Source organism: Rhamphochromis longiceps, linkage group LG3 (genome assembly GCF_057381845.1).
Source record: "Rhamphochromis longiceps isolate RC_006_pf linkage group LG3, R_longiceps_female_GT1.1, whole genome shotgun sequence".
Lineage (NCBI taxonomy): Eukaryota > Metazoa > Chordata > Actinopteri > Cichliformes > Cichlidae > Rhamphochromis > Rhamphochromis longiceps.
In genome coordinates, this window is record NC_140559.1 from 23,318,858 (window position 1) to 23,389,629 (window position 70,772).

At 40.9% G+C, this 70,772-nt stretch overlaps 4 protein-coding genes and 3 long non-coding RNA genes across 10 annotated transcripts; 4 read left to right on the forward strand and 3 right to left on the reverse strand.

Moving 5' to 3' along the window:
• Positions 1–4,943: 4,943 nt before the first annotated feature.
• On the reverse strand, positions 4,944–16,035 carry LOC146673502 (V-set and immunoglobulin domain-containing protein 1-like). Of its 3 annotated transcripts, none has more exons than XM_085401998.1 (4): positions 15,907–16,035; positions 9,627–9,974; positions 8,283–8,327; positions 4,944–6,551 (listed from the first exon to the last, which is right to left on the reverse strand). In XM_085401998.1, exons 1-4 carry the CDS (start codon positions 15,965–15,967, stop codon positions 6,532–6,534), a joined length of 474 nt encoding a protein of 157 aa, XP_085258124.1. In that variant the 5' UTR covers positions 15,968–16,035; the 3' UTR covers positions 4,944–6,531. The 3 variants fall into 3 exon arrangements, with proteins under 3 accessions (XP_085258124.1, XP_085258123.1, XP_085258122.1); XM_085401997.1 differs by having other exon boundaries at positions 5,305–7,003; XM_085401996.1 differs by having other exon boundaries at positions 5,321–8,327.
• Positions 16,036–18,003: 1,968 nt separating this feature from the next.
• Positions 18,004–33,146, forward strand: LOC146673503 (uncharacterized). Its single transcript, XM_085401802.1, has 9 exons — positions 18,004–18,100; positions 18,539–18,574; positions 19,871–20,131; positions 20,211–20,456; positions 20,541–20,729; positions 21,302–21,385; positions 30,448–30,531; positions 31,665–31,757; positions 32,325–33,146. Exons 1-9 carry the CDS (start codon positions 18,070–18,072, stop codon positions 32,408–32,410), a joined length of 1,110 nt encoding a protein of 369 aa, XP_085257928.1. The 5' UTR covers positions 18,004–18,069; the 3' UTR covers positions 32,411–33,146.
• LOC146673504 (uncharacterized) lies at positions 23,556–29,656 on the reverse strand. The gene is made up of 2 exons (XR_014910481.1): positions 28,587–29,656; positions 23,556–25,444 (listed from the first exon to the last, which is right to left on the reverse strand). It is a non-coding gene; the product is annotated as an uncharacterized LOC146673504 (long non-coding RNA).
• Positions 33,147–38,198: 5,052 nt separating the features above from the next.
• On the forward strand, positions 38,199–40,635 carry LOC146673505 (uncharacterized). The gene is made up of 3 exons (XR_014910517.1): positions 38,199–38,320; positions 38,698–38,781; positions 39,489–40,635. It is a non-coding gene; the product is annotated as an uncharacterized LOC146673505 (long non-coding RNA).
• A 1,654-nt stretch (positions 40,636–42,289) lies between these two features.
• Positions 42,290–44,356, forward strand: LOC146673506 (uncharacterized). The gene is made up of 3 exons (XR_014910533.1): positions 42,290–42,428; positions 42,802–42,885; positions 43,589–44,356. It is a non-coding gene; the product is annotated as an uncharacterized LOC146673506 (long non-coding RNA).
• Positions 44,357–48,618: 4,262 nt separating this feature from the next.
• LOC146673507 (coxsackievirus and adenovirus receptor homolog) lies at positions 48,619–54,831 on the reverse strand. Its single transcript, XM_085402042.1, has 3 exons — positions 53,813–54,831; positions 52,529–52,861; positions 48,619–52,055 (listed from the first exon to the last, which is right to left on the reverse strand). Exons 1-3 carry the CDS (start codon positions 53,868–53,870, stop codon positions 51,952–51,954), a joined length of 495 nt encoding a protein of 164 aa, XP_085258168.1. The 5' UTR covers positions 53,871–54,831; the 3' UTR covers positions 48,619–51,951.
• An 872-nt stretch (positions 54,832–55,703) lies between these two features.
• On the forward strand, positions 55,704–61,605 carry LOC146673508 (low affinity immunoglobulin gamma Fc region receptor III-like). Of its 2 annotated transcripts, XM_085401846.1 has the most exons (8): positions 55,723–55,753; positions 56,349–56,384; positions 56,943–57,203; positions 57,283–57,528; positions 57,612–57,794; positions 58,459–58,542; positions 60,543–60,623; positions 61,306–61,605. In XM_085401846.1, the coding sequence occupies exons 1-8, from the start codon at positions 55,723–55,725 to the stop codon at positions 61,389–61,391; spliced, it is 1,008 nt and encodes a 335-aa protein (XP_085257972.1). In that variant the 3' UTR covers positions 61,392–61,605. The 2 variants fall into 2 exon arrangements, with proteins under 2 accessions (XP_085257971.1, XP_085257972.1); XM_085401845.1 differs by lacking the exon at positions 56,349–56,384 and having other exon boundaries at positions 55,704–55,753.
• Positions 61,606–70,772: the final 9,167 nt, after the last annotated feature.

A 70,772-nucleotide genomic window follows, 5' to 3' on the forward strand; every position in this document is an offset into this window, starting at 1 on the left:
TCAGCTACATTTTTATTTGAGACGTTTGATATTTGTCCTGTGAACAGGAGCCATGGTTTGATAAAGTGCTGCTTTTGTTTTGAATAATTTGATGTTAATGTGAGGACCAGTTTGATCTTGTTGCTTCAGGTCTATTTACATTGACAATTTTCTGAAGGGTCGAAGAACCCAGAGCGCGCCCTCTGACCTTTGCTTCTAGAAACTGTGAGGAGGGAAACAGAGACATTATTGTCTATTGGAGGATTCAGGAAGGAAAAATCTGACACACATCTATAGGTCTTATACTATCCCACATGATGTTCAGAGATGTTGTAAAGACATTTCAATCGGTCTGTTTTATTTGGTATTTTAACCAGTGTTAGCATCATGACGCAGGTACTTCCCAGCCAGCAGATCTGGACACACCAGGCTCTTCAGCTTCTTCCTTTAATAGGTAATTAACATGGAATTATACAGGAACGCGCGGCTTTGCATTTTTCAGCCCTGATTACACAGAAATTATCACACAAGTTTTTAGATAATAAGCCACAACATTGCAAAATTGTTATATTCATTTTAGATATCAACATAAACAAAAGCATTAACGTGACGCTGGTGGAAGTTATTGTTCGAGTGTTTCTCTTGTTGCCGCTAAAACTGGTGGACCCAAATCTTCACCTCCAAGTCCGTTCACATACAAGAGGAAGGGGAGCGAGTGGGTCAGTGCTCTGGGCACAGACACTAAGCTGACTTTGAACACACACCATTTATTTCCATGGAAAAAACACAGCCAGAATCACAAATACAGGTTACACTAAAAACCCTGCCGGCAAAAATAACTATACACTATTAAAACAAAGCTAAACAAATGTCTCCCGTATGCAAAAATTCCCCCTCACAGTCCCATAATCCCACAGTCCAGCCACAAGCGGGGAAATGTTCCTTATCTAAAACAGGAGAGGATTTTCTCTTCCGGGATGGAAACCACGCAGGCCAGAAGAACAAGGAGGGGGCTCCTGTCGCAGACTTGTCTCCTACTGACAGCGCGTCACCGCACAGTCCCGCCCCACTCCACACCTGAACACGGCCTCCCTCGTAGTACCATCAGATGCAGGCAGAGGGACACCCCTGCCCTGCTGTGAAATGCGGCCATCGCCACCCACTGTTGCTGTTCCTGCCGTTGGGACTGGATCGCCGAACGACTCGTGGCCCCCCACAGTCAGGCAGCAGGTCCTCCAACACATGTGCGGGCTTACACGCGTTTCTTTTTCTCCTCCTCACCTTTCGTGCGTCGCTCTCTTGTCTCTGCGCTCACCATCCCCTTTAACAGGTCAGTCTGGCGGCTGATAGGCCACCTCGGGGAACGCCCCCACCTCACAGGGGCCTACAATTGTCTGCTTAGTCCACAGTGGATTAGAAGAATATTGTGCAACAACACTAAAATACATAATATAAATATGAGGATAAAACCATGCAATATAAATATCACAATAAAACCATGCAAATAAAATCAACACTATGTACCAATACACAGATTGATAAAACATAGCAGTATTTAGCATAATTACTGTGCCTATTTTAAAGAAGCATATCAACAGTAGGTCTGAAACAACACATGAACCAGAGCTTGGAGCCTGTTGGGAGCCTGTTAAATTGCTTCCAACTAATGAGCTTAAAGAAGAAGCATTAAAAAAACAAAAACATTCCTATGTGTACCAGTCCTGTCTGAAACAGTTAACTCTTGTGTGCTGTTCAGGTCTGGTGGACCTGTTTTCAGTGTTTACCAGACATATTAATCATTATTAAAGCATTCAGTAATGACAATCTGATCGGTTTACTTGAACTTGGCCAAGAAAGACTTATAAATGAGACTTCCTCTCAGTTATGTGCTGAATTTTGATAAACTCTAACTATAAACCTTCTTCAACCAGAACTTAGACTCAAAGATAAAAGCTGTTTGGCTCTCAAAGCTCAGTCTGCTCCTCTAATACAACATGTTAATACAACATTTAACTCACCTTCAAGGTGCAGAATGGATTTACTGAGAAAGTTTTAAAACGAGAAATGTCATTTTAGATCAATGTACGGTGGCCCTGTGGTGCCAAACGCACACACCACAATGAAATATGACGTCTGGCACAGCTGCAAAATCTGTCTGCTGAATTTTATGAGGTCAAGTGTAACAGTGTGCATAATAAAGCCCCCGAGAGTAGGTGTTAGTATCAGAGGCGGAGCCAGACATTTGAAACACCCGGGGCTTAGCCCAAAGAGTAGTATGCATGTGGGATTTTTTTTTTTTTTTTTTTGGGGGGGGGTGTAGAAATGACTGAAAGATTAATAGGCTCTGTTCAAAAAAGAATGACTTCATATAGGGAAAAATATATATCACATGTGCAGGACACCTTAAACTAGTTTTTTAATTAAGCAGCAAGGCAGAACAAGGTCAGGGCTGTATCAAGACACGAGGACTAAACCCCAGTTCAACCAGACCCAGAACTGATCCAGAATTAAAACAGGACTACAACAGTTCAAAATCAGGACTACTGAGGACTTAACCAAGACAGAACCAGAATCAGAACTAGATGATAGCACTAAAAATCATCATAGACCTGCACTACACTTATTTTTTAATTCTACCAAAGTCCACTATTTAGATTGAGAAAAGTTTATATAATTATTTAGCCTTGTTGTGCAAACAAGCCTGCAGAACTTAATAAATACAGAATTTGAAAAATAACAAACCTAAAAAGAAACACTAGGTACGAGATACATGAGGACCTATGATACGCTGATACTTCTGGTAAACAACCATTTGACTAACATGTGTGTCTCACCTGCTCTTGTTCATCTGTTCTGTCCTCGTTCTCCTCTCTCTCCCTCTTTGTGCTGACAATCATCAAATATACAGTTGAAACCAGATATTTACTCTTCAGATAAAAACACTTTTTTAATTGTAACATCAAATCAGACTAAATGTTTATTTTTTTAGATTGATAAATATAAAAACATATTTGTTAACTTTAAGAGTAAAGAGAGAAACTATCTGTATTTCTTAATTGCAAATGGCACCAAATTGTATTCAAACTTGAGCCACACTTATGGAGGTCCACAGTTCTTTTCCTGGTGTTTTGGTTGATATCTCTTGATGTTCCCATGTCACAGAAACAGACTCTGTGTTTTGCCTTATATGCATCCACAGCTGTGCCACCAATTTACTCACATGGACTCTACTAACCTATCAGAAGCTTCTTCAGCTCAGAACAGAAACGTCTGGAGTTTTCTTATTAATTAACAATAAATTTAGTGTACATGTACTCCTAAATTTGATGAAAGTGATAAAAATAGCTCTGTCTCTCTTTATTCTGAAATTTAACTAATTCAAAATATATTTCAATATTTATCTAAAACAAAAATTTACTCTAAATTGATGTTGTACAGTAAAAATGTTTTATGTTTTCTCCCTAAAGTGTATGTAAATATCTGGTTACAAATGTGAATATCCTGCTGTGTACTGAAATCCCTCTTGTTTTGCATAGAAATATACTGAACAACATACAAAGCATAAGATATAAAATAACATTTACCTGAGTTTTTTCTTTGAAAGAACCCTCGAATGTCCATTCTTATGTTTCAGTACATAACTGAAACCGATTTAGTCAGGGAGGGTAAGAACTGAAAATATGAAATAAACACACGTAAGCTAAGACTAAAAAAAAATAGCATTTGTTCGGCTTTTCATTTCGCCATTTGTTGATTCACTTGAAGAGCAAGTAACGTAATATTGGTCAAGTGATCAGTTTCATATCAATCTTTCGTGATGCACCGTCATATTTACATTATTTGTACGGTACGAATGATTTGCTTTGGTACCTGGTCAAACTTAAGCTCTCCTTAGTATGGCTGGCTCCGTCTCTCCAACAGCGCACTCACGGGCAGCAGCTGCCCCGCCCCCTCGCTCAGTCGCTTAGTGCCTGAGCTTGGATCATACCAATATCAGGGGGGGATTCACGCACAGTCGTAAATTCCCACAGTGTGCACTATGTGCTTCGAATATTGTGTGTACTTTTTGTTTTATACAGTTGTCAGCCAGGCATCTAACTATGAAAAAATTACACTCCAAAATACCCCGGGCTTCTGACAAAACAACCCGGGCTTAAGCCCCGTAAGCCACCCCCCCGCTCCGCCCCTGGTTAGTATTATTTATTTCTGTCATGCACAAACCATTATTTTGTAGAATGTTTTAAAGCGAATTCATTCATGACAACAGAATATAATCTCATGTACACATTTCACCACAGCTTCAGTGACAAACTACAGCCAACAGGTGGCAGCATCTCCTTTCATGTCATGAACACCTGATAATAATCGCAGCCACTCAACCTCCATTACTCCTCACTTGAAGGCCTGTTTCTGTTTTGCTCATATTTTAAAGCTCAGCGGGAAGAAACAGATGTTCAGCAGCTTCCAGATGTTCTTCTAGTCAGGAATTAACAACTGTAGGGATGAAGATGCAGAAAATCAGCCAGCTTACAGAAGCACTGCTGAGACACACACACACACACGCACGCACACACACACACACACACACACACACACACACACACAGCTTTAGTCTTATTAAGTCTGACCACATCCTGTTCACAGAATTACACACAGACAAAGTGGTGACCAGCAGAAAAGAAAGAAAGTACAGCAACGATCTGATGATCTGATTGTGAGGGATGTGCAGTTGTTCGTTTTTACGTGGCTGTTTCGGACAAACAGGAACATCCACAGCAAAGAACATTAGTGAAATGAACATTTTGACCAGTTGTGTTTGTGTTGTGCTGAGTCATTTATTTACAGGCTGTGACCAGAGAAGTCATCCTCTGACCCGTTTCATTTTCCTAGAAGTGAAAGTCACAGTGCATCAGTCCCCACAGTATCACAAATGTCTATCTACAGGTCACTGTGACACAAGTCACCACTACTGAGCAAGTCAACAGTTTGTATCATCAGACAAACATCATTCCCATCCTCTCTGTGGGTTCAGAAAACATAATCTTGGTAAAAATATGAGGAAACATGCTGAACTCTGACTTTCAGTATGAGATAAGCTTCAACTGAAAACATGACTTATCTTTATTGGCATTCGTGATAAAGTCTTCGTGAGCTGTACTCGTGGCTTCTGACTGATTTAACCAAAGTGACTGACAGTCAGCTGTTTTTTTATTTTGGAAGCAAAGTGCACTCATCATTAACAGACGCTGCAGATTCCCTAATCCCAGTCTGATTTTATGATGACAGAGAAAGAAAAGCAGCTCCTGTTAAAAAGAAAACATTAAAACAGACCTAATGGGTCCTGTTTTGGTAGTTATTTTTGAAGTGTTCCCAAGACATAAAAAGTACATGTACAGACTCAGCAGTCAAATCTGATCTCAAGTTTTTTTTTAAACCTGCTGACTTTGCCCAAAATAAGGTTTTAAATAGCTTTGCGTGCCCTGGAAGTTAAACTGTCTTTAAGGTCAATGTCAGCTAACCAGACATGTGACCAAACAGTCGAGTCAGTAAAGGTTGATAGCTTGCAGCTGGAGGGATATACTGTGTCGTGTTTGTGAGCACAGTGTACTTCTGAGCAGGAGTGGAAATAACCGGAGTGCATCTGAAATGAGCTACAGCCATTCCTGCTACATACCAACAACAGTACCAGGGGGAATTTAGGAACATTTTAGTCACAGTTAAAAGAAACACTTCAAACATTTTCTGTTTCTTGACTGTGCCGATTTATTTGTTTGGCATATAAAGATCTAAATGTCTATCAATGCTGGACTCAACTAAGAAAGTTCATTTCTACAGAGAAGCATTTACGAAAAAACACCCATAATTATAATTACTTGAGTTTAGAAGAAGGAAGTGCACAAGTGTAAACAGGCTGAAGTTAATGACATAGTTCCCCTATTTTTGCTTTAATCAGAGAAAAAGCCCCTAGAGGGAAAAAACATCAAACAAACCCGTCATTGTGTTAGTTGTGATATGAGGCTCTCACTTTATTTCTATGATGAGTTCAGATCAACAGTCCAGCCAACTGCACAACACTTACAGTTAATTTAAATGAACAGAAGACAAAAGAGCATGAATATAATACAAATGTCACAAAAAACAAAGTTCCAATGTAAAAATGGTACTGAGAAATGAACATGTGTACATGCATACATATGAACACGTATTTTCTATGTATTATTTACTAATTTGAGCCAACAGATCCACTTGGCTTGGACACAAAATATACAAACAACAGCTAAACATGGAGGGAAGCCACATTTCTCTCCATGGGTTTCATACCTCGTTCCTCCTGCTGACTCCTGATATGACCGCTCATCCTGCTCGGTTTTAATTTTGAACGCCCGTCCATCTTCTTCCACCTTCCTTTTACACATTGCACTGTCCCTTTTGAGCTTCAAATATCGATTTATTCTTTTTTTTGACAGTGGATATTTCCAATGAACTTTGCTTATCACTCTGTCAGAGTCAGACTGGATATCAGTAAGAATCCACAACATTTGAACTGACAAACTAAAGAAGATCAGTGGGGACTAACAAAACAGAAAACAAAGAGTGAAATATTAACACACTGAGTACATCAGATAAATAAAGACTTAAATTCTGAAAAGTTCTGAGAAGAGATCGATAAAAATCAGAAACCTATGGACTGTTTTGAGAGCCGCTGCTGCTTTTAGATCTCAGAGGAAGTCCCTCTCTGACCTCTGCAGCCTCACCACAGACCTCAAACGACAAACAGCAAACAAATTGTATTTAAAACTAACCTGAACTTCACGACTGAGCAGTTTTCTGATGAGTTTCAATGCCTGAAGGCAGCACAACAGGAGAGGGCACCGATCAGGAGAAAGGGTGAGATCCTGAGGCATCAGGACAGGAAACGAGCCGAACTGTCAGGGGCTGAAAGCACCAACTGACTCAGATTGTGTTAAAACGTCTTCAGAATTAAAATCCTTCCTATTCACCAGATTAATGTTCGAGTGAACTCCTGAAAATGAAAGTCAATGGAAACATCAACCTTGCAACTTGTGCAGAGGAACAAATTTAAGTGGACATGACGGGAAGTCTAAAAACAGCGACGCCCGATCTGAACGTGAGATCAGCTGAGTTTAAATAAGGTTTCTGATATTTACAGATCCAACTCAGAACTTTCCACAACTCATATAATAACACAATAAAACCATTGTGATAATGGTTTGTATGTTTTTTAAATAAATATTATGGTTATACTATAATCACATATTACATTACCTGACTTGTGTTTGGCGAATTATTTTGATCTAATGGAGGCAATGGCCAGAAAGAAGGAAGTCGCTGATTGGCTGCAGTTGCCACAAATAGCAGCAAGTAAAATAAAGTGTTTAAAGGTGCAAAATAAAAGCTTAAAGAACTTAATAAAGTGCTTAATTAGCTGTGAGAACCTGCGAACCGTGCTACTGTGGCCCCATTTTAATGCACTGTCTGAACTGATTTACTCTACGTCTGTCTCCTCCACCTCTCTACCTGCTAAAAGCTCCACTACGCTCGCCTGCTGTTCTCTACCTGCCGCCTGTTCTCACAGTAAGGCAAGGCAAGGCAAGGCAAGTTTATTTGTATAGCACAATTCAACAACAAGGTGATTCAAAGTGCTTTACAGAGACATTAGAAACAAGAACAAATAAAAAGCATGATTTAAAATTGATTAAAACAAGCAAATAAACTAACTAACTAATTAACAAACAAACAAACAAACAAACAAACAAAACAGTATATAAAATCAAAACAGATAAAATCAGAACAGTAGATAAAATCAGTAGTTAAATGTAAGTTTTGAAATTTAAGCTTAAAGTGTGGATTTGGTGCTTTATTCAAATGCAGCTGAGAACAGGTAAGTAAGATCAAGCTCTGCAGAAAACCGCACAGAATAAAGTTAGAGCTTAAAAGAAAAAAAGGGAAAAGAAATAGAAACAGTCATTATAAAGCTTGTTGCAGCCACAGCATTGACCTAATGTTACTTTTGATGATTGATGGGAGAACATGACTTGAGATCAGAGGAGCGGTGCATCGAACCCATGTTGCTGTGAGGGGACCCTTGTTTGTGCTGTCTGCTTGCTAACAGGGTCAGAAAATACTATTTTACACATCGTCTGATACATTTCAGATCAGCTCTTTTTCAGGTGGATGTTTATAATGTTCATGTTCCCTGTGTTTTGATGATTTCTTTTTTCTGTGGATACATACAGCAGCACTAAGAATAACAAAAAAACTTAAAACAACAGCAACAATACCTATAGCTAAAAGAAATGTCTTCTTGTCCTGTTCATCCTCGCTTCCTGCAGAGAAAAAACAAAACAGCTGTGAGGACTCAGGTATGCTGACAGTATTTCTGCTTTTATACTTTGAAATCCTGCAAACAGTAATAAACGCTGAGCAGCATCACTGCGTCGTGTTTCAGAGACTGACACTTTTATTTTCTCTCTCTAAAGCTGCTGCATGTATACCAAGTAAAGCACCAATCAAATAAAAGCATAAAAACAAGAAACAGAACTAAATATAAACTTAAATATACAATTCAAAATACATTTTCCCCATGGAAAGAAGAAAAGCAGGGGTGCACCCAAAGATGAGAGTGCAGGGTGACGCTAGACCCCCAGAAATATGAAACTTCAGTTCATTATTTTACGGTACCTTGTTAGTTATAATTGTACTGATACTGATATATTGCTCGATTAATATAGATAAAACCACCCAGAAGTATAACCCAATAAAATATCCATCTTATACATTAAAAGGAAGCACATTTTAATGCTGCAACAACTATGATCCAATCATATCACGGACATTTTTCTGCATAATAAAAGATTCTGCTATAGGTACTCGAAAGCTAAAGTACTAGAGTGAGTACACAACTTTGTAAATCAGTTATTCAACACTACACTCAGTTTAAACTCACACAGACTCTTTTCATGTCATCTGTGTCTCGGCTGCACACCAGCCTCAAAATCGGAGTCTTTTCAACCAGCTGCCTGCACCGTCTTTCTTTCTTGCTTCACTGAACCACCACATTCAAAACTCTGAACTATGAGACAGTGCAGGTTAGTCCGTGGACTTCAAACATGTACAACACACTCAGGTGGTATAATAATGTCACACAGAGCATGGAAAAAAAGAGCAATAGCAGATGTCTGCATATAAATAAAACAGCCAATAAACAACTGTGTCAGATCAGATATGTCACCACCTGTCACTGCAGGATGCATCATTATATCTCAGACCACAGTAGAAACAGAAAAATAAGATCACTGCAGTTTGCAGTGAAGATTTCATAAACATCAAAGTCTGCGCTAAATTCAGAGCCCATCCAAAGACGATATTTTTTAAATCCTTTCCAGTGACGTAGGTTGGGGATTTTTCTCCTCTTTCTTTTATCAGATGGTGGAAAATAACATGCAGGGTCTTCTGTTTTTACCATGAATGAACAGATAATGCTTCCTTCCGAAAAGCCAGCATCACAGTTCACAGACACAAAAAGCTCTTTTGTGCTTAGCCGTGCAGTGAGGGCTGCAATTTGGCTCTGCATGTCCCTACAAGTCAGAAGAAGAATAAGTAGTAAAGTGAACCTCTCAACTCACCAGAGTCTATGACTGTGAGGTCGATGGACTGCCTGGACTCATTTTGGACTCTCTGACCGCTGCTGAGATCACTGGTTATAATCCGACACTCATATGTTCCTGTATCGTTGACGTTGACGTTCTTCAGAATCACAGAAACGTTTCCGTTTTTCATAGACGGGTCTGCCAGCTCCACTCGGCCTTTAAAACGCTCGTGCTGGTAGCTTTCATATGAGCGCCGGTTTCGGTAGAAGAAGACGTATCCGTCTGACTTAATCTCAGGTATGCTCCACTCTAACAGGGTGATATTTACACCCCTGGGATCCTGACAGTGAAGAGTGACATCTTGTCCACACCTCACTGTTATATCTGTGTGACCAAAGACAAAAGAAAAAAGCAAACATTGATAACGTGTCATACTGAATCTCTTTAAGATATATTGTGTAGAAGAACTCATGTGAGTCCCTCTAAAGTAAAGTTGTTTTCTTTCCCAGTACATGAGCATATTCAGAGACTTCTGACAGGAACAGGACAGGAAGCACTGAAGACATCTAAAAAAAAACATCAGCGGACTCAAGTAATGGATTCCTGCAGCTCGACATGCATCCAAAACAAGCCCAAGGACCTTAGAGAAGATGTGCATCTCTTGAAGATGCACTTTCACCACCATCTCTGCTGTATTTTAAAGTGACATGAAAAGTCACAAATGTCCTTGATAGGTGTAGGTTAGAGTCTTCTGCTTGCATTCAGGATTTCATGCAGGATTTGTGGGGATTGGTAGCTTTTCTGTCTCGGTTTATGCTTTATTTACAAGAAACAAAGAACAAAAATGCACTGCTGAGACAAATCACATACAGATGTTAGGAGAGTCAGAATACAAGCTCCTATTCAAGTCTGTAATGAGCCTAGTTTTGTGTTGTTTGTTGGAAAAAGGGTCCTCCATAAATGTGAATGTGTCACCTGCTTGTGTGAATAACTTTTTATTCCAGGAGATCCACAACAAAGGAGAATAAAAAAAAAAAAAAAATCAAGCTCAAAGTGACCTCATCCACCTCTGTGATTATAACCTACTCTGTGCACACAAACACCTGACTCAGGTTACAACATTCATTGTTTGTGTCTGGCTCGATTACTTAAAATCACCTCAAGGGATTAACAGGTTTCGTGAAATTCCCTGCTGAACAGAAACACCTTGAGTAACAAGCTCTTCTCTAAGAACACCAGACTCAAATCATATGGTACAAAGTACTGGTCAGACTTTGTGGCTCTCGTTTTTAGAATTTGCACATTTTCTTCCTAGCGCCGTTCCCAAGAATCCCTATCAATATGTTGACTGTTACAAAGAACCCACAATGACACAGCTGCGATGCCCTTGAATTCTCAGGAAATGTTTTCCCCGAAATTCCCATTGTACCATTTGTATAACCTTAAAGATTTGTAAATAAAAACCAAATAGAATAGAATAGAAAAGCCCTCTCCTGTCATTGTACATGTACAATGAAATTGTGGGTGTGCCACACAAACTGGGCAAGTATAAACTCTAAAAAGTAAGAGAGCAGGAACAAATATGATTAATGTGTACAAAGCAGGAGAAAAAGCGGGGATTAAAGGGATTAAAGAGCAGGTTGCAAAGTGTCTTGTGTTTCGTGTGGCACGCTACGTGATGATCAATGGCAATCAGTACAATTCACACAGAGTTGAGGAATGGCTGCAATCACAGAATAGTAAGATGGTGACAGATGTCCCCTTAGGCTCCCTCCTCCATTCAGAGATGGTCTTTCCCTTTTCACATAAATGGCCTCCTTGACTCTGCGCTCAAACCAGCGTTCCTTCCTGTCCAGGATGTGTACATCCTCATCATTGAAAGCGTGTCCACTGGCCTGTAAGTGTAAATAGACTGCAGAGTCCTGGCCATCTTACAATGCTGTGATTGAAGCCATTCCACAACTCTATGTGAATGGTACTCAAGGCCATTGATCAATGGTCATGTGAATTTGCATAATTAATATTAAGGAACTGACCTCCCAGCCCATTGTTCCTTCATGGTTTCAGTCATTATGCAAATGTACTCTTCCTAAGATCGGGGAAACCTTCAGCTGAGACTGAAGAAGTCACTTGGATGAGTGACGAAACGTTTCTCCCACAAAACGCTACGTCCACATGAACAGAATCAACTTTTGGAGATTTCAAAGGCAACATCAAATTGCACTGATATGAACAACATCTATAAACCTATATGTCTGGAAGCTACATTGCTAAATACAATAACATGCGATTGTTTTGTAACACATTAGGTCATTTTCTGGTTTCATGCAGAAAGATAAATATGCTAACGATATGACAACTTAAAACTACTGGTATAAAGATTTCTGTGTTGTTCTACTTGCAACAAATATGAATGTTGGGTCTGTGTTTCCACAAGCCTCGCTAATTCTAGAGACGTATTCATCATGAAGAAAACAAGACAGTCGATCGATCGATCACTTGCGCTAGGGAGGCCTGTGTCCACCACGAAAATGACCTCGGCGATGACCTCCCTTGCTGCCTTTTTATTGAGAGACAAAACATCAGAACAAAGCCACGCCCACATGGTTCTAAGGCAAGGCATTGTATGTATATGTGTGAACTTCTGTAAGACTGTGTGTGTGTGTGTGTGTGTGTGTGTGAGACCTCCTGCTGACCAAAGGGTCGTAAACGCAGGAAGCTTACATGAAAAGAAGCAGATCTTCCAGATAGTTTGTATCTGCAATAAAACATTACAGCCCCCCACCTAGAACCTGGAGAATCTGGGGGGAAGGACAGTGGAATTTCTTTCATCAGAGTTGGCAAGCATAGAAATGACAACATTTAACAATTCACTCTAACAATGCATCAAAAGGATTTATCCATCAGAGGGAGAAAAAAAAAACAAAAACTAAAAAACCAGAACAAAAGCAGCAAGACGTGACTGACTGATTACAGTATCTTATCATAATCTAGCTACAGTCACGCTAGTTAAAATGAAAAATGAAACCAGCCTTTAAAGGTGTGCTGTGAGTTTAGGGCTTTATATTTGAATCGCATTCCACGATGACCTCGACCATCTTAGATATTATTGTAAAACTATGGTATTATTGTATTGTTGTTGTAAACCATGCTGTAAAGACACCTTAGGCAATGTTTTCTATGACAAACGTAACTCCAGTTTTCTGAAGTAATGGGCTATGGTTAGGGATGGGTATTGATAAGATTTTAACGATTCCGATTCCATTTTCGATTCTGTTTAACGATTCGATTCTTTATCGATTCTTTTTTTTTTTTTTTTAAAAAGGAGAACACTAAGGTCGATTAGCTTAGAACTTTGTTTTATATCTTCTCTTTGAACAAGATAGAAATTTAGGAGTAACATGGCCTTACAAACCCAGCAGTGAGATCTTAAGAGATCCACAGCCTATGGCTCTTCCATGGGGTTTCAGAGGGTCCCCAGGAAAAAAAATTGTAAATGTAAAATAATAAAATAAATATTCTTCTGTAGCAATAACAAAGTATAACATAAATTGTTCTGTGGCAATTACACAAGAATATCCAGTAATGTCCCTGCCTACAATTAAACACATTCACTTACCAAAAATCGAGGGCATCTGCTGCGGCAAATGGGTTCAAGCCTTTTACCACAAACTTAGACACTGCTCGGTGACATTCGTCTATCCTGGCCTGAAAGGAGACGCTACCTGTAGACTGCAGCGAGAACTGCCAGCATCTGAGACAGACAGAGTACATGTACATGTACAGTAATGGCAGGTCTTGTAATAAGGCAGATCGCGCTAACATAATATGCACTGTTAGTTGATTATTTACCTGCCGCATTAACGGGAGAGGACGTGCAAACGTTACCGCTGCTGCTGGGTTGAGATTCACGAGTCCGGAGCGGAATTAAAAACACGACATTCATTTAAGGTCATCGCGTGTTTTGTGAGCAAATGCTTTTGCATATTCGTAGTGTTTCCTCCCTTAAATGAAATATCTACTTTGCAAGTTGCCCTGTTGCCATCGGTTCTCATAAAGTATAATCAAACTTTTGAGCGTTTGAGCCGCTTAGGCGCCGTGTTTCCTGCCAGGTAAATGACGCTCCGCAACGTGGTGACGTCATTCGGGGCGACTGGAATCGATAAGGGAATCGTTTGCAAAAATGGCAAACAATTCCAAGGAATTGAAACAGTGGGAACCGGTTCTCAACAAGAACCGGTTTTCGATACCCATCCCTAGCTATGGTAGTCATTAACAGCAGATCCTTTGATCCTCGGCCTATCCTTGTGTCAGGCTAAATCCTATCCATTTGTGTGTGTCTAGCAATACATTTCAAAATGAGCTTTCTTAAAAGTGCAACTGCACATTATCATTTTAGCTGTATTCCAGTTACGGAGTCATTTCCAGACCATTATGGAAAAAGCTGTGAGATCTCCTTATTATTCACAGATACATTAGCTATATATGAACTGTCTTCCTCTTGTCACCCCCGCTAGGAGCAGACGCTAACTGTGCGCTGCAAGAGGGTCCATGCTCACAGGTGCTGCTGATAAGGAGCCAATCAGACACCCGATTGTCAGCACGTGGAGTACCAGAATCTTAAAACTAGATTCAAAAGAAGAATAGTCTGTTTGGCGCTGCGAGAGAAGATTTGGCAAGTTTTTGAATGGGTGTAAACCAGATACTTAACTCTGCTGCTCTGGGTTAGGGCGTGTTATTTATTTGCTTTGTAAATGCAATGTTTACTGTTTCCTGTCTTTTTCTTCCCTTTCAGTTCCAGTAAGATAGAGGCGGGGGAACTCCAGGCCTCAAAGGTGGCCTTGAGGTTTTAGATGTGTCCTTGATCCAGCACAGCTAATTTAAATGACTGAATTACCTCCTCAACATGTCTTGAAGTTCTCCAGAGGCCTGGTAATGAACTAATCATTTGATTCAGGTGTATTGACCCAGGGTGAGATCTAAAACCTGCAGGACACCGGCCCTTAAGGCTTGGAGTTCCCCACCGCTGCAGTAAGACATCAATAACCGATGTTTTAGATGTGCAAAAGATCAAATATGGACAATATATAAGTATTGGTGGTGCTGAGGTGGGTGGTAGGCGATGGAAGCATGCAGTCCAAATTAATCTCTGCTTAGAGCCACTCAACACCTCGTGCTGGTTTTCCAGGTAAACTGGTTCTTATGTTAACTGGTTAGATTTGTTTACTTATTCGACTCTCAGTGTTCTAGATGTTGGATCTGCAGATTTATCATTTTCACTGAGTGTTCATCTGTCTGTCAGTGGCTTATGTGGTTTGACAAGATTAAAGACCTCTGCAAAAAAACCAAAAACAATCTCCAGCTCCTAGAAATTAGCATCAATATTATCTCCCGACAACAATGAAATTATTTTAATTAAAAAATAATAATAAACTTTAGACGAGCCAGTGTTTTCTCACGACACCATAGATCAGGTCAATAGACCTTTAAGTTTACCTGCATATATCCTGTTGACCTGTCAGCTGTTTAACATCTGCTGATTTAGGAAACACGCCCAAGTTAACCAGTGATAACAGTCAAAGTTTAATGTAATCAGCTGCTGCTCGATATAACATGATGTCATCGTAATATTCTGCACAAGATAAGCAAACCAGCAGGGTGTAAAAGAGGAGCGATGTACACCGAGATGACTACAGAGCACTTTATAAGCAAATCTGTTGCTTTAATGAGAATCTGGGCTGTTCGCTTTTGAAATAAACAGATTTCCTGGCACGCATCTATCCGATTGGTACCTCAGTATATATTATTATTATATATATAAACTATATAGTTTTGCCACCATTTGTTTAAATGCAAAAAACATCATCCTCTCAAAGTGGAAAAAAACCAGTTAAGCTGGAACACCGGCTCTGATTATAACAAATGGACTGGAAACGCCTTTCATTTACTTAACAATATTCATGCCTGCAGGCAATGAATTCAATCTCACTCGCCCATCACTTCAAACTCTTTTCTTTGATGCAACATTCTGCCTATATCAAGTAAAGAAAACGCAGTTTCGCTTTTGTTTCACTGCAAATCTGCAGATTTAAAGAGCAGCAGTGAATCTCAAAGATATGTTTATCATCTCGCTCGCATTTGATTTTATTTACCATCAGCCGGGCCACAGTTACGATTTTCAGGTGGCTGCTCGCTGCAAACACGCTGCTATTAATAATTACATTTGAACAGCTGTTAAAAAAAAAAAACTTCCCTAATAATCGTGAGTCACAGCGTTTGGCAGACTGCCAACTCCTCTGCTTGTTTAGCGACTCACCTTCTGATGCCGCTGTCTCGAAAGTCAGCAGAAGAAGAAGAAGAAGAAGAATGTGAGACATTTCTGCAGAACAACTCACAACCGACCACCCTGAAGTTGCTGGAAACTGGATGTGTGTACATTTGTTTTGCCAAGGAGTCAAGGGCGGTCTGCTGCGTTTAGGACACGCCCCCAGTCTTACGTTTTACACAGTCTTTACAATATCTCTGTGCGACGGTGATCACTGTTTTTTTTTTTGTCTGTTTTTTTTTATTTGTGTGTTTGTTTGTTGCCGTTTTTGTACAGTGGGAATTTAAAATCACTCCATACATCAGTTACATCTAACTATAAAACCTGTGCTGATCTATTGTATGTCTAACGTCTCACTGTAGCGGACTGTGTTATTCATCATTTGGTCGAACTCGCAGCGCGCACACTGTAAGGTTCACGGAGACGTGGGCTGGAAAGCTGCATCAGCTGTCTCAGCGGGGTTTAGCTCTGAAGCTGCACACACTGTTTATCTCGCCTTAGATCACACGCTAGTGGCAGGGCGTGGAGCTGTTTGTTTACTGAGGATTCCAACCACAAAAACATATTGCAGTCTATGCTGTTAACCTCAACCATCTCTGCTCGCCTGCTCATCGTCACTACCCCGGTATATCCTCCTACACACCGCAGCACTGCCCTGATCTCTCTCCCCTGTTTGAGTAGCCTAGACGAAGTGAGATAATCCATGAAGTGTTTATATTGTTTATTATATATTAATTTTGCTTTTGGTTTTTTTTTGTTTTTGTTTCTATTGTTCTACTATAGATGCTGGAGAAATAATATTTGGTTTCATCCTGTGCATTTCTGTAAATGTGAAATGACTGACTGCCCTCTAGTGTCCGTCAGCGGTCACTGCAGGTTTAATTCTTACTCATAATGATCGAAATGTTTAACTAACACTGCGCAAGATGAACTAACCTGTAATAAACTGTCTTCAGCAGCAGTTTTACAACCAGGAAACTCAAAAGCTGTCGAAATGCCTCTGAGAATGCACGTTGATGCATTCAGGGACATCAAGGGAAAGCGCTTATTCTAACCCAGGATACACGAAGACGTCAGAGGACGCTTGCTTTCTAAGTGCTCACGTTTAAAAGGCTTCATTTAACAACAAGCTGTTCCACATGTGTGCGGGTAGAGAAAGAAAAGGGACTGAAAAGTTGTCGACTCGAAGAATGACACGAACTCACCTGATCACCGTCTTTGGCTTCCTGAGGTAAAACTGCCCCCCTTTGCATTCATGTGTGCGGACGACCGTCACACGGACGTCCATGAGGGAGAAAAGGAATGAAAAGCAAAACACTGCGTTTAAATCCTCCCAGTCTCCCAATTCTCGCTGAGTGACAGCAGGGCTGTCACTGGTTTCGATCAGGTGGCACTTTGAATGAAGCATGGCTGCAGCACAGCAGCGCATGTCCGTCACTTTTCTTCCGCCTCGCTTTTTTTTTCAAGTTAACTTTATTAACACACTGACATGTTCAACAAGTTAAATCCCAAAAGGGCATCTTGTAGTTTGCGTGTAACAGTGCACCAGCGAGTAAAAAAAAATCTCTCCATGTGCGTGAAATACACACTAGCGTTAAGAATTTGCTCAACAACACAGACAAATTTCCATTTACACAAGAAAGATATAAAGATATATAAAGTCTACTATCACAGCTGTAATTTCTGTGTTGTTTGTGTAGCAAAGCTGCATTTCTGTGCATGAGAAGTTAATCAAATACCTGAAAGTTTAAATTTTGTTATATGGTGCAAATCATATACAGGCCAGAATAACAGCTTACATAAATGTCCTACATTTTACATGTTGAGGTTGGTTCATTCAGGTCATGATAATTTCCTCAAAGACTAAGCGACAAACACTAAAACAAATTTTATGAAGGTTTAAAACTAATAATATTCAGGTGCCCACAGCTTTGACATGTTTCATTCTTTCCCGTTCATCGCTTTAATAAACTCTGTGATTCATATTTCAGCTTCAAACCTGAAACTTACAGGACTTTCCTTTTTTCTTTCTGTCTTTTTTTTCGTAGAACTGCTTCAGAGAAACCACAGGGCCTCTAAACTGCGCTGCCGAGAGGAAGGAGGAGGGTTCAAGTGCTTCTGTGGAACAAGAAGATCTCAGATCTGTGTGGCACGATGGGACAAACACGTCTTCTGTGGCCTCTCTGTAAGTACCACATGCTGCCTGTAAATCTTATTGCGTGACTTGAAGCTGTTCTGCTGAGAGTGGCAGCGAGACACTTAATACTCAATAACTGTGATAATGACCTCGAGATAAATGGGCAAGAGACGAGACTACAAAGAGGAAGATGCAACTTTTAGGATGGTGTAAGAAGGTTTAAGTAGAAGTGTGCACATCAGCTCTTTCTATCCAGCTGCTTTACATCTGTAACAGGAGGTTATAACATTTTACTTTTTAAACGTCATTAAAAATGTGATTTTGCACATAAACCACTGCAGTTTGAAACTGTATCCTCACCTCCTCCTACACGGCACGTCCTGTTTAAAGAAGTCGTTTTGAGTTCATCGCTTGGAAATTAATTTGTGGTCACCGTTCTGCTGCTCCTATAAACAGATGTTGGTATCTGTTGTGCTTCGTTTTCAGGCCTGATGTCGCTGCTCTGCTGCACAACTAACCAAGGTGAGGGACAACCTGCTTTATTACCAACTAACACTTTTTATAAAAAATAAAAGAGTGTAAAAACAACTTGGAACTGTGCTGAATGTGACAAAAGTAGAGACAGAATAGAAACTGGTTAGGCTCAGATGGACCAGCTGAGTCAGAGCAGCTTTAATGCACGGTTGGTGAAGTGAAACTCTGTGTGGTAAAATTCAGTCAAACATTTAATAAAATGTCTTGATTCAGTTTAATATTTGAATAAAAATCCTGCTGATTGTATTTTTAATGACATTATAAAAGCTCAGCCTTCTGGTTTCAAATAGTGTCAGCTAGATACCAAGACGTGAGCAGAAGCAGCTCCTGACACGGAAGTCGATACATTTCTTGTCAACGATATTACTATAAGAGTCCAGTGAACAAGCTCCGTGCACTTTTGAGGCCTTATTAGTAAAAAAAGAAAAAGAGGGTGAATGTAAAAAGGTTAGTATCTTCATGTTGTCTTCAGAGTGACCTGTAAATCTTAGTTAAAGTGATCGGATGTGCTTTTAACATAGACTGAGAGAAAATCCAGTCACATACATGTTCAGCTCTCACCAGACTGTCTACCTAAAAATATTAAAAATCCGTTTTTGCAGTTCGGTATCTTTTTTCCCATCAAACATGCTCAAAATTTCAAATTGAATTGAGTCTTTTTTCTGCTGTTGGTTGTGTATGATGAGGTTTATCCCTTATATTTAAATGTGTGAGCAAAAAAGCCCCACAGTGCTGCTCACACCTATTTGAGGGGGAAGAAGGTTGGTGTTGAGTGAGAGGAGCTAAAACATTTTGCTTCAGAGAGACGATGAACTAAGAGGCACATAGGACACTTATGTAAAACCCACAGTGTTTGATCACTACATGAACATCTGCACAGCTGGTTAGTTCAACCTGTCAGCCATCAGGATTCTGTCTAAGTAAACAGAACAGCAGCACTCACAGAAAAACGTTTACTGAGTAGAGCTGTTCTGTTTATTGTTGTATTACTGTATTGGACCAGATTTAGGATTTGGAATTTAATAAACTGTTACGTTATATTTTGTTTAACAAGATCTACCTGCCAGTGCCTTTTAACATCTACTAGTATATCAGGATGGAGATGAGATTCATCAGGGTGATTTGTGACAGAAGGATAGCAGCAAGATTGAAAGGGAGGGCTTTTGGCATCTGATCAAAAAAATGTTGCAGAAGCTTCACTTGTGGATCCTCTTTTTTTAACAGAGATATGGTCTCTCTCTATGTGAAAAAAAAAAGAAAAAAATGTTTATGTTTTTCCCACAGCTCGTCTGACTGTGAGTCCCAGCAGCTCTCAGTTCTTTGATGGAGACTTTGTGTCTCTGAGCTGTGAGGAGGACGACAGCTCTGCTGGATGGACTCTGAGGAGAAACACAAGCAGAGACACCAGAGCTGAGTGTGAGGAGTGGGGACAATTAACTGTCTCTTCTTGTACCACAAGCAATATTGTCCCGTGGGACAGTGGAGTTTACTGGTGTGAGTCCAGAGAGGGTCCCATCAGTAACATGGTTAACCTGACAGTCGCTGGTAAGCTGAGTGTGTGGAGTTAGTGTTGATGAAGCTGTGTGTAAATGGATGAAATGCTGTAGTTTGTCTCTGTGTTGAGGTGGATCAGTGATCCTGCAGAGTCCTGTCCTCCCTGTGATGGAGGGAGATGACGTCACTCTGCTCTGTAAAACAAAGACCACTCCCTCCAACCTCCCAGCTGCTTTCTATAAAGATGGCTCCCTCATCAGGAAGCAGCCTACAGGTCACATGACCATCCAGCATGTTTCCAGGTCTGATGAAGGCCTCTACAAGTGTGACATCAGCGGTCATGGAGAGTCTCCATCCAGCTGGATCACTGTCACAGGTGAGGCTTCTGTTTATATTACAGATTTTAGACCAAAAGCGACTCAAAGTGACCACAAAGATCCCTTTTTCTCTTTAATTCCAGGGTCTTCCACCTCTCCTCCTCCATCAGCTTCCACTGCCTCTTTCTCCTCCTCGTTTTCCTCTACTCCTCCTTCTCAGCGCTCCTCTCCTCCTCTCTCTGTGCTGGTTTCTGTTCCCCTCATATTTGGGCTGCTAATGCTGGTTGTATTGGTTGTACTGGTTAGGCGATGTGTCCAGAGGAAACCTGAAGGTGAGACACACATTCTGCTCACACTTAATGTGAACATGTTAAATAGTTTAAAGGAAAAAACTGTAATCAAATATCTCTAAGTTTGGCCAGTCACTAATCTGAGTGGATAAGCAGCACTGGAGACCAAACACATGTAGGTGTGATTATGAGGTGAACTGTTCCTTTAAAAATGGTCACATGGTGCACAGGATGTGTTAATTTCACATTATTATATTTGTGAGTTGTTGAGCCATAGACCTTCACATTTTTAAGTAAATTCTAAAAGTCCATTTTAAGCTACTATAATTGATGATAATCATCATATTTGAAATATATCCCTATATTTTAATATTTATGATTAGTTTGTGTTTTCAGACTTTGTGGTCAAAGAGAGTCGATGAGAGCAGAAGCTTTGCTACCATCCAGCTATCTGACTGTAAAAAAAGAGACATTTTTTTCAGCGTTCAGAAAGATTTTTGAAAGAGTTACTGTTTTATTTCAGCTTCATTAAAAACACAATGCTTTATACATATTAACATGCCGAAGCAGCAGTAACGGTTGTATTATCAGAGGGAAATCTTTGGTATTTGCAGAGAGAGATCCTGCAGCTGCTGCCTCCTACTCATCAGTGAAAAGAACAGCAGCAAACCACCGAAAGGAATCAAACAGCAAACGAGGTACGCAAAGTTTCCTGTTATATAATCTCAGAAGTCTTTGATGTTCCTCTGATGGTTCCACAACAGGGTCTGCCCAGCTCGTGCTTGGGGTTTTTACAACATGTGTGTTGGCCCAAACACCCATGTTTGATTAGGTAGCATGTTAATACTGTCAGTACTTTCAAAGCTTCACTTTACGACCAAATACCCGTGTGTTTGAACTGCACATCAGCATGCTGAAGAAGAAGGAGAAGAAGGAGAAGCTCTGCTGCTGTCCAGTTTCAGTTTCTCACCCCTGGACTGAGAGAAAGAAACACCTCGATTTTTTTTATTTCGGTTTTACTGCTCATGTTCTCATCATTAGCTCTTTTCTATATTTTACACACCATCCACCAAACGGTTGCAGTGATTTTCAGATCTCATAACTTTATATTTTTCACAATCAGAATACTTCATTAATCCCTAATAAAATAATAAAACGTTCCGTTCACAATAGAACAAAGAAAACAATGTGTAAACTGAAAATATGTACTTTTTAAAGAAAACAAAAGTCTTTTTACATTTGAATAAAGTTGGCCAGGGTCATGTCAAACAAAAACAACAGTCTGTAAACATGCGGGAACTGAGGACTGGTGCTGCTGGACTTTTAGGAGAGCAATGTGGTCTCATTCTTGTCCCATAGAGGATTCCAGCTGCTCAAAGTCCTGCAAGAAGGACAATTCACCACTTGGACTCTTCTACTACAAATTCACACTGTCGTAATAGATGCAGTATGCAGTTTGGCATCGTCTTGCTGAAATATGCTGAGCCTTTCCTGAAAAATACATCTGCATACATTTTTCAACACTGACTTTTGCCGTTCCACATGTGCAAGCTGCCGATTACATACAAACATCCCCACACGATCAGAGAGACAGACTTTCCAGCAGAGGTCTGATATGAAGCCCAGTGCTCCCTCTCCTTCACAGACAGTACATTTTTGCAGTGCTCCTGAGCCCGTGCAGTGATTTCCATGAAAGAGTCGAGTTTGTGCTGTCTGAATGCTCAAAACAGGGATCTCAAGTAGCACTGAGGGCCCTGTGCACAGAGATTCCTTCAGATTCTCTGAATTTGTTGGTGATATTCTGCACTGTAGATGATGAGATGTCCAAAGGTTTTGGTAATTTTATGTGGAGAAACTTGTCATGTTGAGAAATTGCTTGACAATTTGTAGCCGCAGTTTGTTGCAGATCAGTGGTCTTCATTTCTGAGAAGCTCTTTTTATACCCAGTCATGTTCCTTGAAGGAAATTGCCATCCCGGGTTTCCTCCGTGGCGTGAGCGATAAGCAGAGTTTTGTCCTTTCCTTCTAAGATTCCTAATTATTTAAAGTAACACTCAGGTATGCCATTCAGCGTGTTAGTACGAGCTCGGGAGCAGCTTGGGAGAACAAGAAAACAGAGACTGCTTTAGGTTGCCTTCCCAATCGACTCAAAGGTTTATTTGATACACAGCAGTTTATATAGATGAAAAAAAAGGTTCGTGTGTCAGCTTTCCCAGTTCAAACCGGTACAGACCAAATAAGGAAACGTCTTCCTGCCTTGTGAGCAAAGAAGTATCCTGTGTAGTTTATCAGTTCAGCTATAATTTATGATCATCCCAGCAAAATACACTCCTAGACATAGAATACAGAGTTCTTTCATCAGTGAATTCTGAAACAAACCACCTAGCCTTTAACGAGCCTTTTCCAGGAGATAAAGAAAAAGGGAGGATGGGAGTAAGGAAGTGGTCTCATCTCTGTGGTGTTTTCGACCTTGGGGTACCAGCCTGTGAGTCTTACACATCAATTCTTGGGTCAGAGAGAAAAATAACTAAAACAAAGGGGCCTTATTGAATGACAGAGTTTTCCTGCATAATGTCACTATAAAACAATATCCAGTAAATGCTACCATGGTACTAAAATACCTAACAGTTCCCCTCTTTTATTATTTTTAAAAATAATAACTCAAATAGAAAGGAAAAATCACAAATGTAATAACATAATATAAAAAGCAAATCATAAAATGTAATAGTTCACAACCTAATGTTCAATATACACATCAGGAACATCATTGGTAACATCTGACACATAATCTGGGTCAATTTGTGCCAATTGCAAATACATTGAAGTAGCTGTACTAGTAGCTATACGGGTTATCATTGAACGTACACAGGGTACCACACAACAGACAATAATCATCAAAAACATGCTGCAACGGTTACAAAGGCTACAATTAGTTCCTTCCATCTTCCAAACGTGTCCTGTAGCCACTTATGTAGCCACTGACCGTGACCTGTATTGGCAATTAGTTCTATCTGCAATGCTTCAAGTTTATTCATAGCTTGTGTGAATGAACCGTTAGGGGCGGTGTTATTGGGAATGAAAGTACAGCATACATCAACGGTTACTAGACCACAGGTACCGGTCCAATTAACAGGTAAAGCTAATCTAAGGGTATTATTGCACAACCAATAAGCATGTGGGATTGCTCTAGTTAGGCGCGTGGCCATGTGTGATTTAACTAACTCCCCCCAGTCAGTGTCATTTAATACACCGTCTGGGGGAACAATGATCGAGTCTCTGCTCGAACTTGAACTGTGTGTGTGTTCCTCCAGATAGGATAAAACTTCAGCCATAGAGACAGCTAGCCATGTCTCATTACAGCGTGCACCTGGGGAGTCAGAGAAGAATGTGTAGTTATCCTTTGTATAATCTATGTGTGTGTCTGGGCCAGTTAACTTTAGTCTGCGCAGACATATCATACTAGTATTAAAATGGAGAGGGATCTGTCCTAAGGGCAGTGAGGGTTTTAACCTATTCTTGGGGCGTTTCATTGGGGCGCAGGTCCCTGCGGTGTCATCAGATAACTTCAATAATTCGCCTAATGGAGTCTCAGGGTTAGTTGGTGTGTGTGTGTGTGTCTAAGTAGGCAGTCGAGAGGGCTCAGAGTCAACTGTAAAGTGTCTTTAAAGAGAGCATTATCTCCGCCGATTTCCTCTAGTCCCTCAGTGAGGGGGAAACCGGATATGGGGTATCCTACTATTACCTGTTCTGGATTAGCCTTTGAACAGACATAACAGTTACTGTTTCCTAAATCACGAGCGGCTGTTCTGGCATTTTCATACCAGGCGTTAGCTCCTGCTCTAGAGGGTGCATAAAATGGTTTATTAGTGGCGTCTATGTTGCTATTTACTGATTTTAGGGAGCGTGAGGAGTGCATTAAGTAGGTGTCTTGCAAAATGGAGCATGAGGTATAGTCAGCAAAATATGACCTGCAGAAATGTGAACATGGTTGCAGTTTACAATACAAAATAGCAAAGAGAAATCCTAAGGTTAATGCGATAGATATGATAAATAACCTAAATATATAAGACAATATATAAGAAAAACAGTTCTTCAGTCGTCTCCTGGCCTGGTCCCAGGTTCGAGAGACACAGAATAAGCGTCGTGTGATGACAATGGGCATTTCATTTTCTCCATTATCAGGATGGAGTGAGTCTGGCTTTATCAGGTTAGACATCATGTGGTACTTTTGGCTTTCTATTCCTGCTGGATGTTCGAGTACCTTGTTGTTGTTCTTTCAGGCGTTGTGTGTTAATCAGTGATTGTGTGTGTGCATTGGATCCGGGCGCTGGCTCGCCTGAGATGTCATCTACCCGTGTGTGTTTATTTGCTCTAGTTCCGGGCGCTGGCTCGCCGGAGATGTCGTCTGCTTGATCCGACGCCTGAGATGGTCCGATTGGGCTGGTCTTAACCCTGCTGGCATGAATCCACTGAGGTTGTCCGTCTGTGAGGATGCTGGTTCTTCGTCACTGCCAGTACAGTCTGGGGCTGGAACACGCGCGGCCTCCCAGAGAGTCCTTGGTTTTAGTGGCTTCTCCAACATGCATCTCCTTGTCTCCACTGGTGGAACTGTGGAGGGGAAAAGCTGAGAGAGACAAACTTTCTGATAGTTATTATTCAGTTTTTCTACCAGGTTGTGAACATCAGTGGACAATGCAATATACATCACCTTCTACTAGCGGTGCCCCTCTGGAAGCTGACCATGGTGTTGGAAATAGTCTTATTTCAAATGGAGATAATTTGGTTACTGCAGATGGAGTCATTCCAATCTCACAGAGGACTTGAGGAAGTAATTTGACCCAGGTCATTAAAGTTTTAGCACACTTTTGAATTACTTCTGATGTGAATGAAGATCCTCTATCACTGTTAATCTGGTGAGGTATTCCGAATCTGGGTATTATTTCATTGCTCAACTTTTGACAGACTACTTCTGCAGTTTCTTTTGAGGTTGGATAAGCTTCTACTCGTTTACTAAATTGATCCACTATTACCAGTAAGTACTTGATGCTTCCTTGTGCTGGCATATGTATAAAATCAATTTGTAATGTATGAAATGGAAAATCTGGTTGTGGTAAATGCTGATGTTTTGCTTTTGAGCTACCTACATTAGTTCGCGCACATGTTAGACAGGTTGCTAATATGCTTTTACTGCATGTGATGTTTTCTCAATTACAAATCTTGATTTTATTGCTCCTATTACCCCTCTTTGTCCGACATGACTCACACAGTGAAAATGTCGGGCAAGGACTGGCATCAGGGAATATGGGAGGGCAATCAAACCCTTAAGATTTTGTATAGGCCATCTCTGTCATCTAAGGTACAGTCATTATTCTCCCAATAGGTGTAATCACATGCAGAGGCTTGCTCTTGTATGAATTTTAAATCAACATTTGTGTCTAAATAGTCTGGGAGTGTAACAAGTGGCAGCTGTAGGGGCACAGATAATACTTCCTGCGGAGGTGGGAGCTGTGATGCAGCTGCAGCCTTGGCTGTCACGTCTGCTAAAGCATTACCTGTTGCTTCGTCTGTGTCAGCTGTACTGTGTCCATTCGTTTTTACAACTGCAACGGCCGATGGTAGCTGTATAGCCTGAAAAAGTCTTTGAACAAAATCAGAATTTAGCAATTTATTTTCCATCAGCAGATCTAAATCCTCTCTGTCTCCACAATGTGCCAAAGTCATGCACAACGCCAAATGCATAGCGGCTGTCTGCGTAAACTGTCACATGCTTATCCAAATGTAGCTCACAGGCGCGTATTAAAGCCATGAGCTCTGCTTTTTGTGCTGAGTGAAATGGTAATGAGTGAGCCTCTAGTATGATGTCAGGCACTGTTACCACTGAATAGCCACAAAGAAATGAGTTGTCATTCGGCCTTGAACAGGACCCGTCCACATAAACCGTGGCTGAGTCTGGGATAGGTGTTTGCTCTAAATCTGGACGTGGTGCTGTGGATTCCTGTATACGTGTCATGCAGTCATGAACGTCAAGCCTGTCTGAGCCATCCTGTCGGTCAGAAGAACACAGCATAGGATCAATAAATGTGAGATTTGCATATGTTGTTTAGTTATGTTTGCTACAATGGTCGTGACCTTGTGATTGGTGTGTAGAATAGTGTCATGTGAGAGTGTGAGCTTCTCGCAGTCCCTTATCATGATAGAGCAAGCTGCTACTGCCCTCAGGCAGGCCGGCATTCCCTGAACAATTCAGGCAGCACCTTTGAGTGGCGGAGGTCAGCACTCCCTGTAATGCATTGAAAGAGACAGTCATTTCTGTGGATCACAGTATTCGAGGAGGCTTGTCTTTTTTACAACAGTCACGCAGAATGTGGTCATGAAAAGAACAGTCTGGTATCCACTGTCTGCAATAGTTCACCATGCCTAGGAAGGACAACATTTCCTTCTGTGTAGTGGGCCGAGGGACAGAGGTCACAGCTTTGACCCTGTCTGCAGTCATGGAACGTTTTCCGTGAGACAGTGTGAATCCCAAATATTGAACAGAAGTCTGACAGTACTGCATTTTCTTTGCTGATGCTTTGTGGCCAGTCTTTTGGAGGTGCTGGAGAAGCATGTGTGTAGCAGTTTGACATAGTTTTTACACTTTCAGCACAGAGGAGGAGGTCATCCACATGTGGATCAGGGTGCAGCCCTGGAGGAGTGAAGCACCATTGAGAAAGCAGCAGAGCTGTCTATCATGCCTTGGGGCAAACGAGTCCAAGTGTACTGCTTATTTCTATGTGTGAATGCAAATAACGGCTGTGTGTCTTCCACCACGGTAAAGTGTGTATGCAATGCATGTCAATATGCTGTGAACATCTGAAACGAGAGGTGGCAGAGGAATGTTGACTGCATTAATTTGCCTTAAGTCTTGTATGAAACGCCATACGCCAGGTTTGTTAGGCTTTGGCACAGGATTGACAGGAGTGTGGGCTTTATTACTCCTGTAGTCAATAAATCTCCTATCATGACATCTAGGGCTGCGGCTTTTTCCGTGGAAAGGGGACATTGCCTGACATATACTCGCTTGTTGTGTTTTAATAGGTGTACGTGATAAAGTGTACAGTCAATAAATCCTATCTCATTCTCACTTTTAGACCACAATGTCATATTCTGGTATTCAGCTGGCAATGTAACTGCAGAAATAGTACAGTGGATAGGGTAGGTTAGATCTATGTGACGACATATTTCGTAACCTATGTCTGAGTTATGTAACAAAATCACTGTTTGACCTTCACTTGTGTGAGCAGTTATCATGTTGTTGAACAGTGTGAGAGAAACAAAAGTGTGGCTCCCAGTCATGGGATTACCTGTTAGTGGCGTCTGTACACGTTTTTTTGGCACAGTGTGTGACATAGAGTACCGGACAAAAAGGATGTTGAGTTCATTCTCTGCTGAGGGTCCAGCTGACACAGAGGATGTTCCTTCTCCATCATGTCGGTACATAAGGGCAGAGAAAACATAAGCTGTTATCAGTGTCAGCAAACATTTCACCCTTTGTGTTAAATTAAATACACAAATTCATTTTTGCTTTGGGTGTCTGCGGCTGCTGGAAAACTGAGCTAAATTTGCACCTCTAGCTTGTCCAACAGTGCATAAAGCGTTTTATGAATACTAGGATAGATTCATCAGGCTTCTGTTTACACATAGTTACTGCATTTAAGTCAATTTTGTCTCTGGACATTGTTAGCAGGAATTTCTTTAGATTCTTAAAGAAATCGGCGACTTTGTCATTATTTACCCTCCTTTTGTCCATAGCGGTAACATTTGATGCATCACGTCGCGGCATTCTATCATATATTTTCTACAGGACTTTTTAAGCAGACTACTTTTCTTATCACAAATGATATTCAACATTTCTACTGACCTGTTTTCTGGCGATAATCGTTCGGGATAAGGCTCCGAAAAGAAATTAGAATGCATTGAACTTCTTAAGTTGTAAACAAAGTCAGTCACATAAGCACTCCCGCATGTTCTGGATACGTGATCATGGACGTCTTCACCGATTCGCGGACGTAGGTTACACGTAACCGGAAATGGGAGTTATACTGAGCCGTTATTTGAGACTTTATTTTGTATTTTATTAATTTTTTGGTTTTACAGGTACTTTAGATTTTTTATCGGACCTGTCTGTGGTCTTTGAATAATTCTGACTCATGTTCAGTGATTTCCAGAGGGGTTTACACGCTAGGAGGATTTAGGTTAGTATTTTCGCTGCGGCACAGCTGAGGTCACTTTAAATTTATTGCTAGCAATTTTTGTTTGTGTGAGCAACTCTCACTTAGCGAGCAACTTCTCGCTTAACGAGCAACTTCTCGTAAAACAACAGGCAACTTCCTGTGTCTTTCTGCTTTTAATTTACTGCTTTTAACCCTTGTATGGTAATCGGGTCTGTGAGACCCGTTCAACTTCTCCCTGTGTCACTCTTTGGTGAGCAACTTCTCACTTAACGAGAAGTATTTAAGACAACAGGCAACTTCCTGTGTCACTCTTTCTGAGTGAGCAACTTAAACAAAATTAAAATATTCAAGACAACAGGCAACTTCCTGTGTCCACCAACACCACACAAGGGTTAATTTACTTTATTCGGGGACTGAGGAAGTCGTCAGTGTATCTCTCTGGATCACTAAGTGAAACTTCGTCAGCATATCCCGTTTCTTTATGGATCGATCACTGAGAGAGGCATAACACGGTCTCATATAAATATTAAAGACGTGTATTTACCTTCTGTCAGCGGATCCCACTTCTGACACCAAAATTGAAGGAAATTGCCATCCCGGGTTTCCTCCGTGGCGTGAGCGATAAGCAGAGTTCTGTCCTTTCCTTCTAAGATTCCTAATTATTTAAAGTAACACTCAGGTATGCCATTCAGCGTGTTAGTACGAGCTCGGGAGCAGCTTGGGAGAACAAGAAAACAGAGACTGCTTTAGGTTGCCTTCCCAAATCAACTCAAAGGTTTATTTGATACACAGCAGTTTATATAGATGAAAAAAAAGGTTCGTGTGTCAGCTTTCCCAGTTCAAACCGGTACAGACCAAATAAGGAAACGTCTTCCTGCCTTGTGAGCAAAGAAGTATCCTGTGTAGTTTATCAGTTCAGCTATAATTTATGATCATCCCAGCAAAATACACTCCTAGACATAGAATACAGAGTTCTTTCATCAGTGAATTCTGAAACAAACCACCTAGCCTTTAACGAGCCTTTTCCAGGAGATAAAGAAAAAGGGAGGATGGGAGTAAGGAAGTGGTCTCATCTCTGTGGTGTTTTCGACCTTGGGGTACCAGCCTGTGAGTCTTACACATCAATTCTTGGGTCAGAGAGAAAAATAACTAAAACAAAGGGGCCTTATTGAATGACAGAGTTTTCCTGCATAATGTCACTATAAAACAATATCCAGTAAATGCTACCATGGTACTAAAATACCTAACATTCCTGACCTCCTGCCAGTTAACCTGATTAGATGCAGCATCGTTCTCCAGCTGTTTCTTTTTTACTTTCCCAGCCTTTTGTTGACCCGTCCCAACCTTTTCATAAAACATTAAAATGAGTCTTTTTCGATATTTCAAATGTTTTCTGTGCTTCATTGTGAATAAAATAAGTGGTTAAGAGATTTCACACAGTGTCAACATGTTTCTGGATTTCAGCTGTATTAATATTCCAAATGCTGAAGCAGCAGCAGCAGCAGTACCAGTCCTGTTGTTTATGGAAAGTCTGACTTTGTTTTACAGAGCAAGATCCTGCACCAGATGCCACCTACTCCTTAGTGGAAAGAACAACAGCAAACAGCCAGTATGAGTCAAATGTGACCAGAGGTATGAAACGTTTCCTGTTACACAGTCTCTAAACTCGTCGATGATCCTCTGACATTTCCTCAGGATGTTTAAACGTGTGTTGGATGCACTGTGATGAAATCTACTTCAGACAGCAGTGATTCATTAAAGATCGTGCACTGCAGAAATGTTGAAATGCTCTCTCTTTGTGATGTGCTGTCATCAAATGTTTAAGTGATTTATTTGCACTCTTTAGTTTTTTCCCCCAGGTTTTAATAACGTGTGGGGTCATTCGTAGCCAGGTTTTAGTAGTTGAGCTTTTCCTAAGCTGCTTCTTTGCTTGACACAGGCCAATAATTTGACCCGTCTGAAACACAGCAACATCATATCTTCTGACATGTTTAAGAAATGAGAAGCTCCTCCGATGCTTTCCTCAGTTAAATAACCTGCTGCTAAAATAATAATAGTAATAATAACATTATACCTTGTAATAACAAGCTTTTATTTCTCAGTCCTCCTTTAATAAGGCAGAAAGTGCTGCTGGAGGAAGTAGCTGTGTGTCTCTCACTAAAAATTAAAAAAACCTCATTAAACAGAACACAGTGAAGTTCAAGCCGTCCAGCATCCACAGCTGAATCCTTTGTTGGGAACTAAAGCTGGTTCCCTGTAATGATGTTAATAAACCACATTAACACACTAAGCTCATCATGTCACCATCCTTTTTATTAAACACAGCCAAAGTTTGTCCATTGGACTTTCACAGAGAGCCAAACCCATTTTGTTTGTGATGTATCGACAAACCAAGTTAAACGTTATAATGATGCGTTGCTAAATGGTAAACCCGGTCAGATCAACGTAAAAAACAGAACAAAACAAAAATGTTTAGTGTTTTTCTTTGAAATTGGTTTTGCAAAATATTTTAATGCATCATGTAAAAGTGAAACATGTTTCTGAGAGAGTTGGGGAGCTTTGTGGCCATTGAGCTTCCTGTTTTATTAACTAACACAGTCTGTAAACATGTGGGAACCTTAGCTGAGGTGTAAAAGCAGCTTTCGGTGAAACACCAGACACGCTGCATCCTCCTGCTTGCAGGTCTAATTTATGAAAAGTCCAAATTTTTCTCACCCTCAAACAACAGTTGTGTATCAGTCGCATGACTCTGTCTTGTCTTGCAGAGAGCGATCCTGCTGCAGTTTATTCTTTACTGTATGGAACAGCTGATGTCAGCTATGCACAGATCGCCATCAGGACAAACAGCAGTCACAGAGGTACAGCTGCTCCTCTTTCATGCTCGCTGCACAAACTCCTCTGTAGGAAAGTTTAGCAAAAGAGTAGCAGCACACACTGTGAAAATCACTGTGGTCACATGAATGTGGTTATTAGCTCTGGGAGGAGGATTAACTATAATATTAGAAACATATGAAGAGGTTAAACACATGATACACACAGCTGTGGCAGACAAACCCTAGTTTGTGTGATGAAGACAGTACATTCTGTAACTATAGTAAGAAAACATGTTGTATAAATGTGAAGGTGGTGTAAATAACTCTGAGATGTCAGGAGACGAGGAAATAAAAGGTGCCTTTGTAAGTTATCACATCACAGCTCTGTCATTCATACACAAAAGGCCTGAATACAACTACAAATGCATGTTTGTACATTTAAATATTGGTCATTATATTCGTGAGATTCAGGTGTTCATACAGTGTATAAGACAGATTTAGTTTTATTCTTTCACCTGCAGTGTTAAACTCCTCCTGCTCACATCAGCTCCTCTGTGATAAACTGAGCCGGTGCAGGACTGAACCTTCTGTAATCTGTGTGTTTGTGTTCAGACTTTCAAAAAGACTCAGCCGTCATCTACTCCTCGCTGAAGCAGACCCACACACCTTCACCACAGTTTAACCAGTCTGACCAGTGACGTCCAGCTCGCTGCCAAACACATCCCTGCACTCCTCTCTATATTATTTATTATTTATTTAATCCTCTGTGTGTTTACAGTCGTACAGCTGCACTGGACCAGTTTGAATGTAGAGCTCAGGATGAAGTGGAAAGTTTATGTTTGTCTTTAATAAAAGATTTTAAAGATAAAGCAGTTTTCTGGTCACTGAACACACCTGTGCAACACCAGAGATGTAAAGAGGAGACTGATTTCTGCCCTGAAGCAGGTGGTGTCAGAGGAGAATGTAGCTAGGCACCATCACATGTAGTTTATAGGATGACTTCAGACATCAAGAAGAAGAAGTGAGTGAAGGCAGAGGCAAGGATCACATGGTGGAAGTTGAAGAAGGAAGATTGTTTCTAAAATATTAATAACTTAGCATAGATTTATGAAAAATAGCTACTGAGCAGATAAAGATTGCTTGCTTGTCACACTCCAGTCTGCAACAGAAGTCAGTATTAACTTTTTATAATCTTTTGGAACATAAAAACTGAAAAAGCATCAAACATGCAGCATTTAAAAACTGTTACTGTTATATAACTATTATATTTTCCATCGTAATTTGAAGAGTATTTGCATTCATATATGAATTTATGTTTGATTAGTCAACTAAGGGAGGAAAAATAGTGTGGTAGTCACCACCATCACCTCACAGGAACAAGGTTTGAATCCAGTCTTTCTGTGTGGAGTTGCATTTTCATGCCTCAAACTAGCTGGTAGCTGGACTTTTGGAGGAAGCCGGAGCTTCTTCCAAAAGTCCAATGACATACAGTTAGTAGGGTTAGATTAACTGGTGGTTCTAAATTGCCCATAAGAGTGAATGTGAGTGTGAAAGGTTGTCTTTTTGTGTTAGTCCTGTGACAGACGGGGCTAAAATGCAGGTAACCTGTCCACCTCTGTGCCCCACCTCTCCTTCTATGACTGCAGGATAAGTGTCAAAATGTGTGCAGCCTGCAGAACACTGACTCTCCGTTCCTGTGTGATCTCTTTTCTGATGATGTAGCTTTTTCTTTCGGACTCTGTATTTACAGTTTTGTGCCATTAAAGCTCAGAGTGGAAGCCACTGTGGGCCAAACTGAAGCCCCTGTGCTGCCACCTAGTGGCTATATTTATACCACACTCTGATGCTAAAGTTTGACTCACACTTGCACATCTCAAGGTGAAGAGGAGACCTGAAGAGAGAGGAGTAAGGCAGCAGGTGTTTTAACCGACGGACCCATCCTCACCTCAGAGCCTCATTTCAAAGTGATTTAAATGTGATGTTCGCACAGCTGCAACATCTGTCTGCTGTATTTAATCATGTCAGGTCTAACAGTGTTCATGAAAGTTACATGTTTACAGCCTTCACATAAAATTTTGCAAAATGACACACAGTTAAACTGTTGTTCGTTCATTCATTACTCTCAGACACATATGGCAAAACAGAAAATGACGAAGAATAAGAAAAGGAAACTGAAGAACTGAGACTGATTTCTGGTTCACATGGAGAAGGATGAAGGAGACAAGGAGGGGCAAAACATCAAAGCATGATGTAGAAGATCCATAAGGAAAGTAACCTTCAAAATACAAAGGAAGTAGTAAGGACTAGAGATGTGTCGGTCGCGAACGAAACGGCTCTTAGAGCCGGGTCTTTGAAGTGAATGACGCGAGCCGGCTCCTTATCGCGAGCTGTAAGGTTTTTCTTTCTCTCTCTCTCGCACTTTTTTTCCCGCTTCACTCCGCATGTAGCACAGGAACAGAGCAGGAGGGAGAGACAGAGAGAGCCAGGGACAACAACGTCACATTAGAAAGGTATAGTAATCCACAACTATTTTCAGTTGCGGATGATAAAGGATTCAGAAAGTTTATTCATGCAGGTCCATATGACAGAGAATATGCATCTTCTTTTTGTTTTCATATTATAATTTATATTTAATTGTGTTGTGGTTTGCAGTGTTTTGTGTTGTTTCACTTTAAATTTGTTTAAAAGGAAAAAGCTGAAAATTTAAATGGTTAAAAGTTGAACTGTGACTAGTTGGTTTTTGTAAAAGTATATTTACGGTGGTCCCTAGAGACAAAGCACGTACAAACTTCAAGTCACGCAAAAACTCCAAAAACACGTACAAAACACAACAGAAGTGCTCCAGGATGCTGGGCACAGTGTTGAGCTTTTGTTACCTAGTGGCTACACAAGCCAGCAAGTACCAACGACCGGATTTGGTGTAGTAACAGGTAAATTAATTTTATTTAATTATTTGAATATATATGAGTGCTTGTGTATAAATACACAAACAATACACATATGCTTTCAATTGTGTAATTTAAGTGATCTAGTAGCTCTGCTTTGGAAGTTCAGTTAACACTAGAAATGTGCTTTTTGGAGTTTGTACGTACGTTGTCTGTAGGGGCCACCATATATATTTAAATATAAAAATATATAAATAAAACCACTCTTTTTTACATTAGTAATTCCTTTTGTGCATAATTTTATATTATTGTTTATTAAAGCAACAAAACAACCTGAAGAGCCGGTTCGGAGCCGAAAGAGCCGGTTCTCTAAAAAGAGCCGGAAATCCCATCACTAGAGCCCAAAAAGCCTCCGTCTCCTCCTCCTGATTTCCTACACAGGAAATAATCGAACGTCTGCAAAGTTACGTAACAAGAATCTTAAATTTAAAAAAGTCACTGAAATAAATGTCTGCTTGGTTCAACAGGGTCGTTCTGTCACAGTCTGGCGGAGGCAGACTGAAACATGGAAACGTGGAACAAAGGACAACAGATGACCTGACCCTAAACAAAGGCTCAATCAAGAGGAGATATATTTTAAAAAGAAAGAAAGAAAAAGAACACATACGCTAAACATCAGTTTTCTGTGAGTAATGAAATAAAATCAGGTGACCAACCTTCCTGACATTTTGAATTTTTTCTTCTTCATCACTACAATACATCACATGATTCACAGCTCAGCTTAAAACTAAAAGATCAGAGAGATTTTTCTCCAGAACTGCTGCAGAGAAACCACAGACCCTCACTGAGCTACTGAGAGGAAGGAGGAGGGTTTAACTGTTGCATTGAACGAAAAGATTTCACACCTCTGTGTGCCACGATGGGACAAACACGTCTTCTGTGGCTGCTCTGTAAGTACCAGATACTTTCTTAAAATTTTATGTTTTTATGTTTATTGAAGATAAGATGAGATAAAGCAAGATATATTTTATTTAAATCAATTACTGTTAATGACCATGTAGAAAGAAATGTCCAAAGAAAAAATGTCGAGGAGATAAAAATGTAAAGAGGAAGACTTGTGGCTTCTCACTAAAATGGGAAATAATAAGTATTCCTGACTATCTGAGGTGCTTTAATTCAGCTCAAAGTTTCACTTCATTAAAAATTCAGTGTGTGGTCGATGCTGCAGATAAACCACCACAGTGTTAAACTGCATCACCACATCCTGTTCAAAGAAAACATTTTGAGTTTATCAGTCTGAGGCTCAGTTCGTGGTCACTGTTCCTGTGAGCTTATATTTGTTATTAACACTGAATTTTTATGATCTTTTCTTTTCTTTTCAGTTCTAATGTTTCTCCTCTGCTGCACAACAAATCAAGGTAAGTGATCCTGTCCTGTGACAAGACCATAAAACAGGCCTTTCCCAGCACAGAACAGAGCCACAAGGAGCAAAAATGGAGCCGGAATAGAGACAGGTTAGAACCAGATCCTATGGTATGGTAATTTGAGCCAATTTGATCAATTTCTTGAAGAAATAAAAGTAAATGCAGTAAAACTGAACAAAAGAAATGCGTGGGTCAGTTCAATATTTGTATAAAAATGTATTAACAACATTAATGGTTTAAAGAAGTTAAAGATGACACCTCAGCTGAAGCACTTCCTTACTTTATAGTAAGAGTGTGCATACAGAGAACCGACAGCTCCAGGCTGCTGCTTTTCACACCTTCTGTTTCTGAGGGGCAGCCAATCAGAAGAAAGGTGGAGCAAAGGAGGAGGAGAAAATTTAGCATATTTGAGATGGAGGTCAGAACAATGAGCTGTTGCATGAGCTGATGGACTGAAGAGAAACATCAAGACAGCAAAATCTAAAAATTTTCTTTATTTTATGTTATGTCTGCTGTTTAAACATCTACTGAACAAGCTGCTCTGCTCTTCACCTTCATTCTGCAGCCCAAACACACTGTAGCAGCCATAACTAAATGTATTGAATTTTTGATGATCAATGGGTTTTCATTTGTTTGGTTGGTGGGTGCTAGTGGTGACATTAAGAGGGCGTTGTCAGTCTGTCATTCACTGGTTTGATTTTGACTGAGAGGGCTGGGTAGCCGTAGTTTTTGTTGACCGCTGCACAACGAGTTTCCCTTTGTTGCATTAGAGCCTGTGATGTTAAGAGTCTTAATCGCGAGCCGATCACATTACTCTGTAAACTCTCAAAGCACTTTGAGCAAACAATTCCACCTCTCGCATTATAGCGTAAAGTTGACAGTGCGTCAGTCAAAGAGGCAGGCTCCATCTCTGGCCTCTAGAGACTGTGGAAGTCGCTACACACACCAAGAAAGATCTTTGTAACATACTTACTTTGTTGAGACGTATTTTATTTAACCCGTTCATGCATAGTGGTCACTACAGTGAACAGCTATTCAAAGGCTGTTTTCTTGTATGTGTGTCAGTGTTGATGGTAAACTTGCACATAATCCACTACTGATGCATAGAGAGGAGGGAGGCTCATTGCACTGGACAGCAACAGAAGCAGTGTTACCACATAAGTTTAAAAACAACAAAAGTTGAAAAATATTTTTGATATTTTATAGTTTTTACACTGTATATAATATTTATCTGTCTTTCAAATTCATGAGTCAAAATGTATGTTGTCCACCACATGTAAAAAAAAAACTCTTTGGAAAGTACATGTTTAACAAATTAAGTTGAGAAATCTTTTTTTCATGCCTAAAGATGAATAAAAATACTTAAGAAAAAAATCCCGATTGAGGTTGTCAGAAATCATGCATGAAAGGGTTTAATGTTTTTGCTCAAAAATATAAATTCTCTCACAGCTCGTCTGACTGTGAGTCCCAGCAGCTCTCAGTTCTTTGAAGGAGACTTTGTGTTTCTGAGCTGTGAGGAGGACGACAGCTCTGCTGGATGGACTCTGAGGAGAAACACAAGCAAACAACAGAGGACTCAGTGTGGAGACTGGTATGTAAGATATGATGATTCTTCATGCTTCCTCGGGACAGTGGAAGGGGACAGTGGAGTTTACTGGTGTGAGTCCAGAGAGGGTCCCATCAGTAACATGGTTAACCTGACAGTCACTGGTAAGCTGAGTGTGTGGAGTTAGTGTTGATGAAGCTGTGTGTAAATGGATGAAATGCTGTAGTTTGTCTCTGTGTTGAGGTGGATCAGTGATCCTGCAGAGTCCTGTCCTCCCTGCGATGGAGGGAGATGACGTCACTCTGCTCTGTAAAACAAAGACCACTCCCTCCAACCTCCCAGCTGCTTTCTATAAAGATGGCTCCCTCATCAGGAAGCAGCCTACAGGTCACATGACCATCCAGCATGTTTCCAGGTCTGATGAAGGCCTCTACAAGTGTGACATCAGCGGTCATGGAGAGTCTCCATCCAGCTGGATCACTGTCACAGGTGAGGCTTCAGTTTCTTTTACAGACCTTAAATCCAAAGCGACATAAATTGACCACAAAGATTCATTTTTCTCTTTAATTCCAGGGTCTTCCACCTCTCCTCCTCCTCCTCCTCCTCCTCCTCTTTCTCCTCCTCCTCCTCCTCCTCCTCCTCACCAGTCCTCTTCTCCTCTCTCTGTGCTGATTTCTGTTCCCTCCATATTTGGGCTGCTGCTGCTTGTACTGGTTGTACTGGTGAAAAGACGTGTCCAAAGGAAACCTGAAGGTGAGACACACATTCTGCTCAAACTTAATGTGAACATATTGAAGACTTAAAGGGACAGTTCACCTGAAAAATGAATCAGATATCTTCAACTGTGACCAGTTCACATTAATCTAAGCGGACAAACAGCACTACAGACCAAACACATGTAGGTGTGATTATGGGGTGAACTGGTCCTTTAAAAACAGTCACATGACACACACGACTTTGTGGTCAAATAATGTTGATGTGAACAGAAGCTTTCTGTTTTATGACTCACAATCTTTATTTCATTTATGTTGATATAAAATCATACATGGATATTCTTAGATTAATAACACAAATCATGAAACAGCAACAGTTCTGTTATATTTAGGAAACATTTACATTTGATTTTGCAGACAGAGATCCTGCAGCAGCTGCCACCTCCTCATCAGTGAGAAGAACATCAGCAGACGGCCGAGACGGATCAATCAGGAGAAGAGGTACGACAAGTTTCCTGTTAGAAAGTCTCTACATTTCTTAAAGCTCCTCTGCTGTTTCCACTGATAAGTTTTACCATGAAGCTAAGGCAAAGAGTCACTGAAGCAAGGTTACAAAGAGAAGTGACGATCAGTGAGCAGCAGTGTGGCTTCTTGCAGACAAAGAGCTCTTCAGATGTGATGTTTTCTTTAAGAGTGTTGATGGAGAAGTGCAACCAAGTGCAGAGAACTTCAGCAGCAGCTTCACTGTGTCTTTGTGTATCTGGAGAAAACAGATGATAGTCCTGAGAGAGGAACTGTGGTGCAGTGCAGTGGTGATGGACAGGTTGACAAATGAGCTCAGGCAGCAGTCTCTGTGGATTATAATGTTGCAGATGACATGGTGATCTGTAGTGAGAGTAGGGAACAGGGTGAAGAGAGTGTTAACAGCACTCTGATCATTTTAACTGCAAACTCCTGAACTTTGGCTGTTAGTGAGCCGAAACGTTCATGTTTTCTGTGTACCGCACGAAGACAACAATTAACCTTTGGTAAACGGTAACATGAGCAGCTCTGTGGTCACTACGTTTCCTGTTTTGAGAACTAAACTCAGCAGAGGTGTAAAAGTCGCTCTAAGTTAATGTGCTGTGGCCTCATGTTTGAATGTTTGCAGTTCTTTTCTCATGTTTACGTCCTGACAGCTAAACTTCTTTATTCTGTGTTTGTTTCAGATGTTTCATTAGAGACAACAGTCATCTACTCCTCACTGAAGCTGACCCACACACCTTCACCACAGCTCAGATTCAGAAAGTAAGATTGTTTCCTCACTTGAAGAAGACAAAGAAGAAGAAGACGTCTTTGAAACCAGCTGCAGTCGCAGTCTTACACATATTAATAGAGAAATGGCAATGGCTGCATTTTATTTATATTTTAATATTTTATGCTGAGGGTATAATCTGAAAGAGATTGCAAGGTGGTGTCAGGGGGAAGTAGCTAGGCAACAATTGGAGGAAGTGAGTGAGAGCAAAGGCAAGGGTTAAATGGTGGAAGCTGAAGGTTTGATGTAAATTTGGTGTAAAATTTTGTGACAAATAAAAAGAGATGCAGAGCTTTGAAGGGAACCACCACTGAATTTAATGTTTCCCTGATACAGACACAGAATGGCTGTTACAGTTAAGTGAAAGTTTACTCATCGTTTACTTGTTCTTTTTTGTAATGTTAAATGTGACATATAATTGAATAAACAATGTTAAAGTGTTTGTCATTCATCTGATGCCTGCAGCTCTGTCACATGCATGAGAGACACATTATAAATAATTACAAAAGGCAAAGTAATATTTATATTTGCTGTTGCATCACTCATGTTATGCACTGTTACAGACACAAAACAATTCAGCTTCACTTAAACATTATAAATTATTACAGTCCAGTGATCTTCATGCATATATGGCCCAAATAACCCATTCATGTAAGTATTTAAATATTTAGATAATAATATATTCAGATAATAACATTTTCTCATTAATTACAAGCCCTTAAAGATTATAAACAAAAATCTAAATGCTCAATAAATAAATAAATTAACATTGACTTGTGAAAAATAAATCTCACAAACATAGTGAAACAGTCAATGATGGAGAGGATAGAAGAACTGGAACATATAAATAAAAAGGATGAGTTATTTAAAGAGTCGTCCTCCCTCCATGATTTATATGTCCCAGCTGTGGCCACGCCTCCTTCACATTTTGTAATATACACCTATATACATATACCGAAATATACACATTTGTGTGGAAAAACCAAGCAACAACAGTTTGGGCGGGGAAGGCACATGGTCAGACCAACAGACCATAGAGGTCCGCCACCTACTTGACTCTAAATTGTGCTACTGAGAGGAAGGAGGCGGTTTTAACTGAAAGATCTCACACCTCTGTGTGGTACGATGGGAAAAGCACCTCATCTGCGGCTGCTCCGTAAGTACCTCATGCTCTTTTTAAATCTTAATATGTGCATTTAGCTTTACCGTTTACCATTTCAGCTGGTTCTGTCATTAGCAGAAGGTTTTAACAGGTTCAGAGTTTTCTTTCACTAAATTCATTCAAAATTCTGAGTAAACCACCTCAGTCTTAAACTGCATCATCACATCCTGTTCAAAGGAATTGTTTTGTGTTCATCAGTCTGAGACTCAGTTTGTGGTCACTGCTCCTGTAAGCAAAAACTCACTAAAAGACACTGAATATTTATGATCTTGTGCTTTCTTTTCAGTTCTAATGTTTCTATTCTGCCACACAACAAATCAAGGTTAGTGAACCTGTTTATGACAGAATAACACAAAGAACAATTAAGCAGACCCAAAGAGCATCTCTGACCAATAATAGACAGATTAGTCCCAGATGTGTGTGTTAGGGGAAGCTCAGAATTAAAAACAACAAAAATTAAAAATCCAGTAAAACTTCAATCATTAAAAAAATGTGGTTCAGTTTAATATTTGAGTGAAAATAGTGCAATCGGTGGTTTAGATCAGTTAAACATTACAGCAGTAAAATACAGTCATTTCCTTATGTTATGTGTGCGTACAGAGAACCAACACCAGAAGGTTCAAACCAAAGAAACGTTCATGCTGTCTGTCTGTTTCAGAAGGGCAGCCAATCAGAAGAAGAGTGCGGAGGAGATAGTCTTAAACAAATAATGAACATAGCAGCTACGTAAAGGCAGCAAAATCAACCAACCAGCTTTATTTTATGCAGTGTTCTGGCACGATCTGTTGAATAAACTTCAGGTCACCTCAAACACTAATTTTATTTTTACTTTTTTGTTCAAGTTACAATAAATTCTCCCACAGCTCGTCTGACTGTGAGTCCCAGCAGCTCTCAGTTCTTTAAAGGAGACTTTGTGTCTCTGAGCTGTGAGGAGGACGACAGCTCTGCTGGATGGACTCTGAGGAGAAACACAAGCAGACGGCAGAGGACTCAGTGTGGAGCTGGGTGGGGAAAACCAGCTGGTTCTTCCTGTGATATTCAGAACGTGTACCCACTGGACAGTGGAGTTTACTGGTGTGAGTCCAGTGAGGGTCCCATCAGTAACATGGTTAACCTGACAGTCACTGGTAAGCTGAGTGTGTGGAGTTAGTGTTGATGAAGCTGTGTGTAAATGGATGAAATGCTGTAGTTTGTCTCTGTGTTGAGGTGGATCAGTGATCCTGCAGAGTCCTGTCCTCCCTGTGATGGAGGGAGATGACGTCACTCTGCTCTGTAAAACAAAGACCACTCCCTCCAACCTCCCAGCTGCTTTCTATAAAGATGGCTCCCTCATCAGGAAGCAGCCTACAGGTCACATGACCATCCAGCATGTTTCCAGGTCTGATGAAGGCCTCTACAAGTGTGACATCAGCGGTCATGGAGAGTCTCCATCCAGCTGGATCACTGTCACAGGTGAGGCTTCAGTTTCTTTTACAGACCTTAAATCCAAAGCAACACAAATTGACCACAAAGATTCATTTTTCTCTTTAATTCCAGGGTCTTCCACCTCTCTTCCTCCTCCTCTTCCTCCTCCTCCTCCTCACCAGTCCTCTCCTCCTCTCTCTGTGATGGTTTCTGTTCCCTTCATATTTGGGCTGCTGCTGCTTGTACTGGTTGTACTGGTGAAAAGACGTGTCCAAAGGAAACCTGAAGGTGAGACACACATTCTGCTCAAACTTAATGTGAACATATTGAAGACTTAAAGGGACAGTTCACCTGAAAAATGAATCAGATATCTTCAACTGTGACCAGTTCACATTAATCTAAGCGGACAAACAGCACTACAGACCAAACACATGTAGGTGTGATTATTAAACTGGTCCTTTAAAAACAGTCACATGACACACACGACTTTGTGGTCAAATAATGTTGATGTGAACAGAAGCTTTCTGTTTTATGACTCACAATCTTTATTTCATTTATGTTGATAGAAAATCATACATGGATATTCTTAGATTAATAACACAAATCATGAAACAGCAACAGTTCTGTTATATTTAGGAAACATTTACATTTGATTTTGCAGACAGAGATCCTGCAGCAGCTGCCACCTCCTCATCAGTGAGAAGAACATCAGCAGACGGCCGAGACGGATCAATCAGGAGAAGAGGTACGACAAGTTTCCTGTTAGAAAGTCTCTACATTTCTTAAAGCTCCTCTGCTGTTTCCACTGATAAGTTTTACCATGAAGCTAAGGCAAAGAGTCACTGAAGCAAGGTTACAAAGAGAAGTGACGATCAGTGAGCAGCAGTGTGGCTTCTTGCAGAGAAAGAGCTCTTCAGATGTGATGTTTAAGAGTGTTGATGGAGAAGTGCAACCAAGTGCAGAGAACTTCAGCAGCAGCTTCACTGTGTCTTTGTGTATCTGGAGAAAACAGATGATAGTCCTGAGAGAGGAACTGTGGTGCAGTGCAGTGGTGATGGGACAGGTTGACAAATGAGCTCAGGCAGCAGTCTCTGTGGATTATAATGTTGCAGATGACATGGTGATCTGTAGTGAGAGTAGGGAACAGGGTGAAGAGAGTGTTAACAGCACTCTGATCATTTTAACTGCAAACTCCTGAAGTTTGGCTGTTAGTGAGCCGAAACGTTCATGTTTTCTGTGTACCGCACGAAGACAACAATTAACCTTTGGTAAACGGTAACATGAGCAGCTCTGTGGTCACTACGTTTCCTGTTTTGAGAACTAAACTCAGCAGAGGTGTAAAAGTCGCTCTAAGTTAATGTGCTGTGGCCTCATGTTTGAATGCTTGCAGTTCTTTTCTCATGTTTACATCCTGACAGCTAAACTTCTTTATTCTGTGTTTGTTTCAGATGTTTCATTAGAGACAACAGTCATCTACTCCTCACTGAAGCTGACCCACACACCTTCACCACAGCTCAGATTCAGAAAGTAAGATTGTTTCCTCACTTGAAGAAGACAAAGAAGAAGAAGACGTCTTTGAAACCAGCTGCAGTCGCAGTCTTACACATATTAATAGAGAAATGGCAATGGCTGCATTTTATTTTATATTTTAATATTTTATGCTGAGGGTATAATCTGAAAGAGATTGCAAGGTGGTGTCAGGGGGAAGTAGCTTGGCAACAATTGGAGGAAGTGAGTGAGAGCAAAGGCAGGGATTAACCCTTTAAAACCGGTCGGAGCGGGCACGCTCTGTTTTGCGTAACTATTTTTAAATCCTGGTAGCACTGCAACCACGTAAGCTAGCGCAATAATTTTTTTTTGCAAATGAAACCGGAGGAGTTGTACTTACATCTTATGCCATCAGCTTGTCCACGGTCACAGTTTCCTTCCACATATAGCTTTGCAAAAACTGCATAAAAAGCGCTTGCAGGAACAAAAACATAATATTCCAGAAACACGCTTTGCCGATCCGATCAGCTGTTCATAACACTTCCTACGTTGGAATAGACGTCAGCGCGAACTTTCGCATGTCCGCCATGACCTGCCCGAAACCGGAAGTGACATCATTTTCGCGGAAATGTAGTTTTTTACCATCAGGGACTCATGAGCCTATACTGGTGTTTTTAAAAGTTATGTTTGACTTTATGACTTTCTGTGTCGTTTCTGGGATGCTTAGGACTCATATTGCACTGCTGGAAGTAGTTTATTTTGATGCATATGCTGTTATTTTGCAAATTTGCATTATAATATTTATTTTCGTTTTCCCTGCAGTATATAAAAATTGGTGTATTTCAAAAATAAAACTATGAAGACACTCAAAATAAATTTCCTGTGGTGGGAAACTATTTTGTGCAACTTTTTTGAATTTACAGTTTTGAGGGATAAGCCTCTTAAATTTCTCTAACTACAAATATATGTTAAAAAATCAAAAACGATTTTCAATTTTTTTTTGTAGTTTATTGCACTTTTTTGCAATTTATGTAATTACTATCCACTTAATGCAGACATATTATTAGAATCTGGGATATAATGGTTGTATAATGGTCGTGTACTGAGAGACTGTGCAGTGGAACTCACTGATGTCTTCACAGACATCTTCAACATATCACTCATCCAGGCTGTCGTCCCCACATGTTTTAAAGCCACCACAATCATTCCGGTCCCAAAAAAGTCATCTCCCTCCTGCTTTAATGACTACCGTCCTGTTGCACTTACTCCCATCCTGATGAAGTGCTTCGAACGACTAGTCATGCAGCATATCAAGACTGTCCTACCCCCCTCCCTGGACCCCTTCCAGTTTGCGTATCGGCCCAATCGCTCAACCGATGATGCCATCTCCACTGCACTCCACTCAGCACTCACACACCTGGACAAAAAAGATTCATATGTTCGAATGCTGTTCATAGATTTCAGTTCAGCATTCAACACTATAATCTCCCAACAGCTCACTCAAAAACTGGTCCAGCTGGGGCTCAACACCTCACTGTGCAACTGGCTGTTGGATTTCCTCACCGGAAGACCTCAAACAGTACGGGTCGGCAGTAATACATCCAGCACCATCATTTTAAACACGGGGGCCCCGCAGGGATGTGTGCTGAGCCCCCTCCTCTTCACTCTGCTGACCCATGACTGCACTCCATCACACAGCTCCAACCTCTTCATCAAGTTTGCGGACGACACAACGGTGGTGGGTCTCATTAGCAACAGGGATGAGACCGACTACAGAAGTGAGGTGAGACGCCTGGCCACGTGGTGTGCTGACAACAATCTCTCTCTGAATGTGGAGAAGACGAAGGAGATTGTTGTGGACTTCAGGAGAATGCACACCCAACATGCTCCTCTGACCATTGACGGAGCGTCTGTGGAGAGAGTGAGCAGCACCAAGTTCTTGGGTGTGCACATCACAGAGGATCTCTCCTGGACGTACAACACCTCAGCACTGGCCAAGAAATCACAGCAGCGTCTCTTCTTTCTCCGCAAACTAAGAAGAGCAGGAGCACCAGCCCCCATCATGTACACTTTCTACAGAGGCACCATCGAGAGCATCCTGTCAAGCTGCATCACTGTGTGGTTTGGAGCCTGCAATGCGTCCTGTCATAGAACCCTCCAACGCATAGTGAGAGCTGCAGAGAGGATCATTGGTGTCTCTCTCCCCTCCCTCCAGGACATTTACAGCACCCGTCTCACTAAAAAAGCCCTTTGCATAGCGGCTGATCCCACGCACCCAATGCAAAGCTTCTTCAAGCTGCTGCCGTCAGGGAGGAGACTGCGGAGTCTCCAGGCCAGGACCAGCAGGCTGAAGGACAGCTTCATCCATCAGGCTGTCAGGAAGCTAAACTCCCTCCTGATTCTGCCCCCCTCTCCCCTCTTCTCCACCACGGTCTCACTGAACTCTGTCACACACACACACACACTCACTCTCTGACGCACTCACTGGCCTGCTCCAGTCACTTTGTGGAGCATTGGACTGCCATTACCTCATAAGACTTTGCTGTTACACTATCTCTTACCGTATACTACTAAATCTCCATTTGCACTATTTGCCTATTTTGCACCACTATGCCTTCTTACTTGAATATTGTATATTGTATATTGCATAGCTTTTTTTTGTTATACGTAAAATTGTATTGTATTTATTTAAATTTTTACTTTTTAATTATTTTATTTGCATTTTTCTAATCACTAGGGTTTGAGAGTAACGCAATTTCTATTCTGTGTATGTCCTGTACATGTGGCAGAATTGACAAATAAAGTTGACTTGACTTGACTTGACTATTGATGTATATCAACTTGAAATGCTCCCAAAAATGGCTCCACAGCATGTAAAAATATAATATAAGCTCTGGCAGACTTGGTTCTATGGTAGGTCTTAAAGGGTTAAATGGTGGAAGCTGAAGGTTTGATGTAAATTTGGTGTAAAATTTTGTGATTAATAAAAAAACATACACACCTTGAAGGGAACCACCACTGAATTTAATGTTTCCCTGATACAGACACAGAATGGCTGTTACAGTTAAGTGAAAGTTGTTGTTAAAGTTAAAGTGTTTGTCATTCATTCTGATGCCTGCAGCTCTGTCACATGCATGAGATATACATTATAAATTATTACAGTCCAGTGATCTTCATGCATATGTGGCCCAAATAACCCATTCATGTAAGTATTTAAATATTTAGATAATAATATATTCAGATAATAACATTTTCTCATTAATAACAAGCCCTTAAAGATTATAAACAAAAATCTAAATGCTCAATAAATAAATAAATTAACATTGACTTATGAAAAATAAATCTCACAAACATAGTGAAACAGTCAATGATGGAGAGGATTGAAGAGCTGGAACATATAAATAAAAAGGATGAGTTATTTAAAGCTAATCCAGTTTGGCGTCACACAGGAGATTCCTTCTAGAAGCAGATCCGATCACTCTGCAGCCATCATGAAATGCTGCACTGGTAAATCTTTATGAAGCATTATCTGCACTGTCTTTTATTTGAATGGTCACCAGGACATAAACACTGCATGTACAGGATCAGCAGTCAAATCTGACATCAAGCATTTTTTAACGTTTGCTGACTTTGCCCCAAAATAAGGTTTTAAAAACCCTTTTTCACACATGGGATTTCAGCCTCTGCAACCATCTTTACTGTTGCTGTCTGCCATAGATTTGAATTCAGAGTTTTCTGAGTGCCACATGTCTCTCTTAGACTGACCCCCTCCTGCCAGTTAATATAGCAATAGGTGTTACAGTCACTTCAGGTTAAAGAGTGGATGAGCTGTGGCGTAATGTTTGCAGCTCTAATCTATAAAGCCCAACATTTTATCCTAAAACAAAAGTTTTGTATCAGTCACATGACGTGTTATGACTGAGAGCGATCCAGCTGCAGGTTATTCTTCAGTGCACAGAACAGTTAATAACTCCATCAGGACAAACAGCAGACACAGAGGTACGGCTGCTCCCTTTTTCACACTTAAAGACTCCCTTTTGGAAAAAAAAGGTTCAGATCTCAGCCTGCAGCAGCAGATACTGTGAAAAACACCATTTGTTCCTGTGACAACATGAAGATAATCAGCTCATCAAATCAGACTAAAAAGAAAGATCAAACTATCTTAGAAAATATCCATCCATCCATGTTCTTACACTTGTTTGAATTCAGGTTTTGGTGGCAGCAGTGTGAGCAGAGAAGTCCAGAGTCACCCTGATCAACTCTTCTAGCTCATCTGGGGAAACAGAGTCATTCCCAAGCATGCAGAGAAAAACATAATCTAGGAGACATCTTAGTCAGATGCCAGAGCCACCATAACTGTCTCCTTTTAATGTGGAGGAGCAGTGGTCTACTCCTATGGGCTCAAATACGCAAGTCCAAAATATTATTCCCACAATTTGAGCCTATACACTCCGACTCCCTCTTGAATGAGCGAGCTCCTCAACCTGTCATAGTGAAGGTAGGACAGTAGACTAACCAGTTGCTCCTCTGTGTCTTCTCTGTGATAAACAGAGCCGGTGCACTACTCTTCCCATGTTTACGTCCTGACATCTAAACTTCTTTATTATGTGTTTGTGTTCAGACGTTTCATTAGAGACAACAGTCATCTACTCCTCACTGAAGCTGACTGACACACCTTCACCACAGCTCAGATTCAACAAGTAAGATTGTTTCCTAACCTGATGAAGACAAAGAAGAAGAAGTCTTTGAAACCAGCTGCAGTCACAATCTTACACATATTAGTAGACAATGGCTGCATTGAAGACATACTTTAAGAAGAGGGAGAAATAAAGGATATACACATTATAAATAATTACAAAAGACAAAGTAATATTTATATTTACTGTTGCATCACTCAAGTTACACACTGTTGCAGACACAAACCAATTCAGCTTCACATGTACATTATAAATTATTACAGTCCAGTGATCTTCATGCATATATGCTACAAACAATACATTCATATATGATTTAAATATTTAGATCATAATATAATCATATAATAAAATATTCTCAGTAATTACAAGACCTTTAAACAATATAAACAAAATTACAGCTCCTCCTGGAGCTTCGCAATCCTCACGATGCATTTTAAGAATCAAGACATCCTTCAGCATGAAAGGCTCACAGTGGTTTTTGGTGAGGAATGAAATAGTAAATGCAGTAAACAGAAACACAACAGGAGACTAATCTTCAAAATATAACAGAAGGGGGGGGCATTATATATCAAATCAAAGTTAAACCTAAAGAAATGATCTATGTCATCGTTTTATCACAATTTCAGTTACAAAGTACAGCCAGCAGGTGGCAGCACATCTTCTTTCTCCTCAAAAACACTTGATGATCACAGCCACTCCACCATCAGTCCTCCTTTCACGGCCTATTTCTTTGCTCATATTTTAAGTCTCAGGGGGAGAAAACAGATGTTCAAGGCGTGCAGCTGTTCTGCTGCTCGGGACTTAAAAACTGTGGAGATGAGTGAAACATTTTCTGATGGAGAGATAAACAGACACGGAAAGCATGTAAAACAGAAACCGATCTCCACAGTTTTCGAATCATTTTGTCAGTAATGGTCAGTAATAGTGTCTATATGTCTAGTTTACTGTGATACAAACAGTCTTATTTTGTTTTAGCCACACAGAGACTTTTGTGGGTTCCGATGTGATCCTGGAAAATTACAGAGAAAAAAAAACAAAACATGATCAGCTCCGACTTCCTGTGAAAGTAAGGACCGGCTAGTCTGTAAGTTTCACCAAAGGCTTCTAGTTGTTGACACAAAGTGTCCAAGAGCTGCATGCATCTTAGGTACAGATTTACCACTTTGAGCTAAAAGGAAGAAAATTTTAAAACAGCTCCTGTTAAAAGGACGGATGAAAACAGACATTTAGGGACAATTTATTTTTAAATTGGGGTCTGCACAGAGCTCTGAGGGTGGCAGGGCCACAGCTGGATGTGAGGAGGGAGTGTTGACCCTTGATCCTTTAAACAGAACTCATGATCCACTGACAGTGAGTCAAAAACATCAATAAAAACAATAACCAAGTCTCTGTAGGTTTTCAGTCATGCAGGTCATGGTGATCTAAGGAGGTGGGAGGAAAAATAACTAGTCCAAGATCACCATAACCAGTTATGACTCCAAGACTGTTTTCTCATCCAGGTGAAACTTGATGTGATTTGCAACACGACAAAGTTAAACTAAGCTTTCATCTCCACAGGATGGACTCATCTCTGGCACCGCAGCTGCAGGACGACAGCATATCTCCATGCTCTGCAGCCATCAGGAAACACTGGTCGTTATTTGTGAAGCATCATCTACACCTCCTTTAATGTTTATGGTCACCAGGGCATAAAATATGCACGCATAGAATCAGCAGTCAAATCTGACATGACGTGTTTTAAATGTTTTCTGACTTTGACCCAAAATAAGATTTAACATTATTTTAAAAAGATATTAACCAGACAGTGGGAAGCAGTGGGCAGCCATTGGCGCCCAGGGAGCAGTGTGTAGGGACGGTACCTTGCTCAGGGTACCTCAGCTTAGCCGTTCAGAGGATTCGAACCCCCGACCTTCCGATCATGGGGCCTGCCCCCACTTACTACTTCAGAGACAAAATAAAAGGCCTCACATGAAAACCACCATACACATCCTTCAGCCTTCTAGATGAAGTCAGATGTGTGTAGTCAGAACATTCACACAAACGGTTAATATAAAACAAAGAAAACAAGGAACACTGCGAATTTTAATAATGACGTAATCACAACACTTTATAGCTTATGTATGTCATCCATCTGACATGTACAAACACACAGAGTCTTGTTTCCTCCTGATGTGGAGTAAACTCCTGCTCAGTTTCTTTAACAGATTTTATCCAATCATTGCACTGATAGATTTCCATTATATGAATTGCTTATTTAAAATGTATTTGACTCATCACTCAGTGATGAGTCAATGTGTTGTATATTTGTCAGGATTATATGCTGCGCATTAAACAAACTGAAACACGATAAACAATGGTAACGGCTGATCATGGTCCCCTAACACTGACTAACAGATAACTTTAATACACATATATAATAAAAGTACATTCTTTATAAACCAAAGAACAGATTAATAAAAAATCAGAAACCTCTGGACTGTTTTAGGTGCAGCTGCTGTTTTTAGACCTGCCACCAGTCTTTGAATGTCTTCATCAGAAAACTGCTCAGGAATGAAATTCAAGTCAGTCTTAAACACAAATTGTAGGAGGTGTCTGACCCGCTCTGTACATTAAAGTCTGAGTGAAATCTTTGATCACCACCCTATTCACCACACTAGCCTCCCCGTGACGTTGTCCACTTCCCAAAAGTGAAAATGATTTGAAAGGTCCCAGTTCTGACTCATTTAAGACGATTGATCACAGAGACACAAGTACAAGAGGACATAATAGGATGTCTGCTGAGATCTTAAAACTGCAGCTGTGCTGAAAACAGTCCAGGGATGCCTGAGCCAGTGATCTTAAATGTGAGGTCATCTGAATGGAAACCACTGATACGGTCTCAGCAAAAAGGAGGAAAGTGCCTGCAGTTGGTTAAAAAAACAAATATTTTTTTAAAGTGTAAAACAAAGTGCTTAAAGAAGGTAATAAGGAGCTTATTCAGTAGTATACTTTGGATTTAACATGTTCCAAGCCTTGCTACAATAGATGCACTGCATGCCTCCACCTCTGCCCACATGCGCTGGGATATATAGCTTATATTACATGTTAATGCTGATTCTGTTGGTCTTTCTCAAAACAGCCCCCCCACCCAAACAAAAACAACACCTACTCGTTTCATTTTTTCCACTGAGAGGAGGCTCCAGGACAACATGGAGGAAGTGGCTGGTGAGAAGGAGGTCTAGCCTTCTCTGCTCAGGCTGGGGCTCCCATAACCCACTCCAGATAAGCTAAAGAAAAAGGATAGATTGATTTTTTCTTTTGGAAAGACTCAACCAGCATACCAGCTGCTCCTCCACCTGCTGCCTGTTCCCAGAGAAAAGCCAAGCTCTGCTGTAGGCTTCAAACAATAAAGCTACAAGTACATAAAACCCAGGGTTAAACTCAAAGCCTTTTACAGCCACAATGGGACAGCACTGATCTAACATTGACTGATTTAACTGTAATGACTGGTGAGGTTGTCAATGCGCTGCATGAAGCTCTAACAGAATCAGATCCTATTGAAAGATTCGTCTTTGTTGAAGAGCAGAACTCACTGTCAGTAAAGAGATCGGACACATTTTTCAGGTTCTGCGGGCAATTACATAATATCAGTAATAAGCAAAAACTGACAGGACAGGGATGATGACAGACAGACACGTATCCTTCTCTCCTCCATCCTTGGACTCAGCCTGGGACTCCTTGGTGTGTTTATCTGTAAAACCAGCAGAGCAGAAACAGGTGTGAGAACTGAGCTACCAGGAAAACCTTTCCTGTTTTCAGCAGAAGTGATGTCACACCTTTCAGCAGTCACCCGGATGTCAGAAAAGCAGTAATGACATTGTGTGCAGGCATTTGGTTAAGAACTAGAATCTCAGCGTTTCACACCATTTTCACCCATAAACACATCCAGCAGAAGAAGAAGTGAAATAAAGAATTAATTAGGGTTAGAGCACACTCACTGCAGAGGTTATCATTTCTAGTTTCTCTCTCAGACTCCTGCATCGGCATTAATTGATGACTGACGCCACTTTTCATCTCATACATTTGTTTTTGGTAACAGAGACAAACATGAGCCTAAAGACAAACAAACCAACGGACTTTGCCCTGAATGAAAGAACCTTTGATGCTCAGACATCCCACAGTGAGAAGACTTATAAACACCAAGTTCCACCTCTACAAACTTACCTGAGGTTGTGACTTTGAGGCTGATGGAGCACTCATGGGTGACACTTTCTGTTTCCTTGGTTGTAATCTGACACTTGTATGTTCCTGTATCGGTGAGCTTGACGTTCCTCAGCGTCACTGAAACATTTCCATCCTTCATGGACGGATCCATCAGGTTCACTCGGCCTTTGAAGGACTCATGTTGGTAGTTTTCATATGGGCGCTGGTTTCTGTACAAGAAGACATAATCATCTGATTTGAGGTCAGCTCTGTTCCACTCCAACAGGGTGATCTCTGCATCTCTGGGACCCTGACACTGAAGAGGGGCATCTTGTCCAGGATTCACAATGAGCTCTGTGTGATAGAAACACAAAGATAAAAGACAACAAAATTAGTCATGTTTAAGAGTGCACATCTGTCAGACATGCTATGCTGAAGAACTGGTTGGACTTCCTCTCTATAGTTTGTTCTTCCAGAAGACGAGCCCATCCAGAGACTTCTGACAGGAACTGTTTGGACTGCAGGGAGTACTGAAATGAAGAAATCTAAAAGAGCATCAGTGTGTTTTAGTATTAATGTAATGATCACCTGCTCCTCTGCAAGCCTCAAAATTTTTGCGACTTGTGCCAGCATGTTGTTTGAATGTCCACAGAGTACATCAAAGAACATGGGACAGAATTTGTTTTTGTCTGTTAAACTCTGAATTTTACTCCAGTTGTTATAAAACATTGTGAAACAATGATAGACACAGCTCATGTACAGCTTTAGCTTTTTTTTTTCCACTGTAAAAATAGAAATCACCGCCAATTCCGACTTATTCAGGAAAGCACCCCACACGGAGCAGGGTCCACAATGTGCCTGGCAGATGTCAGAGCGCAGGTGTTTACCAGAACAGACTAACCCTCTATTGTTAAATAAAACTAGAGATAGATAAGATAAGCTAAAGCATCGATGCCAGAGCAGTACCACCCCCAACCAAAAACCCGATGATTGTCTGACTGGGTTGTACGTGTGGTCATGTTAAATAGCGCAAAATAACCCTATGTTGTGCAACACTCCCAAATGAAACTGTAACTACGACATCTGCGTCACATGTCCTCTAGGCCGCTGCAAAGACAGGGGGGGGGGGGGGGGGTAACTGTTTAGCTTCCCGTTTTCACAACGGACTTACTTCCTATAATAACTCGCTGAAAAGTTTCCCGTTTAGACCAAAACACACCAGCAGTTCGTTTTAACTTGTAAACACACGATGACGCTAATGTTTACATTTTTTTCCTCTTCCTGTCTCCAAGAACCGTGACTCACCTTTTAATCCGGAAACCAGGATCACCAGCAAACACAGGAAAACCGCAACGGACAACATTTGTGAGGAAAAGCTGAACAGCTGATGTTTATTTTGGAAACGAATAAGTGTTTTTGTTTTCCTTTTTTGGGTGGGGGTGGGTGACGTGTTCGACACGTGACAGATTATGAGCCATTAAATGCGCTGCTTGATCGGCGCTGTCGTTTTTGCAGCTGAGCGCTACAGCTCGGAAACTGCAAACATCAAGGTTACTCGCTGCCCCACAGTCCGAATTACGCGAAGATCAGACAGGAGGAATGGACTCCGGTCACAATCCGAGCTGTGAGGGTCAAACAAAATGAGAACCAAACTTAAAACATGTTTCAGATGTTCTGACATCGGGAAGTTCCTGCAGACATTTTGCGCCACTGGAACTCTGTCTGCGATTTCAGTCAACAAGACAAATAACGGATGTAACGGCGACTCCCAGATTCGTGTTAACCCGAAACTCTTGAACACACCACATAAACAGAACCTCCCACTCTGAATAGACTCTCTGACAGTCCTGATCAGTCGTTACAGCAGGCTTTACCTACAGTGAACAACGCGTTGGCTCACAGTAGAAAAGCTACAGCTGTTTTAAACTGGAAACAGAGCGAAATAACAAACACGCAACATGCTGCTGCCATGATGTGGTGCTGCATACAGGTGCACGTAAAAAAAGGAAATTTTGATTCTGGAAGCAGCTGAAAGTAGCCCGTGTCTGAAGCATTAAACTAAGTTACACTCATCAAGTCACTTTCTTTGGGGGATCCGCTCCTTTCAGGTCATGTTTTCGGGATTTCCCTCGAGCAGCAGCTCAGCTCTACCTCTCAAGTCGCCAGAATAGAAACTCCACAGAGAAAAAAACCCTCAAAGCTCATCTTCAGCGGAAAAAATAAAAATAAAAACAAGAAGCTGTGAGCCAAGACCGACAGCATCAGACTCCTCCAGACTGGTTTGTCTTGCTGTCAGCACTGTCGTCCAGTCGCCAGCTGTATGAATGAAATGCAGCCTCTTCTGCTTTTGGCAGCTTAGAGGTGGATTACCGCCACCTAACGGACTGGAGCATAGATCGGAAATGCGCATGCTCACTCATTTCACTCTTTTCAATTAAACTTTATTAACACAATGACGTTCTCAGGGGGTTAAAACTATATTTTATTTGTGATATGGAACTAAAAAGGGAGGCATATACCCAAGAAAGTACGGGTATAACTAAAAATAAATGTTACAAAGAAAAAATAATGAAATTTAAAAAAGAAGTTTTTTTATAACTCTGATTATTTGTGTTTGTGTCTCAGAAATCCAAAGAAACAGGAGATTTCCTCCATAAGAAACATTTTAAGGTTAAAATGTGATTTTAATTGGAAGGAGCCTTTGTTTTTGATTGTGACCCACACCCGTTTTCACACCTTGGCTCATGTGATTAGTTAGAGGATCATCAGGGGGTCCTTTGTCCCTCTTTGGGGGGAAACTCCCACTGGGTTTGAATCTGGGACTCTCCACCATTTGACCTTAGACCTGAAGAAGCTTCTCGGATGAGAGGTGAAACGTCTTCAAGCAACTTAAAGAAGTCCAGATGCTTTTCTTTCCAAGCTCCTTAGAATATTTAATCATTGTTTAAATATAACAGACGGACCCTCAACATCACTTTTCTATGATTAAAAAATAATCAGGTTACCAACCCTACTATATTTTTCATTGTTTCTTGTTCGTAGCTTTATTAAATTTCACAATTCACGTCTCATTTATAACCTAAAAGATTATAACCCCTTGTTTTTCTGACCTGCTACAAATAAACCACAGACTCTAAATTGTGCTGCTAAGAGGAAGGAGGCGGGTTTAACTGCCTGGGGGGAAACAGAAAGATCTCACACCTCTGTGTGGTACGATGGGAAAAGTACCTCTTCTGTGGCTGCTCCGTAAGTACCTCATGCTTTAAAAAAAAAAAAATAATAATAATCTTAATATGTGCATTGAAGGGATTCTGGATGGGAACAGCAGTGAGATAAAGCAGATATATTTGCATTTACTTAAGTATAGAAGTTAATGACCATGAGGGAAAGAGTGACAAAACTCTTAAAAAGAAAATGAAACTTTAAGTACAATGAAAAAAGAAATACTAGTGACTGAGGTGTTTTAATTCAGCTGGTTCTGTCATTAGCAGGAGGTTTTAACAGGTTCAGAGGTTTCTTTCCTTAAATTCATTGAAATTCTGAGTAAACCACCACGGTGTTAAATGGTAAAATGGTAAATGGCCTGTATTTGTATAGCGCTTTACTAGTCCCTAAGGACCCCAAAGCACATCCAGTTCACACACACATTCACACTGATGGCAAGCTACATTGTAGCCACAGCCACCCTGGGGCGCACTGACAGAGGTGTTAAACTGCATCATCACATCCTGTTCAAAGGAATTGTTTTGAGTTCATCAGTCTGAGACTCAGTTTGTGGTCACTGCTCCTGTAAGCAAAAACTCACTAAAATACACTGCATGATCTTGTGCTTTCTTTTCAGTTCTAATGTCATTGCTCTGCCACACAACAAATCAAGGTTAGTGAACCTGTTTATGACAGAATAACACAAAGAACAATTAAGCAGACCCAAAGAGCCTCTCTGACCAATAAAAGACAGATTAGTCCCAGATGTGTGTGTTAGGGGAAGCTCAGAATTAAAAACAAAAATTAAAAATCCAGTAAAACTCCAATTATTCTTTAAAAAATGTGGTTCAGTTTAATATTTGAGTGAAAATCAGTGGTTTAGACTAGTTAAAGATAACACCACTAAAACACAGTCAGTTCCTTATTTTGTGTGTGTACGTAGAGAACCACCACCAGAAGGTTCAAGCCAAAGGAAGGTCCATGCTGCTGTTCATACCGTCTCTCCCGGACATGCAGCCAATCAGAAAAAAAGACTACTGTGGAGATAATTTGTGATCTTTTAAACAGATGATGAACTTAGGAGCTACATCAAGGCAGCAACATCTACCAACCAGCTTTAGTTTATGACATGCACAGAGTGCGCATTATCTGTTGAATAAGCTTCAGTTCACCTCAAATACACAATTTTTAAAAAAGTTTTTTGTTCAAGATACAATAAATTCTCCCACAGCTCGTCTGACTGTGAGTCCCAGCAGCTCTCAGTTCCTCAAAGGAGACTTTGTGTCTCTGAGCTGTGAGGAGGACGACAGCTCTGCTGGATGGACTCTGAGGAGAAACACAAGCAAAGAAGCCAGAGCTGAGTGTGAGGAGTGGGGAAAACCAGCTGGTTCTTCCTGTAACATCAGTGCCATCCTCTCATGGGACAGTGGAGTTTACTGGTGTGAGTCCAATCAGAGTACCATCAGTAACATGGTTAACCTGACAGTCACTGGTAAGCTGAGTGTGTGGAGTTAGTGTTGATGAAGCTGTGTGTAAATGGATGAAATGCTGTAGTTTGTCTCTGTGTTGAGGTGGATCAGTGATCCTGCAGAGTCCTGTCCTCCCTGTGATGGAGGGAGATGACGTCACTCTGCTCTGTAAAACAAAGACCACTCCCTCCAACCTCCCAGCTGCTTTCTATAAAGATGGCTCCCTCATCAGCAATGGGTCTTCAGTTAACATGACCATCCAGCATGTTTCCAGGTCTGATGAAGGCCTCTACAAGTGTGACATCAGCGGTCATGGAGAGTCTCCATCCAGCTGGATCACTGTCACAGGTGAGGCTTCTGTTTCTATTCATAGTTTAGGTCCAAAGTAATTCAAACTCACCACAAAGATCCCGTTTTCTCTTTAATTCCAGGTTCTTCCACCTCTCCTCTTCCATCAGCCTCCACTGCCTCCCTCTCCTCCTCATTTTCCTCTACTCCTCAGCACTCCTCTGTTCCTCTCGCTGTGCTGGCCCTTGTTCCCTCCATAATTGGAGTGCTGCTGCTGGTTGTACTGGTTGTACAGGTGAGACGATGTGTCCAGAGGAAACCTGAAGGTGAGACACACATTCTGCCCTCACTTAACATGTGAAGGCACAGTTCACCTCAAAATCATATTTGGTTTTCTTTGCTTAAGGCTTGAAAGGTGACTGAAAGTTAGTTTCATTTTATTGAATTGCACTGCAAACCAAACGTATGTAGGTGTGATTATGGGGTGAATTGTTCCTTAGATACATAGAAAAACACATGATTCAACGGAAGAGCCACAGACCTTCACATTACTACCTGAGGGTTAAATTAAAGATAAACTACAGGCTGTATTTGTGCATCATTTTCTCCTCATGCATATGATAATAATTTTGTGATTTTTTTTTTGTAAATATACTTTTACATTTGGATAGTTAGTTTAGTTAGTTTGTTTCCTGTGTTGATTGCAATGATGTACTTTGATGTACTCAATGATGAGACTTTGTGGTCACAAGTTTTGATGTGAGTTGCTCTGCTGGCGTCCAGTTTCCTGTATTATGACTAGAAAAAGAAAAGCTTTTTTTTCCTTTTACCGCAGCTTTCAGAAAGAATTAGTTTTTTTTTATTCCAGCTTTACTGACTAAAATGTTTCATTCACTTTCCATTATTCTTATAAATATTCATATTCCAGCTGTCAAACCAGCAGCAACAATAATTATTGTGTTATCAGAGGGAAATCTGTGGTATTTGCAGACAGAGATCCTGCAGCAGCTGCTACCTCCTCATCAGTGAGAAGAACTTCAGCCGATGGTCGAGACGAGTCAAACCGAAAAAGAGGTACGACGAGTTTCCTGTTAGAAATGCTTTAAAAGTCCTCTGCTCTTTCCACAAGAGGCTCCATGACGTCGATGGCTGAGATTTTTAAACATGTGCTGATTTTTCATCAGGCCAACATTTATCATTTTAAGATAAGATAAGATAAGATAACCTTTATTAGTCCCACACGTGGGAAATTTGTTTTTGTCACAGCAGGAAGTGGACAGTGCAAAAGTTATGAGGCAAAAATTAGAATACAATAAGAATAAATACAGTACACAACTGTACAGAATAGAATAAAATAAAATACTATATACAGTAGAATAAAATAAAATAAATATACAATAAGATAAAAATAGAATACAAATACAAAATACAACTGAGTAAAAATACAACGATGACAGAAAGGATTATTGCACTTAGTATTATTGCATATGTATGGATGTGTGTGCTTGATCAGTTAAAGTCTTTATTATGGAGTCTGACAGCAGTGGGGAGGAAAGACCTGCGAAATCTCTCCGTCCCACACCGTGGGTGCCGCAGTCTCCCACTGAAGGAGCTGCTCAGTGCTGTCACAGTCTTTAAATACTTTCTATACTTTTGCTTAATATTAAATATCATATGTTAGCATACTGTGTGAGTAATCATACTGCTGGATTACAAAGTTGCTTGCACAAAGTCCACTGCACATGCTTAGAACACTGTGCTCACCTTTCTTGGTGCTCAGGCAGGTGTCCAAACACAAAAACTAAAAAACAAATGATATAAGAGGGAAAATTGAACTTATTTCTATTTAGAGATGACTTCTCAACTGTCATACAGAACCCCAGTCTTCTTTAAAATTGAGTTTATTTTGTTGTAACACTGGCAGTGGCATTTTCCCATTCTTTTTGATCAGCATGCTTGATTTGGAAGTAGCACTTTGAGGAGAGGAACTATAGAACATTGCAGACCGAAGAGGGTGGATGGTTAGTGAATCAGGAGGTGCAGAGGAAATGAAGGAGTGGAAATGCTGTTAGTCCAGATGACATACACGTGGAGATGTGTAGGAGAGAGATCAGTAGAGGTGTAGATCAACAAGCAGCCGTACGGCTTCACGCTGAGAAAGAGCTCCACAGATGCTTTCTTGACACAGTGTTGATGGAGAAGACAGAGGAGGTTAGACGGAGCTGGGCTGTGTTGTTGTGGCTCTAGAGAAAACATGTGATAGGTCGCCAAGAGAGAAACTGTGGTACTGCATGAGCAGGTCAATATTGGCAGATAAGTATGTGAGGGTGCAGCAGGACATGTATGAGCTCGGCTCTGAGCCCCTTCTTGTTTGTGATGTCACAGACAGGCTGAGGTCAGGCAGGAGTCTCTATGTGATGTTTGCAGATGGGATTGTGATTTATAGTGAGAGCACGGAGCAGGAAGAAGACAGGCTGGAGAGGTGGAGGTGTGCTCTGGAGAGAAGATGAGTGAAAGTCAGTAGAAGCAAGACAGAATACATGTGTGTGAATGACAGGGAGGCATGAATGAGGCAGTGGCATGAACAAAAAGACATGAGACAGAACTGAAGATGTTAATTGATGATGTTAACAGCAATATAATCCCTTTAACTGCAGATAACTTTAAAAAAAGAGGTTAAAAAGTTAAAAAAAAAACTTAGTTTGTCCATTTGACTGTCACAGTGAACAGAAGCTTTTATGTTTTCTGTGTACCACATGAGCACAGGGCAGCTCTATGGTGATGCTGTGCCAGTCAGGTAAAAACATTTATTTTAAATCATTTATAAGAGGGTTTCCTTTACAAGAGGTGTAAACAGTTGCATCGTTTTAACACATGAGCAGCTCTGCGGTCATTAAGTTTCCTGTTTTGAGAGCTAAACTGAGCAGAGGTGTTCAAGTGGCTTCAGGTTAAACAGAGGATGCATTGTGAAGAATGTGCCTCAGGTTTGCAGCTCTAAATCATGAAAAGTCCATCTTTATCTCACCCTAGCACAAAGTACTGCATCTCTCACATGACTTTGTCTTGTTTTGCAGAGAGTGATTCAGCTGCAGTGCAGAGAACAGCTGACATCACTTATGGAGACATCACCATCAGGACAAACAGCAGACACAGAGGTACAGCTGCTCCTCTTCAAAGGTCCAACCCTAAATCAAATTTTAAAAAGTTTAAATCTCAGGCTGCAGCAGCAGACACTGGGAAAACCACATTGAAAACATTACAGCGCTTAGGTCTTTGTGCAGTGTAGAGAGACTAATGTGGTCATATGAAGGTGTTATCAGCTCCACAAGGAAAAGAAGTGTGTTACGGCCCTAGCAGGGCCTCCTCCTGAAGGTGCCTGTGTGGGAGTGTCCTTCAATCGCTTCTGCCTGAGGTGCCACCTTTCCCTTTTACACAGCTGACTCTCGTCAGTAATTAAAAGTATTTAATCCCAAGGAAAGGTGAGCTCTGGGCCAGAGTGCCATGTGAGTGGTTACAGTTAGTGAGCTGCTCTCTTTCTTTTTGGCTTACTTTTTACTTTATTGACCAACACCTGAGTTTTGTTTGTTTTCTTAAATGGTGATAGCGGCTTGTCTGTCTCTTTTAGTTGAGCTACTTTAATAAAACTCTTTAATGTAACCCTCCTTTTTCTGACCCGGACACTTTTTGTTGCTTCCCCCTCACCGCCTAGACCCCTCAGGGGAACGTAACAAAGTGTTAACCTGCTCCTGCTCACATCAGTCAGTGAATATCTCTGCTGTCATAAACAGAGCTGATGCAGGCCTTTTTCATGTTTGTAATCTGTGTGTTTGTGTTCAGATCTTCCACCAGAGCCAGCGGTCATCTACTCCCCACTGAAGCTGAGCCACACACCTTCACCACAGCTTAACCAGTCTAACCAGTGACGTCCAGCTGGCTTCCAAACACATCCCTGCACTCCTCTCTATATTATATATTATTTATTCAATCATATTCTGTGTGTGTTTACAGTTGTACAGCTGCACTGGACCGGTTTGAATGTAGAGCTCAGGATGAAGTGGAAAGTTTGTTTGTCTTTAATAAAACATTTTAAAGCTAATCCAGTTTGGCGTCACACAGGAAATTCCTTCTAGAAGCAGATCCGATCACTCTGCAGCCATCATGAAATGCTGCACTGGTAAATATTTATGAAGCATTATCTGCACTGTCTTTTATTTGAATGGTCACCAGGACATAAACACTGCATGTACAGGATCAGCAGTCAAATTTGACATCAAGCATTTTTTAACGTTTGCTGACTTTGCCCCAAAATAAGGTTTTAAAACCCCTTTTTCACACATGGGATTTCAACCTCTGCAACCATCTTTACTGTTGCTGTCTGCCATAGATTTAAATTCAGGGTTTTCTGAGTGCCACATGTCTCTCTTAGACTGACCCCCTCCTGCCAGTTAACATTATAGCAGCTAATCAGACCTGTGATGCAGAGGTGTTACAGTCACTTCAGGTTAAAGAGAAGATGAGTTGTGGCCACAAGGTTCTGATCTATAAAGCCCAACATTTCATTCTAAAACAAAAGTTTTGTATCCGTCACATGACGTGTTATGACTGAGATCCAGCTGCAGGTTATTCTTCAGTGCACAGAACAGTTAATAACTGCACAGATCTTCATCAGGACAAACTGCAGACACAGAGGTACAGCTGCTCCCTTTTCACACTTACTGCAAAACAGCACACAGGTGGACTACATCTAATGCAGAGGGTATAATCTGAAAGCGATTGCAAGGTGGTGTCAGGGAGAAGGTAGCTAGGCAACATGAGATGGTGGAGTATGTGATGACTTTGGACAACAGCAGGATGGAGCGAGCAAAAGCAAAGAGTAGAATTAAATGGCGGAAGCTGAAGTCCGCGGTTTGATTAAATTGGTGTAAGTATTTGTGATTAATAAAAAAACCCAAAACAAAACGATGCAGAGCTTTGAAGAGAATCACAACTGAATTTAATGAATTTATTTTCCCTGTTACAGACACAGAACGGTTGTTACAGTTGCAAAAACGTTAAGTAAAAATTTACCCTTGATTTATTTATTCTATTAAGATGTAATTGTAATTTTTAATTTCATGTAATTTAAAATGTAACATAAAATTGAGTAAAACCCATCAAATTGTTTCACATTTATGTATCATTCATGTATCAAATAAACAATTCCTGTTTATGATTACCACCGTCACCACAGTCTACAGGGAGAAGGTCCAGAGTCTGAATCCAGTTTGGGACCGTTCTGTGTGGAGTTTGCATGTTCACGTTTCTGTGTGGCTTCTCTCCAGGTACTTCTGGTTATTTTTCTCTGTATGTTTGCGCTGTGACAGTCTGGGAAGCAGGAAAAGCTGTGATGAGAAGTAAAATAATTTCTTTCTCATCACATAAAAAGAAAAAAGAAAACAAAAATATTGAGGCATTAAAAAAAAAATCAAACCATCAAATCCTTAGAAGAAGCTTACGTGTCCCACCAAGAACAGGAACAAAATACGCAAAAAAAAAGGTCAAAGAGTCCTCCTCCCTACATGCTTCGTATATTCTAGCTATGGCCACGCCTCTTTCAGATGTTGAAAGATGCAGCATTACAGCTCCTCCTGGAGCCTCCTTTCTCATCACCATTAATTAGAACAATGCATTTTAAGAATCAAGACATCTTCCAGCATTAATGTGCTTCATGCTTCATTTATTGCAACAGTTGCATGAGTTTAATAACGCTTAGAATTTCTGTGTTCTTCCCCTGAACTTTAAAATATGAGCAAAAAGAAACAACCCATAAAGTGTCAAGTGATAGTGGAGGTGTGGCTGTGATACTGAGGAAAAAGGAGTTTGAGTGGGGGTGGAGGTTAGTGGTTAGTTCAATACAGGCCCCCACATGCATGTGTAATTCGTCATTGTTTTTGCTAGTGATTATGAAGACTAATATACCCTCCCATTAACCACCAAGAACTTTTAGGTGGGGGTGATCCAGTGTAAAAACATAAATTAAAATGCAGAAAAAAATCATTAATTACATTATTTGTTAAAACAAAGTGTCATGTATCTATTTTTTAATTCCCACTGACATTTGGTGTAAATAACTCGTAAACATGAGGAGAAAAGTATGCAGCTTCACTGTAGCCAGTGACTCAGAATCAGGCAAGCATCATGTCAGCCACAGAAGAAGTTTTGCAACTGTGGCCCTCAGACTCTGGAGCTACTGGACTCTTTCAGAAAGCAGCTTTTTAAACTTTGAAGCTTTGGTTTTCAAAACGTGTTTTAGGATTTTTGTTTTAAAGTACTTTGTGATGTGTCTCAAAAAGTGCTATATAAATCATTTTTACTTTAATTTACTTTCACAATGACTCAAAAAGTTGTAAATTTAATCTGGTTGCACCAGGTTGCAGCACATTTAAATACACACAGGTTAAGTGCAATCCTACTTAAAAGAACAAACATCAGAAACACGTGACAATAGATTTAGACAACACACCTTACACACAATATGTTAAAAAAATGAAATTCGGGAAAGTTTCTTCATCCTACGCTCAGCAACTTGTGAATGGCAGATTTAAAATGATCTTGGTCAGTGTTAAAAGGGCTGTTCCAATCAGTCAGAATGGGCCTGGAATAACTTTAAAATTGAAAAAGAAAACACCTTTAAAAAATGTATTCATGTATTAAGTTTTTTAATTAATTGAAGGTCAAATCTAAAACTCTCTGTTTGAGAGAGAGTTGAATCTCTCAGAAAGTTTAGAAGTCATTCAGGACATTCAAAATGTTGGGGAGTTTTTCTTCTTCTTCAATAAACACAGCATTCCAACTGACAGTTTCAAATCTTAATACTTATTCTGTGGTTACTTTTAAAAGACTTCCACATGTCTTATGAACCTTATGTAACACAGTAAGGGGAATTGTTGAAAAGAATATATCAATGGGCCAATAGGCTCGACTATAGGAGCACAGGGGTGTGTTCAAATGAGACACAGAGACAAGAATGTAACTCAAAAGAACCAGCCAACTTTAGTGACATAAACCATAAGGTTGACAAGCACAGGTTAAAGACACTTTACAATGGTAGAAAGGAAACTTACAAAAATTAAAAGAAAAGTAAAACACAAACTACTAAAGCAATGACTTGGCCAAGTGTTATTTTTGGTTTTCAATGTTCGGGTTTCAATGCTCGGGTTTCAATGCTCGGGTGCACCCTAGTAACCTGACTCCTTAACTCTTATAGAAACAGATTACACAAATCCAATGCACATTCAAATGAAAATTTCACACTCTTTTCACATGTGGAGAATGCTCTACACAACAGCTCATTATTTAAAGTCCCAAATAAAAAATGTCCAAGGGGTAAAGTCCAAAAAATTCCCAGGGTGTGAAAGAAAATAGGGATGAAAGAATGTCAGTCAGTGGTCTTATGTATAACCAGCTGTGCGTGAAAGTGTGAGTGATACAGTCCTACCACACCGCAAGGTGCAGCAGATCATCAAGTGGAAAAGAAGCGAATCTCAGTCTCTCTAAGTCCAGGTGGGAAGGCTCGCCATCTATTTCACCGGAGGAATCCACCTCAGGAACAAATCAGCATACAAAAAAAACCTGACCTGTCAACAGACAGGGTCAGAAGAGCAATTCAAATATTAATTATGCTGTTCTAGCTATAATTCACAACTTAGGATTTTGTTTAAATCACATTCAACATAAATTTGCAATAAAAATACTCAATTTTGCAAAAATAAAACATCTCTCTTACATAAACTATGCATTAAACCAAGTAAAGTCAGTGCATATGCATATATGTCACATATGCGGCAATTATTAATCAAACAATTGAGATTAATTCAGTTTCTCAACAATAAAATGTGAAACAGACGTGAACTAACTGAGACATACAACATGTGCTCACCGATCTCAGCGCATCACGGCCGAAGACAATGGCATAGTGTCTCTCGGTCGGAAAATGCAGGGCTCTAAATAACGTAACAGGACATGTTGTTTTCTCTTTAATAACCGTAATACGACATGAAGGAAAAATAAACATAAGTTGCGCTTCAAGTGTTACCTTGCTTCTGGAAGCAGATTGAGATGAACTTCCAGGCAGTTGATAGCAACCAGAGCTAACAAAGGCTAACAGTTTAGCTCCACGCGGTACTTTTTAAAGTCACCAGAAAAATGCAGCATTTGCCTGCTTACTCACTGTGGCTACTTTTAACATGAAAGGTAGCTGATAACCAGTGAACTTATGTGCAACACAGTTGGTTGCAACTTATATCTAATACTTTTTTCCAGCTCAAAAGCTTCAGTCTCTCTTTTCTCCTGCCAGCACGCGACTACCTCCACACATAGCAGCAAACACAGAGCACGTAGGTGGGACATACAGCGGCAGACTGCTCTCCCATTGGTCAAAACATACTGGGACCTGTGCATTTCGATTGGTTGGGCAGGCTGTCCATCTCTCCTCATATCAGTCCTTAAAGTGGTACCCTCATTGTATGTGGGTTACACCCTCCCCTCTTGATGGTATGCCCGTCCCTGGGCATCTGCAGGGTAGCACTGAGTTACACTGCTTTGACCTTTCCAACATAATTACTAGTTGGATCTTCAAATCCATTTAAAGAGCTAGTCAATGCCTCACTTAGGCCTTGAAAAAGAGAATTCACCACCGTTATCAGAGGATTCCCAAGTGTCACATAATGCAGTCTCTTGGGCTTTGCTTGCAATCTGTTAGAACGACGAAGAGATGGCTCAGCATCTTGAAGTCCATTATTCTGGATCATCACAGGTTCAGGCTGTTCAGTAACAGGTCTGTTCACATCACTTAATCCTTCTTCACATGCTGCATCAGAGCTCATCCCATCATCTTGAGGAGCTTCCTCAGACTGCTGCAATTCTGAACTTTGAGGAAGTCCTTTGGCTGAGTCAAGCCCATGCAGTATGTTTGCTTCAGGTGAGTTGTCACGTTCAGGTGAGTTGTCACGGTCAGGTGAGTTGCCATGGTCAGGTACATCCTGAATCATTCCTTCACCTTCCTCTACAAGGGATTTAGTGGCAGGAGGATCAGGTGGAAGTGAAACTGTAGGCACCTCTGGTTCTGCTGATTGTCTGACCACACAAGGAGGTTTACTCAACTTGTGAGTTTCATGTACTGGGACATATACGTCGGACTTTGATGTAATGAGAGGGCGAAATGTCCAATCAGATACATCATCCATATCAGAGGGAATTTCATCTTCCCCCTCGACAACAGAACACTGCCTTGTTCTGGGTCTCCTGTTTGGATGGGTTTTGACTGTCTCGGGTTCTGCAGCTGCTGACAGAAATCCACATGGGAGAAGCAAGTCACGATGTAGAGTCCGCACAGGTCCATCTTTACCCTCAGGTTTAACTGTGTAGACCGGCATTTCTCCAGCTCGCTTAAGGACAATGTAAACATCCGTTTCCCACTTATCTGCCAGCTTATGTTTTCCACGCAGCTTCACATTTCGTACAAGAACTCTGTCTCCACTCTGCAATGTTGATTCAACCACTCGTCGGTCAAATCTGGCTTTGTTGCGACCTGCATTCTTTTGTGCATTATTGGTGGCAATCCGGTAGCTTTCTTCCAAACGAGATTTTAGGTTACCGACGTACTGGGAATGAGTCTGCTTAGTAGCATTAGTGGGCAACCTAAAGATTAAGTCAATGGGCAGTCTTGGTTGCCTCCCAAACATCAATTCATAGGGGGAAAATCCAGTCACGTCACTCTTCGTACAATTATAAGCATGTACCAGAGACTTGACGAAGTCTCTCCAGTGGAGTTTATCTGACCGATCCAGTGTCCCAAGCATCTGGAGAAGAGTGCGGTTGAATCTCTCAACCGGATTCCCTCTAGGGTGGTAGGGGGTTGTACGCACTTTCTTCATGCCAGTAAGTTCACAGAGTTCCTTGATGGTCTTTGATTCAAAGTCAGGACCCTGATCACTAAGAAGCTTTTCGGGAAAACCATAATGGACAATGAAGTTGTCCCAGAGACACTTTGCTACAGTCTGTGCTCGTTGATTTGGAGTTGGCACTGCCACAGCATACTTTGTGAAATGGTCAGTTATGACCAATACATCTTTCGTGTTTGAGCGATCTGGCTCTATTGATAAAAAGTCCATGCACACTAGTTCGAGAGGTCTGCAGGTCTTAATGTTTATCAATGGAGCAGCTTTCTCTGGAGGTGTTTTTCGACGAATACATCGCTCACAAGATTTGACCATTTTTTCTATGGTCATGTGCATTTTCGGCCAATAAAATCTGGCCCTTGCCAAGTCTACTGTTCGTTCGACTCCAAGATGGCCCATATCATGATGAAGGCTTGTAAGTGCTGTGGCTCTTAGCTCCTCAGGGAGCACAAGCTGATATGAGGTGTTGGGACCATCTTGCCGCTTACGGTAGAGCACCCCGTTCTGTATTTCAAGCCGATTTAACTCTCTGAGTAACAGGGGAAGTTCTGGTAGCTCTAACCTAAGGCTGGGAGGTGGAGTTTCGCCAGTCTCCAAGAGTACAATCACTGCATTGATAGCAGGGTCCAATGTCTGCTTTTGCCTCAACTCCTCCTCAGAAATTGAGTGGGCAATGGGAAGCCCATCCACTTGCTCCTGTTGGAAGCAGTCAGGAATAGCTGTGGACTGGTGAGTGAGGGATTCAACTAAGGTCAACCCAGAAGTGGTGGATCCAACATTAGCTACGGCTGAGGTGACCATATGGCGCTCACAAATAGCCTGAATTACATCCAAGGGAACAGTCTCTGGACTCTCAGGGTTGCTCAGATGGTACAGTGTGAACTGCCGGATTCTCTCACTCTCCTTCTTAGATGCATAATCATCCTCTGGTGGACTGTGAGGACGACGCGAGAGCGCATCAGCATCCAGATTTTGTTTTCCCGCTCTGTACTGAAGACTAAATGAATAGGTGGAAAGACTGGACAGCCACCTATACCCTGTTGCATCAAGCTTTGCAGAGGTCAAAATGTATGTAAGAGGGTTGCTGTCAGTCACTACTACAAAGTCTGTACCATATAGGTAGTCAGAGAATTTTTCCGTGACTGCCCACTTAAGGGCCAAAAACTCCAGCTTATGGGCTGGGTACTTTCTCTCACTCTTTGAAAGACCACGACTTGCAAAAGCTATGACCCTGGACTGTCCATCTTGTACCTGATATAAGGCAGCACCAAGGCCAATGGTACTGGCGTCCGTATGTAAAACATATGGAAGCTGGGGGTCTGCAAATCCCAAGATTGGAGCGGAGGTTAGCTTTGCTATTATTTGGTCAAAGGCCTCCTGACATTGAGGTGTCCAACGCTGACCAAAGGGTTCCTTTGGGTTGCGATACTCTGAATTTGCGTGTGTCCTTGGCTTGTTGTTCCGCTTCCTAATTGGTGGGTAGCCCGAGGTTAGTTCGTTAAGTGGTCTGACAATGACAGAGTACCCCTGAATAAACCTTCGATAATATCCAGCAAATCCTAAAAAGGACTGAAGTTCCTTAAGATTTGTGGGGATGGGCCAGGTCTTTAAGGCCTCAACTTTGTCAGGGTCAGTCTCTACTCCTCTTGCGGAAACAATGTGACCAAGGTATTTTACCGAGGTCTGAAAGAATTTGCACTTTTCTGGTGCCAGTTTCAAGCCATATGACATCAGTCGTTGCAGGACATGTTTCAAACGCTGTTCATGTTCCTCCAGGGATGATGAGAAGACAATCAGGTCATCAATGAACACCAGAACCTCTTTGAGATTCATATCTCCTACACACTTCTCCATCAATCTCTGGAACGTCGAAGGCGCATTTGTGATCCCCTGGGGCATCCTATTAAATTCCCAAAATCCAAGTGGGCAAACAAATGCGGTCTTATTCTTGTCCGCTTCCTCCATCTCGACCTGGTAGTATCCAGACTTGAGGTCTAGGACCGAAAACCACTTAGAACCTGCAAGAGCACTGAATGCATCTTCCAATTTTGGAAGGGCATAAGCGTCTTTGATGGTCTGCAGGTTCAGCTTTCTGTAGTCTACACACAGACGAACAGAGCCATTCTTTTTACGAACGACAACAATGGGGGAAGCAAACGGGGACTCAGATTCTCGTATAACACCAGAATCAAGGAGTTCCTGTAGATGTTGTCTCACAGCATCCACATCATTGGGGTGTATGGGACGTGCTCTTTGTTTAAAGGGTGTCTCATCACTGAGTTTGATATGGTGTTTGACTTTGTCAGTGTGTCCAAAGTCCAATTCGTTCTGAGAGAAGACATTTGGCATGTCGTTTAACATGTTTGTAACTCGTTCCTTCCATTCAGTGGGTAAGGGCGAATCTCCAAAATCAAAGCTCAGTTCTGAGGAAGACTTAGCTTGAAATTTAGAGCAGTCTGGTTCTCTGACAGTTTGCTCTTTGTGTAGCACTTGCAAGATAGCATTAACATCTGCCAAAGGTGTTTTGGGGGGTATGACAATGTCATGGTTGGTTTCATTTCTCACTACGACAGGGAGAAGACACTGACGTTTGCGTGGTAAAGTGACTGCAATTGCTGAAACTAGCAAGCCATTTGGTAGTGAAGAGGCTGAAGGATGTTCAAGGACAACATCTCTTTGCATGTTCACGGGATTTACATTGACAGAGGCCTCCAGGACAACAGTCTGTCCTGCAGGAACGACTGCAGGCATCTTACCTGTCAGTTTTGCACAACCAAGGCTACCAGAGTTAAAGTTTCTTTGTCGCATCTCAAGTATTTGGAGAACTGCTTGATACCCATTAAACAAAGGCTGAAAGGGTGAAAGCTTCTGGTAATTAGCATAGAGGGCATCAAGGGTGTTTGTGCCTATGAGTACCTGCTCATGGGCTGTAGAGCGGAGATGGGGGATAACCAAGGCCAGAGTGTGAACATCAATATCAGAGCCTACAAACTCTTTAGGAAAGGTGATGGTAAGCTCAACATATCCTAAGTAAGGGACAGACTGGCCATTGGCACCCTCCACTTCAAGCAACTCATTTAAGGGATGAATGGTCAGATCTGCAAGATGTTCTTCATAAAAAGACTGGGGTACAGTTGTGACTTGTGAACCCGTGTCCAAAAGACAGTTTGTGTCTCTTCCTGCAATAGTTACTTGAGCTGTGGTCTTAGTTCCTACAAGGCCATGTGGAAATTTTGATCCTTCCACTTTAACGTTTTTAATGGCAGGTTTCAGGATTTTGGGACTGACATTGCGAGACTCCACTCCCATATGTCCCTCTATGGGAGTAGGCTTCAGTTTAAATGTGCCTCACTTCGAGAAGCATTA

Bases quoted from the DNA above. Each gene is read 5' to 3' on its own strand.
- LOC146673502 (XM_085401996.1), bottom strand. From the start codon at position 15,967: ATGTCTCACATTCTTCTTCTTCTTCTTCTTCTGCTGACTTTCGAGACA. The intron at 9,975-15,906 runs GTGAGTCGCTAA...TTGGTCACACAG, and splicing joins CGAGACAGCGGCATCAGAAG to ATATAACAGTGAGGTGTGGA. The intron at 8,328-9,626 runs GTGAGTTGAGAG...TTTTCTCTGCAG, and splicing joins CCTCACAGTCATAGACTCTG to GAAGCGAGGATGAACAGGAC.
- LOC146673503 (XM_085401802.1), top strand. From the start codon at position 18,070: ATGGGACAAACACGTCTTCTGTGGCCTCTCT. The intron at 20,457-20,540 runs GTGAGGCTTCTG...CTTTAATTCCAG, and splicing joins CAGCTGGATCACTGTCACAG to GGTCTTCCACCTCTCCTCCT. The intron at 21,386-30,447 runs GTACGCAAAGTT...TTTGTTTTACAG, and splicing joins GGAATCAAACAGCAAACGAG to AGCAAGATCCTGCACCAGAT.
- LOC146673507 (XM_085402042.1), bottom strand. From the start codon at position 53,870: ATGTTGTCCGTTGCGGTTTTCCTGTGTTTGCTGGTGATCCTGGTTTCC. The intron at 52,862-53,812 runs GTGAGTCACGGT...TCTATCACACAG, and splicing joins CCTGGTTTCCGGATTAAAAG to AGCTCATTGTGAATCCTGGA. The intron at 52,056-52,528 runs GTAAGTTTGTAG...CTGGTTTTACAG, and splicing joins CCTCAAAGTCACAACCTCAG to ATAAACACACCAAGGAGTCC.
- LOC146673508 (XM_085401846.1), top strand. From the start codon at position 55,723: ATGGGAAAAGTACCTCTTCTGTGGCTGCTCC. The intron at 56,385-56,942 runs GTTAGTGAACCT...ATTCTCCCACAG, and splicing joins CTGCCACACAACAAATCAAG to CTCGTCTGACTGTGAGTCCC. The intron at 57,795-58,458 runs GTGAGACACACA...TGGTATTTGCAG, and splicing joins TGTCCAGAGGAAACCTGAAG to ACAGAGATCCTGCAGCAGCT.